This window comes from Pelecanus crispus, chromosome 3, assembly GCF_030463565.1.
Source record: "Pelecanus crispus isolate bPelCri1 chromosome 3, bPelCri1.pri, whole genome shotgun sequence".
Lineage (NCBI taxonomy): Eukaryota > Metazoa > Chordata > Aves > Pelecaniformes > Pelecanidae > Pelecanus > Pelecanus crispus.
Genome location: NC_134645.1, coordinates 94971659 through 95043747, shown reverse-complemented (window position 1 = coordinate 95043747; position 72089 = coordinate 94971659). Strand labels below are relative to the sequence as shown.

The window sequence follows — 72089 nt, the reverse complement described above, 5'->3', positions numbered from 1 at the left end:
AAATCAGTAAGTATTTTAAAATAAGTAACCTCTGCAAATATTACAAACCTAAATAGTGTCATGAATGTTGCTGAAATACGCACAAGGACAAGAAGGGCTTAAATTGAGGAAATGTGATTACCTGGAAAGTGCCATGACTGTACAGCTCAATAGTCCGTGAGCAACTTTCCTGATGCAGAACTTCCTATTCCTGAAATGGAAGTGGTACTTTTCCTTCCATCACTGCATGCCACCTTCTAGGGGAAATTCACCTCCACCTCACCAGACTATCGCCTCAGCTGAGCTTGTGGAAATAAGGTAATCTTTTGGCACTGAGTATCTGTATATCACCTTAAGCTTTCTTATGTCGAAACGTCAGTAGTACTAGATATTTTTATACTGCTTAATATCAGTATTGTTGTTCTTTTGTATGTCAGCCTGAAGATATAATAGCACCATAAAGTGGTCTAGATGTCAAGGTATTTCATTATTATATAATAGTCAGTGCAGTTTTCTCTGCTGTCCTTAGTCTTGCAGTAAAAATTGACATATTTCTTTAGAAATCATTTATTACTTTACATATCTGATTAAGATAATAACAAACCAGGACATACATTTACAGAAAAGGTATGTTGGACCTAACAATAAATAACCAAACAAAAGCAAATACCCGATTGCATTATTTGCTGTTAGAATAATATTTTCAGTAGTAAATTTTTGTGTGGACAATCAGAGGAAAAGCCATTCCTGGCTTGAAGGAAGACGCATTAAATTTCTAATCTTCTATTGACTGCTTAAGTAAGAATATAGGAAAACAAAGTTAATCAGGATGACTCAGAGTGAAGAAAGCAATTGTGTACTTTTTTTTTTTATGGCCATGAAAATGTAAGCGAACCATACAGTTTTAGACAAATATGTGTATGTTTATTAGCACACCATTTTTGCATTGTGCGACAACTCAGTAATTGTCTTTAGTAGATAACCTTGTATGAACATACACCAGCTTATATGCACTACTCAATATCTCCAGAAACTATCATATTCTGTACAAAACCTCATATATAATTTAAGGCAGATATTCAGACCAGCACTTCATTTTGAGCAAGCATTGTCTTTTGTACTTAATATACACAAGACTGTTGAAGGATAATACTAATTATTGCCTAGCAAGTGAATCTCGCTACTATTAATTATCAGTGAACTAAAATCTAAGTGACATAATTATCTTGAAAGATGTCTGCAATAAGAACATGCCACACTGTATCATATCAAAGGTCCATATCTGGTAATAGGTAGCAGAGAGAATCCACAGCCTTATTAGCACTGAAATGGGTGCAATAGTTTGTTCAGACACAACTGGTTAAAGCACAGCGAGAGTTTGATTCGTCTCCTTTAACAGTAGTTATCTGCACTGTAGATGCCTACATCTGAGCTAACTGTCTAGCCTCCCTATCCAAAATTAGTCACTGCAAGGACTAGAATTATTCATTTCTGATTTGCAACTTTAAAATGTCTGCTTCTCTTCAGGGACTGTAAGAGGAACATGCAGTGATTATCTCAGACATAGGCATTTACATGACTCCCTGCACAGGACCTTATGTTTTAAAACACTCAAACGTTTATACCTGCAGGTAGGAGAGGGAAGCCAGGGGCACTGCATTCATCTTCTCTGCAAACAACTGCAAAGGAGATGCCTCAGGTAAAACAACTTCATTCAAACTCATTCCTCTGGACCTGTAAACCATAGCCAAAACTAACAGAGCTCATAATCTTTTAGACTGAGAGAATTCACCAAGGAGCTCATTGTTGTCTGGTGAAATGAAAGAATTAACAAAAGTGATCTGTACCTACGGTGAGGATTTTAAATGGGCACACTTGATAAGCTGTGAAAACTATATAGTGAAGCAGGCTGCATGACTGAAGCGCTTAGGGAAGGGAATGCTTGAACTGGATTTTTCAGAAGTCAAAACTGCAAAAAATAGTACGGAATTTTTATCCAGAAACTGGTATGAAAAGGTTCGGAATGAAGCTGGACAATTAACCACCTCAAAAGGATATTAGAAATAAGTAGACACCCTTAGTGAAATACAAAAAGACACTGGGCAGTTTACTGGAAGGCAAAAAGTGTAGAGCTAAATTAAGAATTGCTGATAGTTAAGATGAATTAGATCTTGTAAAGGCAATTAAAACAGTAGATTTTAATTTTAGCTGTATAAACAAAAAGACAACCAGAAAAGAAGAAGGGGGTCTTATGTAGCAAAGCTGAGCTTACTTGCTTTTTTGCCAGTATGTCTGGGATAAATGGAACAAAATCTGTTTTGTGTTCACTAGAAGTAGATTATACGATAACAACACTTTTTTTTAAGACAAAAATATTTTCTCTGTGTTATCTTTCCCTTGAAATGCAATAGCTTTAATCATCTTGGATGTTGCTTACTCACTTTCTATTCCACACAGAGAATCATCAGTTTATGAAGAAGAGGATATATATAAGAACTGAAAAGAGGATAGTTAGAATACAGATGACAGGAGTTTGTGCTGAAAAAACAGTCATAATACTAGAGGGAAGTATGCAGCAAAATTCCTCCAGGAGCAGTTTTGGTCTGTCTTGATCTCTAATTTAATATTTTCATGTAGTTTATATTGTCATGGGAAAATGTGCATATCCTAATGAAATCTGATGATGATAAAATTGAGAGGCAACGTTAACATAGAACAGGATTTGAATAGCAAGGGTATAAAAGAGAATCAGAGAGTATAAAAGAGGATTGGAGAAGAATTTGAGGATGGAATGGCATTTAACAGTGCCAAGTGCAAAGCAATAGACTTAGGAACAAAGAACGGGAATCTCTGCTATTACAGAGGTAGTCTTCAGATGACCACAGGAGAACTTTGTGGTGCCAAGATGATATGACTGTGAAAGAGGCAAATGTGATTCCAGGATGTGTCAGGAAGCGTCAGTACCATACACAAAGCTGTCCCTGGGCTCTCTTTTGGATGGACCACCACTCTCTGGTGCAGTTCTGGTGATCATTTGACCCAGGGATTGTTTCCCGCAGAGAGAGATGGCTTCTAGTTGCCAGATTTTGCTTCCCTGGGCCTTCACATTCCTCCAACACAAGCCCAGAAGCTTAAGACACCCTAAAACTCCACTGGGCTGATGCCAGGCCCCAAAGAAAGCAATACATACTTTCGCCATCCTGCTATAAAAACAGCACTCTGGTGGGCTCCATCCAGCACAGTGCTTACATTCGTTTTGAACTGAAACCTCATCCCACCACATATACAAACACACACACACACACACACACAGAGTTACTATTATTATGTTTTAGACCCACAGGGTCCCTGCGCTGTCCCCATGGAGACCCAAGTCAAGTACCGTGCAGTGTGTACATGAGCCGCCTGTGCTTGAGGAGGTTTCATTTTGGCCAGTGTGGATGCTCTGCACCACTGGGTCTGAAGGTCAGCTGGGAGGACGCCTGCAGACACAGGCATGAACACAAACTGCCTGTGGACATTCAGGACCAGCATCTCCTGCCTTGCTAGAGTCTAGACAGCTTTTCTGGCTGTCACTGGAACACACTAATTCCTTTCCTGATCTTTGTGGTGTGAACTCTCAAAGCAGCTCTTGCAGCTACCATGGGGATACACTCCTTTTTCCTTTGGCTATCCTAGGAAAGCTGGACAGTTGCCAAAATCTGAATTTAACGATTCATTGTGCCTTTGCCAATCTAAAGGTATGTCTTGTGAAATAAGAGAGATGTGAGACCAATGCCTCTTAGCCAGTTACTTTGGTATCATACTTAAGTCAAAAGAAAGAGATGAAATATTAATTCCAAATGTCAAGCAGATGTCACAGTTGCAAAAGTTTATAGGAACAAAAAGAAACTGCTTAATCTGCTGGTACCAAGATCAACATCTAAAAAAAAAATATCTCTCCTTCTCTACAGTCAGTGTTTTGTAGACACATTGGGTACCTCTGCTACCTTAACACTAGACCCCACAGTTGTCCTATTAAAAGTTTTAAGGAAACTAAGCAACTCTGGCATGAGAGGGAAGTGCCTGCATGGATATATAATTGTTTAATTGTCAGCTTACCCCTGGCTCTGCATTTGACCACTCTAACTTATTCTCTGCAAGATAAAACCCCAGATACAGTTTTGGGAGTAGCTCAATCCAGAAACCAACTCCAGCAGGCAGTTTGAAAGAGAGTATCAGGTTCCACTCTGTACACAGTCCTCCAGCAAAGTCTCCTAATGGGCTTTGTTCCCTTTTGTTTCTTTGAGAACAGAACACAAACCCTCCAGTTTCAGACTCCAGTGATATGACAGTGGTAGGCTGCCACTTAGTCCTGAAGTTATTTCAGAGAATTTGTGATTAAAAAAAAGACACAAGATAATAATTACGTCTTAGGATCCTGGGGGCAATAAATAGGATCCAGAAGAGACTCAATGCCAAGTATTCTGTAGTGTGGACATGGTTGATTTCTCTAGAGGGGACTAGTCCTAAGCAGTCCTTTGCTAATCCATGCCATCTGGCCTCAGGGTCAAGCATTGGTCCCAGTCCTCTCTTATTTACCAGCGTAGATGTACCCATCTCTTCACTGATTCTGTCTCCTTGTCTGCCCTTCTCACATATTGTGTCCCACAGTGGAAACCACCTCCTAGTATAGCATCCTAACTCCTACAGCCAATACTGTTTCTTTAGAGGCTTCCAGGGAATCCATTCAGATTCAGTCATCCTGCCCAAAAAATGACTTGCACTTAGTTATTTGAGAAAAGATTTTCCTCCTGTTGATTTAGGAATAGACTCACCTTTTCCAGGATAGAAATATCACACTGCCAGAGCAGGTGTCATCTGCACTTGGCTGACCTTGACTTCACATGGAGTAAAACACCTTCCTTTGTCATGACTCTGTGTGTACATTTCAGTGTGAAGTGTCTCCATCTACTGAGCTTCTATTTTATATAAACCTGTAAATAGGATAATGTAATTCTTACAAACGTCTACATGAGTTTAGTACACCCCATTCATTATAGATTCTTGACTGACACAGCAAAAGATGATAATTACCACTTCGGATGAAAATGAGTTTGAGGTTCTCCTTTTTTATGAGGAGACAAAAAAGTTTGGCTTGGGTAGCTTAGCAAAATGAGAATCGAGACAAACAGAACTGTAGGATAATTCAGGTTGGAAGGGATCTCTGGAGGTCACTCAGTTCAGCCTCCTTCTTAAAGGCAGACCTAAATTCAAAGTTAGATTAGGTTTCTCAGGTTTTTCTCCAGTTGAATTTAGAGTATCTCCAGGGACTGAGATTCCACAGCCACTCTGGGCAGCCTGGTCCAGTGCTTGGCCATTCTCCTGTGAATTTTTTTTTTTCTTCTTTTATCCAGTCAGAATTTCTTTGTAGCAATTTGTGCCTGTTGCCTCTCATCTTTATTTCTGACTACTTTGAAGAAGACTCTGATTCTGTCTTCTCTACATGCCCCTAGTAGTCCCCTAAGCCTTATTTTCTTGCTTAGCAAACCCACATCTCTCAGCCTGTCCTCATATATCATGTGCTCCATGCTGAACTTGAAGATACAGGATGTCCCTTTCTCTCCTCTGTTTTGATTTTTCTAGAATCAATTTTAGCATTTTTGGCTAGGGCAAAATTTTCTGATACTGTCTTAACCAGTTCCTGTCCACAGTGACCTCACCACTGTGGACAGGAGAGGTCTGAAGATTTAGGGAACATTTGTGAAAACATTATTTGAACAAGAATAATATATTTTAGCTGCAATTAATTCTAACCATACACATGTAAAAGTCCCCCAATTTGTGGCATTTGGACATAATTTTTTTTAAAAAAATTATGGCTTCTAAGACTGCTGGATGCATTCAGGTTTTCCTTTCAAGACTTCTCTGTAGAAACATGAGTATAAGAAATGTACATTACAAAAAAAGAAAAAAAGGACTACTGCAACATCTCAGTTCAGTTCTAGAAGCTGATGCCTCACAGAAAGTCTCCAGCTTTGGCAATGCTGTATACATAAACATGAGAAGAGGAGAAAAGATTGCTGAGTGTTTCCTCCTGCCCTCTTGCAGAAATGAAGTGCTTTATTCACTCCTAGGATCGGTTTATATTTTCACTGGCAATTATGAAAAGAAAAGAGAGAAATGAAAACTGACATGTGTCTCTAAGACCATGTATTATATTTGGGGCCCAGAATGAGCCATGTGCAGCCCATCATTAGACAGGCTGTGAGGAAAAAAATACTACCTTTCCTGCATTAATTCTATAGTCTGAGAAAAAGTATGTGAAATGTTGACCATGAGATTAAAATTCAAAAGCTCTTGCTGAAGTGGAGAGATACAGACAGAAAGAGTTCACTGGGATGGATTTCTAGCTCTTGGCTATTGCTATCCTCCTTTCTTGGGAAGCTCAGCCTTTGCTAAGCAAAGAGTTAACGCAATGCTCTGTGTTACTGTGTTGAACATCTTCTAGCAGCAAATTTGGTTTGACATTAAAAGGAAAATAATTCAGCTAGCGAGCTAGTAGAGTGCTATTGCCTGCTCTAAAATTGCAGCTATGCTTACTCTGTTCTCTTGACATTAGTGATCAGATCATAGAGACACTACTTTTGTTTACAAATAATTTCTTTTTGAACTAACAGCATCAGTGCTGCTAATGTTTTTGGGCTGACTACAGATGTAATCATGTCTCTCTTCCATGCCTAAACTAATCTACTGGAAATAAACCTCGGTGGGCAGGTTCTCTAAGGTGATCAGCGTAATGGACCCCTGTCAGCAGCATGGATTTCAGGAGCATTTTTTATGCATATTACACTCTGTTGATATGGATCAGATTGTACAGTTAGGGTCTATGATTTTTAGGGACTCAGACTTGTCAGTAGGAAAAAAGCATTTCTCTCTTCAAGCAAAAATAATTCTACTTGCATGTTCTGAACAAAGCCCATTGAACCTCCTTGTTAGCACCTCTTAATGACTTTCCTGCTTCTTTTGACTCCCACCATGAATACTTTTCTTCCTAAAGAAAAAATGGATAGTATTATTTTACAGCAGATATCTGCTTTACATTGGGAAGAAAAAGATGAATTACACAATAGAACCCCAGTATCTGAAAATCTATGACCCAAACTTGTCCCTCTAAGAAGCTACTTCTTCCACTATTATCTTCCACTTCTGTATTGATTTGCAATTAGCTGCAAATCCTTGATGTCACCTAACTGATTCAGACAACCAGGATTTCATTGCAAAGTATTCTTTCTAGAGCCGCATTAACAAAAGAAACATGAGCTTGCACTTCTAGTGTTATGGCACTGTTATACGTGTGTGTACTCTCATATTATAGTGCATTAATTGACTTAGGAAAGTTAAAAAAACCCCCAGCCTATGAACAGATTTGTGAAATAAATATTTAGAGTTTTTCAGAAAACCAGGATGAACTCCCAAAACAATTATATTTTCATAGCTTGTTCAGCTTAAGCAGCAGTTTGGGTTCAGTGGGATTTTAATTTATTCCTGAATTGTTTGCTCATCATTTGATATTAGATTGCCTAGTAATACATTATTCTCTGCTGTTCTCAAAATGTGAGGTTACAGCTTAATATATACCGAATGAAAAGGCTCTATCAAGTGTATGTTCTCTTGTTCTCTTTTCACTAGGACCAGCAAAAAAAGGAAGAAATCCACAACACAACTAATCATGCCAGGCAGTAAGACAGTAAACCATCTTCCCTCTGTTCTTGGGAGCAGCAACTTCTTCCAGCACTGTACCTACATTTTAAATCATGATAATTCTTTTATTCATTATTTTCCTTCAAGTTCCTGTCACTGGCTGCTTCCTCATCACTGTTTTGTATTCTTGACTTCTTGTCTTACAGGATTCCTGAAGACAAGGCAGGAATAGAAACACAGCACTTGAATTCACCAATGACTGAAGCAACCTACTAGACACTCATTAATTAGAATAATTAAGGAAACCATTAAGGAAAAATTTGTAAGACTCTTGCTTTTGTAAATTATGTACTGCAGATCCATTGACAAATACAGGCAAATTATTTTGCTTGGAGAGGAATCTGTCCTCTATTTTCCATGTGCATATGTTTCAGCTATAAACCTGGGCCAGGCTCTGTCCAGCTTTTCGCCCACTTAAACTGTTCTTTAGTTATTTTACAAAGAACTAACTAAAACATTACAGGAATTCTATTGCCCTTTGCTCAGGAGTGTCAGTCCTCTAGCCACACCCTCGATGCTGTACATCCCTCCCAGCAGCATTGTTGATATTTAAGAAGTATTACAGAATGATAGAGGATGTTCACCCACTCATTTTCGAAGTGCTTTTGGGAATAATGTGCTCCACTTGACAGGGCATTCCTGCTGAATGAAGCTTGAAGGAAATAATGTCAGCTCATGCTCTTTGTCTTTGTTAACAGTCTTGTGTTTTCCCTTAACATTAGCTGTGTACAAAGCTCAATACTGAAAGATGGCTCTATGCTGATTTTCCAGACTGACAAGCAGAAAATTGGCCAAATATGTATTACTAAGCACATGTTAGACAGTGTTAAGCACTAGCAGTTTAAAAAATTGTAAAGACAAAGAGGCACATCCATCTTCAACCGATGGACTTTCAAAAGATGATCTATTGCTGAGGAGTCTCACTAGCACTCAATGTCACCCTTAGAGAAACTGCTTTACACCAGCACCATCACAAGTAGCTTCCAGCCCCGGCAGTCAGAGTGTGGATGGGAAAAGAGTGCACTGAGCCCCTCACTCATACATATGTCAACATTATGGGTTTAATGAACTGCCTTGTCACAAATCCTGTGAGAATAGCAGTCCCGTGGGGATAGCTGTTTGCAGGGCTTAGGTGCAGAGCTTGGGATATATGCAAGAAGAGCCTTGTCAACAGCAGGGCTGTCCCAGAACCATAGCCAAAGTCAAACCTCTTTATCAACCCCTGCCTCCCACTCCCCTCCAGTAGCATCGGTGCTATCTGTGTTTCCATCACACTTGGAATGAGAGGAAAGGATGGCCATTGTGGAGTGGGAAACGGGACGAAACAGAGGGTGATGGGCTTGAAACCTTCTGCTCTTCCCTTTCCAGAGGCTAGAGATACTGCAAAAATACAGGACTCTTCAGTCTGGAGAGGAGAAAGCTAAGGGGCATTTTAAAAAATCATGTAGGTGGTAGATAAAACTGAACTGTTACTCACTGAAACCTGCAATACTGGAACTAGGTAAATTCACTGAAATGAGTGATAGAGCATTTTAAAGCCCATATAAGAAAGTACATCTTTACACAGTGGATAGGAACAACTGTAATTTGTTGGCACAGGGGGCTGTGGGGGCAGATGGTATCAGCAGCTTCAGAAGGGGCTGGGCAAATTCATGGCCAATGGGTTGATAGCCAGATACCAAAGAAAAGGAGCAGGGATGTACCCTGTGATACAATGAATGAGGCTTATGGTTATGTGTGAAGGAATGAACTCAGAAGGTGGCAAGACTCCTGTGCACTCTCTAAACAGCCTCTCCTACTGATGCACTCAGCAACAGAGTACAGGGCTAGGTAGACCACTGGTGTGAGCCATTTCTTATGTTCATACCTAGAAGGACAGTAGCAACAGAGGAACCTGAAACCTATGTCCCACACTTGCAAAGTACTGGTATGAGATACAGTTTTCAGAATACATCTCACACCATATTGTTGAGATTCAACAAGGCCAAGTGCCGGGTCCTCCACTTGGGTCACAACAACCCCATGCAACACTACAGGCTTGGGGAAGAGGGGTTGGAAAGCTGAAAAGCTGAAAAGGACCTGGGGGTGTTGGTAGACAGCCGGCTGAACATGAGCCAGCAGTGTGCCCAGGTGGCCAAGAAGGCCAACAGCATCCTGGCTTGTATCAGGAATAGTGTGGCCAGCAGGAGCAGGGAGGTGATTGCCCCCCTGTACTCGGCGCTGGTGAGGTCGCACCTGGAATACTGTGTCCAGTTTTGGGCCCCTCACTACAAGAAAGACATTGAGGTGCTGGAGCGTGTTCAGAGAAGGGCAAGGAAGCTGGTGAAGGGTCTGGAGCACAGGCCTTATGAGGAGCGGCTGAGGGAACTGGGGTTGTTTAGCCTGGAGAAGAGGAGGCTGAGGGGAGACCTTATCGCTCTCTCCAACTGCCTGAAAGGAGGTTGTAGTGAGGTGGGTGTTGGTCTCTTCTCCCAAGTAGCTAGGGATAGGACAAGAAGAAATGTCCTCAAGTTGCACCAGGGGAGGTTTAGATTGGATATTAGGAAAAATTTCTTCACTGAAAGGGTTGTCAAGCATTGGAAGAGGCTGTCCAGGGAAGTGGTTGAGTCCCCACCCCTGGAGGTATTTAAAAGATGAGTAGATGTGGCACTTACGGTTTAGTGGTGGACTTAATAGTGTTAGGTTAATGGTTGGACTTGATGATCTTAAGGGTCTTTTTCAACCTAAATGATTCTATGATGCTATGATACTGTAAGCACTGTCTGTTCAAGACCAGGAGTCTGAGATAACTTCTGATTTCTGCTCAGCAGTCAAGCACAGCCGTGGCAGCAGCTGGATTGCAGTTTGGAAATGCACCTGTGGGGACTGGCCCTACTCTCATTAGACAGAGGAGAGAAGTCTCTGTGCTTGACGAGGTTGCCTTAACAGCAGCACAAACAGCCACAAATGATTATGTTTACAAAGGCTGTGAATGGAAGCTGCAGTCAAGTCCTTGTCAGTCTAAGCATGGAGAACATCCTTCCTGGATGCTTCCCTTGGCCGCAAGAAAACTGTGAGTTAATGTGATACTTTAATACTATACAGCTCCACTTTGTAAGATTGCTTTGAAGCAATTCCGATTTACAGCAAGTAATCACATAGCTAATGAATTTTTTTTTTATTATTATTGAAGGGGATGGGCATAATCTAGTTATAAAAACTTTAGAAGAGTATGGCCAGTTTTTACACTAAAGCCAAACAGGATGACTCAGCTAATTATAGTTCTGACAGCCTGATACCAATCCTGGGCAAATTAGTGGAATGACTGACACAGGACTTGATTCATCAAGAATTAAAAGAGGGGAATATAATTAATAGCAGTTAACAGGGGGTTACTGAAAACAGATTGAATCCTACTATGTTGTGGTTTTTTTTTTTTTAAAACGGGATTTCATGTTTAATCTAGAAAGGTAATAGAAAAAATAAAAAATACATGCCCTGGTATGTCACAACACTTTGACTGAGAAATCTTACACATCTAAATTGTACTGATATGTACATGATATGTAATAAAAGAAGGATAAACTGTTTAAATGACAGTGTCCAAATGTAGTCATACATTTGGAATCACCAGTGATTCGGTGCTTCTTACAGGTGCCACAGGGTTCAGCTGGGGGGCCTGGACTTGCAACAAAATTCTGATACTAATGATGTTTGAAGATCACACAAGAAGGTGTGAAAGCAATAAGTAAGAAAGGACTAAGGCAGACAGAAGCGTGGATTGATCTTCAAGTGTGTTGAATGCGTGCTTCAGGACAGTCTGAGGGAAACTGTACATCTGTGGGACAAAAAATGCAGGCAACACTTGAGAATGGGAGAATCTGTCCTGCCGGGCAGTGGCTGTGCAAAGAAGTGGTGGATTGGAGTTGCAAAGACGTGACTACGCAGTCTGACTGCGGCCCATCGTAACACAGGGTGCAAGCTGGTGAGAAAGCTTGACTAGCGTTGCTGCACTGCTTAGTCTCCCTTTCTTGATTTCTTGATTTTGCTTCTGTAGAAATAGCTTTTCTATAATGTGCTTTCATCTGCTCACTCTCTATGGGGTATATTTCTTTTACCCTTAGCAGCCTCATCAGTGTTGGACTCTTTCGGGAGGAACGCAGCACAGGTTTCTAGGGCAGACAGGATGAAACACCTTCTGGAGGAGCCCTTCTCTCTTCACTGAGAGAAGGTGAAATCTAGAAACTGGCTTGGACTGAGCCCCTTCATTTCAGAGAGCTAAAATTGAATAAAATGAATCCTGCCTGATAACCAGAATCTTAGACATACTTAGAGACCAACAAATCCTTTTGAGTGTGAATGGTGATCAGACTATCTGGCACTGAAGTTGATTAAGCTTTCTTTCTAGTCGAGATAAAATAATAATAAAAATGTTAACATGGTTTGAAGTGGTTGTCTGTGTTCCCTGGAGCTGTCTATGATCCTTCAGACCAAAAGAACTTACAATATTCAAATTAATATACTTTGTACCACAAGCACCCACCATATGACATGAAGGGCAAAGATAATGTGTTACAGAAGCTAATACACTGCAAATTATTTTCAAGGGCTCAAATAAGTTCAGCAGCAGAAACAGGTAAATTAGAACATTTTTAGAAATGCATTAAAGGGGTTTTGAATTGACAAGCCGAGAGAACATTTAGACAGAATTCAGCGAAACAAATGTTGGTTGTAATCAAAGCTATGTATCGTAAAAGATGAATTGTGGATACAATGTGAAAATCTGTGTGATCCTGTTTGTTGTTCTAATTGGCTACATCTTGGTTAAATACCAGGACATGACTGATCTCTCATCACAGATGCTTTGTGAGTTTGGTTTTGCTACATCATAAGCAATTTTAACAGCTGGGTGTAGTTATTACAATTCACTAACTGAAACGGCAATTTTCTTTAAATATTTCTGATGGCATGAATTAGCTCTATGGTTAGAGTATTGCTTTTCCTTGGGCATATTGCAGCTGCACAGACCATATAGTAAAAAAACATCTTTCTTGCACTTTGAATGAAATCCTGTCTCACTGAGGTCAATACATTATCTCAGTGGAGGTGGATTTTCATCCACTTTCTCCACTATTTCTGATTTTTATGAACATTGAGTAATTACACTGAACACAGTTGTAATACTTGCCTGTGCTTGCAGGGTGGGACCTATGCGTGGAGAAACTGGAGATCTCTCACAAGGGCATATTTGTAGGGCTTGCTCAGGGTTGTCAAGAAAACTGTCAGTGTTAGAACACTTTTAAAACTCTTCTAGCAGGAATAGTCTGATTTCAGACAGTTCCAAATGTACTGAGAGGATATGAAATATTTAATTCCACTCCTTTCTCCTGAATATTCATTAACTTCAGAAGAAAAATTCATAACATAAGATTAATGCCATAACTTTAGGACATCCATAGCTTGGAATGATTGACTGGTAAAACGGCAAACCTTAACATACATATACTGATAAATATTGTGAAATTATACTCATTTTGGCCTCAGACTTGATTGAGTTAATTCAGCCTCCATGTAGAGACTATGCTACAATGATATCGATAAATGTTAAATAACTACAGTGACATACATTTCAATGATGTCTTTAGATCCAGCCTCCTGCCATTCTGCGATCAGAAAAGTGATGGCTAACTTAAAAAAAATATACACAATCAGAGTTATTCAGCGTATTGAACTACTTGTACCACAAAGTGAAGCAGTGAGTAAATTAATGGGAGGGTTTAGTGATAAAAGTGATTATTGGTACTAGGAAATAGCTACGGCAATCTGAATTCAAAACAAATGTACACTGAAAAAAACCCCAAATCTCAGCAAGCAGAATGATATGGTTTTCAGAAGGCCTTCAGAATCTGTTTGGAAAATTTTGCAGACACAAGTAAAACTAGCCTATACCATCTTCCTTGGACACAAGACATGGAACTGAAGAAGCCAGAGAACACTAAAGGAAAGCTTTTTTTTTTGCTACAGGAGATGGCTAGATGTAGAGATAACAGGACATGCATCAGCATTTAGATTTTTAAATATGTCGTAGTTGTATCACTCTGTTGTCCTCAGAGTTGTTGTTGTCCTCAGCTTAAAGGATGTTGGACCATTGAGGAACACGTATCTTAGATGTACAGAGGCAATGCTATTTAAAGACTGTGAGTCTGAAGAGGTTATAAATATAAATATGAAGAACGTCAATGCTGATATGTGTATTGAAAGCACATTACAGGCAATCGTTCAGGAGTATGTATCATTTCATAGCTCATGAGAAGGAAGCAAGCGAAGATTTTTTTCTTCAAAATAAAGCAACAATGCATGCATTTAAAACAAAAACTCCATGTCTTTTTCCGTATTTATCCCAGATGGAGAAGAAACTAGTACGGGAAGTTCAGTTACACTGTCCACCTCCATGAAAACAGCTGATTGAAACTTTTTTGGTAGCATGGAAGTAAGCTTCTTACAACCATTCCTCCATGCTCCCATTCCTTAATGTAATTCACCACATTTAATGTAATCTATTTGGAAAGAAGGAAGAGCAGTTTTCCCGAAGGAATTTCCTGACTGACAGCTTTTTTACATAATCGGTGCAGAAACAGCGGTGGTGGAGCATACTCCAGCGATTACCTCCTAATGGACATTTACTTTGCTTACTACTGTTTTCCTCAGCAAGATAGCTAGGGAGATTCAATTTAAATTCCTTTCCCTATACAATTAATTCTTTAGCTAAGCATGTATGTTACAGAACCTTTTGCTTTGGGGCAATAATGAGCACCCAGTGCCCAGTCAGTCTGCAAGTTACCTGGCTATTCCCCAGAAATATCAGCATCACAAACTGAGTATAAATTCAAAAATCCTCCTTCCCAGTGAGAAAATGCTAACATCTTAGACACTATTAGCTTTGTGTAACTGTGAAGTAAAGAAAATGCAAGGACCCCAATAATGTTTGTAAAATGGTTTGTGAGTGCTTAATGAGGGAAACTATATTCATTTTAATGCTTAGTCAAGCCTATTTGACTGAATTTGTGAGGTGAAATGGAAAAGCACTATAAAGAAAAAGCAAATAATCATTTGACACTTTTCTGCGGCAGTGTGTAGTGGAGAAGGGGTGGAAAGCAGTAAATATGTAATAAATCCAATATTTGATTCCTCCTGAATAATGTTTACCTAATTTGTGGGTGGAAAAGAATCATATCTTTCCCTCTTGGCTCATATAATATACAGGTGACTTGTGGGATGTGTCTCTAATTTTCCATGTTTGTTTTAAATGAAAAGCTGTGTATTTTTCTAACCTAAATTTGGAAAGAACCATCAACTTGGTAGGAGTTCCTCCTGCACACTGTACATGTAGATGTTCAACAGTAGGTGGTGCTCCCAGGGTAGAAATGTACAGTCTAAAATGCAAATTAAAGAGGGTTTACTGAGGAAGGAGAGCTCTTTGGGGTTTTCAATATGGTAACTGAAGAGTATTTAAAGTGCAAAATCTCTAAAAAGATACTTAGATTATACTAACTGATTTTTAAACCCTGTGCAACTACGTGACCACTCAAACAAACATGGAAGATGCACATTTTTCAGTCTGTTCTTTTTCTTCCAAATAGTGACGCAACAAATTGTTCACTCAACTTATACCCTGACTATGGAATTTCTGTCCATGTGCTTTATTGCCCAGATGTCATTCACATTTGCTGAGAATGTATGTATCAAATCCAAATTATCTATGTGGTTTTCTCAGTTGTTAAATGTTTAATCCGTTTTATTAGCAATTGTGGACTTTAAATATTCTTTTTGAATTAAAGCCTAGATTTATAGCACATACCATGGGATTCTTAAAAATCCTAGAATCTTTTCAAAGTTATAAACAGCAAAAGAAGCTAACATTTTCTGTTTGGTTTCTTTGCTGTAGGCATTCTTCATTCAATATATGTTTCCTTTTCAGTTTTGTTGCTTGAATTTTGTCATACAAATATGGTCTCACACATTTTTTTATATGACCAGAGAGCATCACATGGGGGACATAACTTAGTACACTCAAATTCCAGCTTGAATGGCATTGGCAGAACATCCTACAAATTTTTAATGAAATATAGAACTAAAATTAAAATTGCAGTTGAAAACAAACCACAAAGATCAAGTGTCCCGAATAGCTTTCAAAGAGGAGGGTGTTGGGTTTGGGGGTTTTTTTTAGTGAATATTGGACTTTCTTTGCCTGTTTATATTTCTGTAGAAGTTCAACAACATTTGCATAATATACTATTTGTTTATATACAGCCTGACAAATCTGGTAATTTGCAAACTGTATTTTGTTAATTATAGTAGGTGCTTTGGCTATTTATGTATTTGAGCAGCTTGAGCTAAATTGGGAGAATAAAACCAATGAGGCAGGAAAGTCCAATTAAAAGCACATTAATCAAATGCCCCCCAAATGCCTTTCCTCTCTAATACGTATTGTTGCACTTTATGTAGAGTGCCTGTTTGATGTCAATTGTCCTTCTGTATCTAATGCAGCATCTTGTTCAGTCAGTGTGCAGTAATAAATGTAATTATCAAGTGCCTGGTTTGGGACAGTTCATTTTATATTTTCATAGATTTTATAGTTCATTTAAATGTTAAACCATTCTTCTTTTTAAGATTAATTATAACCCAGAAACAAAGAGAAATGAGAAAGTGACTACCATGTTAAGAAATGACTGAAACACAGGCTGCTTTCGATCTACCATAGTTGCAGTAGACTATCTTCTGATCTGCACTGGAATAAGTAGAAGTAGACTCCGTTGGTTTTCACATAAAATTCAAAATAGAAAAGCGCTTCAACAGAGCACTTAAAATTTGTTCCCTTGATACCTGACGAACAATATGAGCTTGACTCAGCTTCGAGTATAATGCTATAAATCAAGAATAGGTCTGTGGGAGCCCGCATGAAAAGTTTATTTTGCTGTACTGATGCATCTCTCAATAAAAAAATGAGGGCTTGCAGTTGTTCTGAAACACAAATTAGGTAGTCGAGTAGTCTGAGAGCTGGACACAGAATTCCAGTTCTTTGCTCCACCACAGCATCTTTATGTGATGCCAGGCAAGACTTTCAGGACCAGATCTCAAAAAGAAAAAAAGGGAAATTAAAGCAAGATTCATACAGAATTTAGGATCCGAATCTGTTCTGTCGAATCCTAGGAGTGCCTCAATTTTGTTATGCTTTTCAGTTCCTTATATGCCTAAGACACACTCTTTATTCTTTATTTTGAAGGCGCCCTACTTCGAACAAGGCTGAGCAGTACGGTGTCTGCCCAACTATAAGACCGCCCAGGGAAGAGGCAGTGTTTGTCCCTGAGGAGGTGTTTGTCTGGCAGGCGTTGTCGGCACATACTGAAGGCGTGCTGACAAGACTGGGCTCCCTACAGAACCCCCCTGTGCTCGCTATCGAAACATAAACCCCACCGGAGGGTACGCAGATGCTGCTGTAGAGAAAGAAATAGACCATTTCCAGAAAACGGTACATCAAGTTCAAACACTTCTTTATCCATACAGGGCTGGAAGCTCCTGAGAGGAGTGATTGGAGTTCAAATTCTCTCAAGCTGGAGAGAGATCTGGAACCAGTGCTTGGTTTAGGTTTCTCCAGCGGGGTTAGCTCAGTTGGTTAGAGCATGGTGCTAATAACACCAAGTTCACAGGTTCAATCCCTGCTCGCTGCAGGGGGGGTGGGCTCGATGATCTCTCAAGGTCCCTTCCAACCCAAAGCATTCTATGATTCTCACAGTTAGATGATGATTGTAAGAGGTGAGTCCCACGGCTGTCTCCTCTTCGGGTGAGAAATGGGGAGAGAGAGAGAGATGTTCTTTGAGTGAAAGGAGCGTAGGAGTCTGCCTGCAGAGGGTGAGCTGTGGGCGCCCGCATCTCTGCACGAGGCATGGGGAACCAGAGAAAGGGTGGGATTGCAGCCACGTATGCTGTACTCATCACCTCCGACATGTTCGTGCTACCTGGCGCTGCACTGAATGTGACAGCTTTAGGTAAGCGCCTGAAAGCAAATTCCACCAAGTTCATCCTTTGGATCCTTCTCTGAGCTACCTCGCCATGGACACGTCTTCCTCTGGTTCCAGCTGAGCCACCTGGAGAGGTTTCACTCCCCAGGTAGCTTCTCCCACCCCCATTTCCCTTTGCATGCCCCCTCAGTCCAGAAACACGCCCCCCTTTCCCTTTCCCTACCTCTTTGCACCAGAGGTTTCCATCCTCCTCAGCCTCCCAGCTGACCTGCTTATGAGCCATTCCTGGCAACAGGAGTCAAGCTGGCAAAGACCTAAATTAATTCTGCTCAAGCCATCCCACATAACTGCACTTAAGACAAACCTAGGAGGGTTCGTATGAGCAGGTCAGATAGATAGAAGATTTAAGGCATGAGGGCCCTGTAGGCAGCCCTGCCGGTGACAGAAGAGTCCTTGTGGATAGAGGAAGGAATATCCAAATAAATTTTGGTAGGAGACTTAAAGATATTGCTTCACATGGGCATTAAACCTGGGCTCATCTTTAATGTTCTTCTAGCAATGGCCATTTTGCTGTACAGAAAAAGAAAAGCAGTCTGTTCATTATTTCTATTCAAATGACTTACACAATTGTTTGCAATAGCTGAGTATTCAATAACATGCACTAACATTAACTATTGAATTTCCCTTCAGTGAGTGGATTGTCAGGAGGAGACTTCTGACTTCTGAATTAAGTTAAAGGGGCTTCATCATAAAATTTTATATAACAAGTGATGCAATCACCTTGGGTGGTAGCTTTGCTATGGAATATTTATAACTGGAGAAATAGCATCCCATGTTAAGCTAAGACTTCTGTGGGAGAAAGAGGGTTTACTGGAGTACCTGTTCAATATACATAATAGATACCATTTCACAGGATTAAAAATGTGGACTCCTGAACAGTAAATTTAAGCCTTCTGACTTGCTTTTCCTAGTTATCTTTAGCAGCTATCTTAGAAGTAGTTCAGAGACCATGGTGTCCATGTTCCCTCATTATGGAGCATGGAAACTGGACAAGTTTAAGGACAATAGCCCTGAATAACAAAGCTTGAATGGCACTTTTGACTCAAAAAAGCCCTTAAAGCAATGATTACAAAAATCTGTGAAGAAATAACAAGATAAGATCATTACCAATTAATTTTCTTTCACTATATGAAATTCTAAATAAAAAAGACAGGTATATTGTGTCCTTAATGAGGAGTACATAAAATACGCTGAGGTATATGATTGCCCTTTTCATTAGTAATGCTTCTCTGCAATCTGGCATGTATTAAAAAACAGAAAAAAATTGTTGATAGTACTTTATGCCTTGGGCTAATTTGTTTAAATTTGAAATATTGTACTGATCTAAAATTAAAACATATGCTCTGTGCATATGTTATGCAGACACAAAACATTTTCTACATAAAGTATTGCAGATAGATATTCTTCTCATAAGTAAATGAAGATGTTTTAAAAAATGTATATCTGGTTTCTTTCTAGGGATATTCAGGCTAAGCAAATGTCCCTTGCCTCAGTGGTGCTTTAAAAGCAGACTCATAGAGAACCTTGAATCAAATATTTGATACAAACCTCTGACACTCAATGAGATATGTCATAGTAACTTTTAAGTTTATTCTCTTATTGCCATGTCTTGAAAAAATACCAAGAACACTGGCAAATGTTGAAAAAATATATATACATATATATATATATATCAGTCCATTCTGCCTCCTAGCAAAAAATAGAGCTCATTACATATTTATAAAGCACTACATCATTCCTCCAGCATTCCAGCAAGGCAGTTTGATTGTTGTTGTTTTGCAGAAAGGGAAGACTGAGGGACCAAGAAGTTAGGAGGACTTGCCCAAAGTCACGGAGTGGGTAAAATAATAGAACCAGAAAGAAAACAGAAAAAACCTGACTGCTTATCTCCCACAGCAAATGGAATAATTCTCTCCAGTGCTAGTATTGAATTATAACAGAGAGTCTTATATTCTCAATTTTCTTACCTCCAATAGGATTCTCTCATTGTCCAGTAATGTTTTGCTGCTTAATTAGCTGAACGGTAATCAGAGGCAGGAACCTGTTCCTCAGCCTATAAAATCCTCCTGTGTTTAAATTGAAATAAGAAAGAATCATTTAAATGAGAAAAAACCAAAAATCAAGATTTCTCTCACCAGGAAAGTAAATACTGTAGGAGGCAATTACTGAGCAACACGTGTGCCATATATGGCTGTAGGCTTCAGCTGTAGGGTTGATTTTGCTTGTCCAGGCATAAAAAAATGATAACTAAAACCAACATGAATTAAAGAAGTCAAAATAGAATTATCATCTCACATAATTCACTTTGCACGGGATCTTCTGAACCTTGCACTGTAGATCAATGTTCTCAGTGTGCCTGGAAACTTTATTCTCTGAATAGGCTCCTTGGCCACGACTCTACTTTATTGAACTCTGCTATCCTGCTAAATGATATATCCTCCCACAATACATCCACTGTTTTATTTGGCCTGTAGACCTGTGGGACTCATTCCTTTTCCAAAATTGTAAGTTATGTGGTCATGTACTGATCGTGGAGCATAGCCAAGGATCTAAATACAGAGCAACTAAAATTACGGTTTCTGAGAACATATCAGTAGGATCTAACCCCATTGCCTGATTCTTGATTGCCAGGTGACTCCAGTCTATATTTAAATACAAAAAATAAAAGTTTCAAAGTGGACTAAGTATGGTTTTCGCAGTCAGCCAGTCTTTAAACCTTGGCCTGTGCAGGGCTCTATGTCCATGCTGGGATCCTGGCTGTCTCTGCCACTTGTACCTGGCAGAACATCCCTGGCAGCATTTTGAGCTCCCGGCTGTGACCCAGTACTAGGCATCTGTTCCTCCAGGCAGACTTAATTCGGCTAAAGCCCTGGGTGCCTACCTCTGTGCCTGCTCCTGAGGCAAGCAGCATCAGGGCTTTTTAAAGGAGGTCCCACTCTGTCTTCTCTCTCCATCTCAGGCCATCTTTTCTCCCCCTCTTCCAGACCATGGCAATTGGGACAGCTGGAAAAACTGTGGAGAAAGCTCTGCCTGATCACCTGGTAGACAACTGCACACTGGAGAACATTAAATGTAAACGCAATGAGATTTCTTCTGGAAGTAACAAGCACATTGGGTCTTTCTGCAAATAACTAAGGTATTTTAGCTTTGAGGAACTTCATCCTAGGAACTTCTGTGCAGCAGTGTAAGGGCAACCACTGACAACCAGAGGTCCATATGTTCTATCCACAAAGAAATGGGGATTTAATTTTTTCAAATCTTAATCAGGTCTTTAAAGCCAAATATCTACTCTGTAAATTGATGGGAAGTATGTTAATTTTGGCCTAGGCTTGCATTAACTCAAAAGTTGGGCAGAAAATTGTTCTATTCTTTTTTTTGTTTCACTATTCAAATTAACAGATGCACTTCCTATCATTTGGTACTTTTTCTGTCAATAACACACAAATCCCATGGAAACATGCCAAAGATTTTCTTAGCAACCAAGCCTCTTGCCTGATACACACGATTAACTACAACGGTCTGTTAAAAGCTTAAAATAAACCTGACTTTTTTATTTAGAATTTCATATAGTGAAAGAAGATTCATTGGTAATGAATTTAGCACAGTTTCAGAAGCATTTATTTATTTTTATCCAGGCTGAGCACTCAAGGGATGTCATGGTAAAAGCAAGTGTCGCCATAAAGGCAAATCTGCTGGGATCAGTCCAATGACTGTGAGTTCAGGTAAAGTAAAAGCACTTTCACCAATTGATGCTATTGGCTCCCTTATGATTAAAATGTAAATTGATTCATGCCTTGTTGGTGCATAATACTGCTGCAGAAAGCATCCTTCTCCATCAAGAAGAAGTAAATTCCATTATGAAAGATGGGATTTTGACAAGGTGTTTCTAGCTCCAAGAGGGTAAACATTCTGGAGAAGAGTGCGTGGAATCTGGGCACTGCTTTCTAAGTCTCTGGAAGGTGAAGACTAATCACATTTTCAGAAAACAGAAGTTGTAGTTTTTATGCCTTCACATTTGGGTAAAGTAAAATAGAACAAAATATCACAAGTTCTATCCTATTTCTAGAGAATCTTTTTTTATCTTTGCTTAGAATAATCTCCATTGACTTCACGGTCTTTGAATTAGACCCAGGGTGCAAACTGATGGTATACAAAAAAGAATTATTTTTAGAAGCAGTGTACATAACTGCTATGAAAGAAATAAAACAACAGTATCTGAGTTAAAGACCGACACTCACTTGAACTCAGCTTCTTAGACGCTCATGTGGCATGCTTTTGTCACAAGCTAACCATCCATTTATGTTGCAGCCATCAAAAAACTTGAGAGACCTTTAGGTCTCTCTGTAGGTATTAGACGGAGCTAGTATATCCAACAATCCTGAAAGTAGGTGTCCATGAGCAGAAATTTTTCTAGCACGGAGAAAAAAAAAAACTATTAAGTAGGAGAATAGGAAACAAAGGGACAGGAAAACACAGCATTAAGCCTTATCAGCTGAAGACCTTAAGTAGCCCTTTATTCAGGTCTTTTAAATAGTTTATGGACAATGGCAGCTTTAGTGATCTCATAGGAAAAATGACTTCTCCACTAAACCTGTTTGCTGAAATTTAATGATATGTCTCCACGTACAATTCTCCTGATTTGTGCCTGCTGTCGGCAAGTACAATACATCATAACAACTCTTCTCTTCACAAGTGACCCACAAGATGTAACGCCAACAGCTGCACTATAGTAATGTGGAATGATCTAAATGGCTGTGCTAAAGCTTACAGCAAGTTAGACATTCTTAGAGCTCTGCAAAGCTGTGCAAACTAGTAAAGAAAAAATAAAAAAAAAAAGATTAATTCTTGTTTTGGCAGGTTTTATAGCAAAAAGTTATTAGAAAAGTAAATATTACACGTAACTTTGAAGACAAGGAATACTTCAGTTACCTGCAGCTGAGTGGCTTGAGCTGTGCCCCACTACAATCATTAGGGGTCCGTGAAATTGTACTGGTGCCAAATGTTAGCATGGAGAATCATATTTGCCTGTGTTATGGCATGGTAATAAAATGCAATGACCAGTACCAGCCATCTCTGTTATTCAATTCTGCTGCCAGGGGATGGGAAAAGGGCTTCCACAGCCATTTTGACAAACACATTGGCATGCCTCAGAGCACTGCGCTTTTGCCTAATGCCGTTTCTAACCTTCATACTTCTGTTGCAGAGGTATAAAATGACCTTGAAATAACAGAGTCTTTTTTGTTAAGATTTGGTCTACGCATAAATTTCTGAAGTAGCATTGTAGAAAATGGTCTTGTAGGTAAGCAATGTATTTTCAGCTCCTAGTCTCCCAAAATACAGATGGCTGTCATTTCTTACAGATCTGATACATATATAGGGAAAATACTTCTGTAGGAATTGAGAGAAAAGTCTAACTTTTTACTCCATGTGATATTTGCTGGCTGTCTGAAATAAGACTGGTTTTCTGCAATAAAAACAGTGTTTGAGGTAGAAAAACAAGATAATTCAAACTGAGCCATGCCACCCCTGGAGCCAACCGCTTTTAAGGCTGGGGAAGAAGTCTCTTCTTTTATGCACAATGCAGTAGTTCAGTTCTCATTAATTTCAATTAGAAGTTGATGAAGTTCTTTGGTTTATTACACCGTCATTTGCACTACATTTTCAAATTGCAGCAAGACATTAAATATTCTCACAGGCAGTAACTGCTCACAGGGGATTTTATGCAGTGCAAGACACATAATGAAACCCAACTCATTATTATTATTAATTATTTGTATTACTTTATTGCTTAGGAGTTGTAGTCATGGATCAAGACCTCATTGCATGATGCACAAAGCCAGAACAAAAAGGCCATTACTTCCTCAATTGCTACAGATCTAAGGTTGTTAGTGGTATTGCTTGGCTTAGGAGCCTGAATTTGAATTTTCACCTTTCCAATGGTGAAATTTCAATTTCCAGGCAATGCTTTTTGACAAGTCCATTGGGTTGTCCGGTAAGTGTTCAAACTGCCCTCGCAACATCTGTTAGGAATCAGTGCTGTCAGAGCAGCCATCCTCACTCAGCTGATCCCCAAGGAAATCCTCAGGCTGAGGCAATCCCGTTACTCACAGCAGCATCCGTCCCGTGGTGCTCCTCTGCCCGGACTCCCAGAGCCTCCCCAGTCCTGAAGAGCGATGAGCATCTCGCAGCCATGCCTGGTCCATGCCAGTTCCTCACACAGGACTGGCACCAAGATTTTTTGTAAGTGGTAAGAAAACGATGAGATATCTCGTTGTATGTAACGGCCTCAGGAAGAAAGGGCAGTCACATTTGGCACCTGTTTGTGACTTCTCCCCCCACTTGACTGTGGAGGGTCTGAGAGCCCTTCCACTCGCATCCTTCTTGGGACAAAAGGATGCTACTGGTCCTCTGTGGTCTGAAGTGGATGCTCGGAGGCAAGATTAATGCAAAAGCCACCCTCCAAGTAGCATTGCTAGGGCACAGCTAATTTGAGGCCAGAGAAAAGGATACTGCAGGGGTTGGTGTGAGCCTGGGCAGCAGTTCTGGGTAACTGGTGGACAGTGAAACTGCATCTCCTAGAAGAGTTAAGCCACAAATAAATATATTTCATACATATGTTGTTTGACATGTCTATATCTATATTTATGCAAATTACAGGAACAGTCTGAACAGGAGAGGTGTGACTTGAGGCATATCCCTAGTTCTAGGGCCCTGACTGCTAGCAGCACAGGGTGGCCAGCACAATCTTCCCCCACAAAGAAACAAGGCCAGGAGAAGGCTTGGCTGAGATCTGTGTTAGTCATTCTGGGACCTGATAATTATCCAAGATATGTCAGAAAGAAGGGCCTGGACTGAACAGAGGAGAGAGGTCTAGAAGAAAGTTAAACCAGATCTATCACCTGCATAGAGATTTTTGCTGTATATGGGATCAGCCAGCAGCTACACACGGAGAGAAAAGAAGAGAGTGTGGAGCTCTGTTGGAGCATCCCAGAAAGAGAAGTGGGTGAGGAAGATGGCCTGAAAATCAAGTTAAGGTTTTTGAGACATAGAAGGAGAAGCAGGAAGGAAGAGGTCTGGAAGCTGGGGGAGAACAAGAAGGTATCTCTCTGTAGGAGGCAGAGAGGTGTTGGAGTCACCATCCCTGGAAGTGTTCAAAAAACAGGTAGATGTGGCACTTCGGGACATGGTTTAGCCTAGTCTACCCTTGACTGGTTTAGTGTGGACTTGGTAGTGTTCGGTTAATGGTTGGACTGGATGATCTTAAAGGTCTTTTCCAACCTAAACGATTCTATGATTCTATGATTCTCTTCTGCAATGAGAGTTGTCTCATTTCGGTGCTGCAGCTGCTAAACCAGCTTCCAGGTATTTGTGCCCAACCTGAGTATATGACTCTCCCTTTTCCCAGTGGATCTGGAGGGTGCCAGTTCATCCCTGTCCTTATGGACTGGTTGCGCCAGCAAAGCACATTCCAGATGGTAATTGCTGTTAGGACAAAGCATATATGGAATGGGGTCGGGGAAGAACAAAACAGTGGGAAAAAATTCAATTCATTTCAGTACAGAGGCTATGCCCTTAGGCTATATATAGACAGCATACTTCTTAAATGAGAGAAAAAAAAAAGCTGTGCAGAAAACAGTTGCCAAAACCATAGTACCTTGCTGTCAGCCACCCACAACCTGAAAGAGAATACCTCCCTGGAGTCATTTGAACAAGCACTGTATGTACACAGAAAGATGCTCGTACTTCTGTTAAGAAACACTCACCAATACTGTCTAAATTTCTAATTTCCAAAGGATGTCAATTACTCTGAACACTGGGTGACCTGGAGCGCACACAATCTTCCAAGCCCCAATATTGAAGACGAACCTGAATGAAGGACCTCAGAAAAGATGTGGAATTCTGTAAATGTACCCTGTTAATAGAATCAGAAATTAAGCAGTTTTCTGAGCTGAGACTTCGGAGAAGTATTTCTGAAAGTGGAAACTCCAGATTTGCTGGGATATAGATGTAGGAAGATGATTAATTTATTCAACCCTCAAAACAGGAAAACAAAGCTATCCTGATGGTTAACAGAGAACTGTAGCCAAGTAGTAACACTGAAGGACTTGCACTGGGGTAGGTGGATGTGTAATAGCAGTATATTTGGGCTGATAACTTCCTAGACATTTTTATCCAAAGCTTGTCATCCCAGACAGCAAGGAAGTGGAGGGCAAAAAAAAACCCCAAGAAAAAAGATGTATCCTAACCTGTAGCACCAAGGCCATTTTGGACTCAGGAACCTCAAAAGCAGAGTAGTTTCAACAGGGGATGAAGAATCATGCTGAACTTGAGGAATCACGCAGAAAATCACTGCTTAATTAATAGGGAATCACAACAGCTAAGTTAGGACATCACCATGGAGGAAACCAGCTGAACACCCCATTAATCCAAGCAAAGGGTTTGCATTCCCTCCTCGCCCATTAAAAAAAAAAGGCTTGGGTAAGAAGTGACATCAGGAGAAGCGGTTTTGTTCATTTCATAGTGGAACTAAGCCAAGAGAAAAAGCCAACAGTTCTAAGGGTGATAATACATAAAGTGGGATTTTGGAAGTACAGACTTATCTCCAAAATTCTGTCTTAAGTAGTAAAGTGGAGACAGAAAACAGAGAGGCTTCAGATGAGCCATTCGGGTCTCTGCAAAGGTGCCAGCCACGGGGCTGTGAGTGCCACAGGGGTGAGCAGTTCCATGCTGTCTTTCCAAGGCAGCCTTCCTTACCGCCTTGGCGGCATGCCTGCGTGCCGCAGCAGACTCACCTCGTTTATCCTCCGCCGGCTGTACGTGCTCTTTCCTTGGAGAGGTTAAGTGCTGCCTGCCCGGCGGGACACCTCTGTGGGAGAGCTCAGACCTCCCTGCCTCTGGGTCAGCTGCAGGGGTGAGAGTTGGGAAGGGACAGGGCTCGGCAATTCCCCCAAAGGGAGAGCTGCAGAGTGGGCAGGTGGAGAAATGTAAGCCCAGCTCGTCAGCCTCGCGTGCCATGAAAACAGCTAGGTGGCTGAAAGGAAACAAGACAGACAGCACGAACTGTGCTCCAAGTGTGTTGACTAAGAACATTAAGGCTATGTTTAAGTCATGAATTTTCCATGTTTTTTTTGTTGGAAGGTGTCAGCTATCAAAGATTTGGTGGGGTTTTTTTTCAGAAATATTCTAGTTTTAATAATTTTGTCATGAAGTTGTTATCAAAATATCAGCAATGCCTACTCTGGCAATGTTAACAGCTTTTGAGATGCAGGAGTTGCTCATACTGATCCTTCTTCTGTGACTCTCCAACAAATTCTCCTCAGCTGTCCAGGCTGTTCCATGTTGTACAAATCATAGAATTGTTTAGGTTGGAAAAGACCTTTAAGATCATCCAGTCCAACCATTAACTGAACACTACCAAGTCCACCACTAAACCATTTAAGGGTAGAGTAATAATTTCATTTTTCCTGGCTTGGTGGCTGGATTATTTTTTAATGAAAGTAAAAACTAGGAATCATTAAGGTTGGAAAGGATCGCTAAGATCGTAAGTCCAACCATCAACCCAACACCACCATGCCCACTAAACCACGTCCCAAAGTGCCACATCTACACGTTTTTTGAAATGACACATCTACCAACCAGAGAAAGAAACCTGTTCTGTACTTGACTTGGGAGGTAATGGATTCAGGTCAAAGTCCCAGCCCAATGCCACTTGGGGCTGTTTATTTAATGCAAGGGTTACAAAGGGTTAGTAGACATGACACAGGAGGTAAGAGAGATGTGCACTCATGTAAAGCTGGGCAGCCAGGCAGGCAACGCATAGCGTTTCAAAACGCCGTGTGTAGGTGACTGTATCAAGCACCTGATCAACACAGCTCAGCTGACTTGGCGTGAGGCGCCTACTTCAGAGTGAGTTGAACTGGCTCCATTGATACCAACTGAAGAAGCTCAGACATCTGATGGCCTTTTATAACCTACAGACAGGTACCTAAACTTAGGTTTCTTAATCTGTACTTGTGTCCTGCTCCCTCTCCACAGAGCTGCCACATGGGAATTGCAGAGGACTGACCAAATTCCCACCCTGGATGGGGGCTGCAGAGTTGGAATGCATGTCCCATATGGTGAACCACCACCAGCTCTCTTGCCCTGTATGTGAACATAAAATACTTGGAGAAGTCCTGGGTTTGTCCCAGAATATGATAGGAGAGCTTTTGAAATCTGAAATAATTGCAGCAAGGGGAAACTGTTTCCTACCCATGTCTAGCTCCAGTCTTATGAGGTGTCTGAGACATTCATATATGAAAGGAAAACCTTGCTATGGGTTGATGAGAAAAGTAATGAGATCCCAAGGTCCCAATCATTTTCTCAGATAAAAAAACGGGGTCTTGCCAGGATTAACAAAGTAAGTCTCAAGAGAGCAAACCAACCTTCCTACTCCGTAAATAGCAACAAAGGATGCCGAGAACAGAGACAAGAGCAGCAGTCACCTAAAATTAATGAAGAAAGCAGAGTATGTCAAGGTGGAGAAGAATCAGTGTGAAAGCACAGCAGCAGTGACCATACCCACAAGATGAAGGGAAGCAAAGGGAACTAATTCTCTCATCACTAAAGGATGTTCCCTGCAAATAGAAGGACTCAGGATACAAATACATACCGCTTGCTCTGTTCTGGAGACTTCTTTCACATTTTTGTGTCTAATTACAGAAAACCACTTCGGTAGTTTCATCCTGTCACAAACTGAAAAGAAGGCAATGTGGTGGTTTATGCAAATGGCAACTATCTTTTGAGATACATTTTTTGGCATTTGAAAGTGCATTTAATAAGAGAAGCAGGAAGAAAAAAAATGTAGCTATGGACAAGAATGTAAAAGGTATTAAAAGGATTACAAAATTAACCATTCTTCTGTCAACCTAATATCAGTTCTAGTAAATATAACAAAAAGAGCAGATACAGGACTTCATTATTAAACAAATGGAAGCAGAGATGTACAATCAATATCAATAAGAAAATAAGAAAAAACCAGATTTTTTCCAAAGCAACTCAGTACCTTTTTGGTCATGTCACAGATTTGGTTGATAGGTTTGGTGTAAGTGCCAATCCAATATATGAAATATATGTATGTATAGGAAATGTCAATTATTATGCATTATATTTCTGCTGAATCATCACTAAAACAGTAGATGATAAAACCAGTTAACTGACCGATCTCAAACATAAGCATATCCAGGGAATCCTCACTACGGAAGCGCATTTTTAGTGTGTTCCCATGTCTCTTCACATTATTTATCAGTGAACTGGAAGGAAATATAATACTGCTGATAAATTTTGCACATAAAGCAAAAATGGGAGGATTGTTAAATAATAAAAAGGACTGGTCTTCCCTCCAGCAGATGCAATAAACTGAGCACAAACAAGCAAACAGAATTCATTTACAGTGAAGCCAAATACTTACATATTTGGAAAAAGAACATTTGTGCTTATGGGAGCAGAGATTACACCCTGGGAAAAAGAAAAGAAGTGGAGGAGTCACAGTAGATGGTGAGCTAATCATGAAGCTTCAGTGCAAGATTATGGCTTAAAGGATTAACATGATCTTTAAGTGTGTAAGGGATGGCACACTGAGTAAGAGCAGGGGCTTCTATAAGCTCTGTATTTAACACTGGTTACTTGAAAAATAACATTTTTGGCCTCAGCAGAAACAATGGGAAATTGTCCCTCATCATATCATTCCTTTGTCCTCATGTTAGCTAGGTGTGAAAGGCAGTTAGCCTGTGAAGCTGGAAAATACCAGGGACTGTGGCTGTATGTTGTATGCATACTATTATCTATAGGTCCCATCAGTTATCTGCAATACATGGGATGACAAATTTCATTATGGTATGTTTGAGTAAGTGTCATAAAATTTTAATATAGCTCCTAATCAAGCTATCAGCTTTTCGGAGCTGCAGCTGCATTTTCATTAGTGTTTTGAACAACTATTATAATCTATAATAAATAATAATTATTAATTATTAAGAGATGAGGCACAGATCATACGCCTGGGTCCTAGCTCCCTTAGCTTTGAAGCTGCTCACACCCACGTATCAATTTCCACTCAAAATAATAGCTAATAATGATTCTAGCAGACACCTGCACCAATTTACCTCTGCCTGACAAGCTCCTAAGAGAGGGCTCCATACAAACTTGGAGGGTATAAGGACAGTAAAGGGGCTACAGGGCCTATGTTTCCGGAGGAGATAAGGGGAGCCTGACTTGTTTAGCTTGACGAAGCAAAGCAAGAGTAGCTACTTTCAGAAATACCTTAGAGCCAGTGGAGAACCAGAAAAGCACCGCTGGGGTGATTTTGAAAATCAGAGGCTTTCTTATCACTAAATCAGTGAGAATGGCTTTATAGAAGGAAGCATGGGGCACAAAAGCCAACTTACATCAAGACTGAGCTAAATCAGCTTAGAGTCAAGGATTATATGACATTTTCTTGTCTGAGTGCAGGACTAGGTTTCATGATGAAGAGGTCCCTTCTGGTTCTTTGCTGTTACACTGAAATAGAGGCCGGGGGCTAGGAGTGGGTGCATCTGAACTATGTATGAAAGTTATATGAAGGTCATAAAAAGGAATAAAAAGAAAATCTTTGGAAAAAAGTGAAAGAGGTTTAGGAGGCTGGAGTGCTATGGCATTTTGCATGGCTGCAGTGGGGCACCAGATCAAGGTGAACTGGAGAACGTCTAAAATGAGAAACGGAAGGCTTGAAAAGATAAAAAAAAGATACGACATTGGCATTGCTTTAAAGCAGTGGACTTCCTGAAGGTACAGCCACACCAACCAGCCGTTTATTTTCCATTATAAAAGTCACCCTAACAATACAACAATGTCTGAAGGAAGTTGAACCCTCAGAACAGCGTACAGAATATTGTCCAATGTTTCCATTCAGGCAATAGCTAAATCTTTTGGAGTAACTGGGGGTGGCTGCAACAGAAGTCTCTTGACCATCACTTTTCCAATCGATGGGAAAGCATCGGTTTGAGCAAACAGGGGTTTGATGGTGTGCCACTGGAAACAGGGGGAGGGGAAGAAGCCGTATATCAGGTACACAGGCTGTTACTGGTACTGTAGAGGAAAATGAGAAGTCAACTTTATTTTTCAGAAATAAGATGATTCTACATTATTAAAAAAAAACCCAAACACCACACTAATGGCTCCACACAAACTATGGGCATGCAAAAAAACCCAGCAAGCCCCGGTACTGAGCCCAGCCAAACAAATGCTGACATGAGCTGAAACCAAGTACCACAGTGACAGCAGTGATTGAGAGCAGCAGCCAGGATGGATCACTGTCCCAACTGTTCAGGAAAGGCTACAAGGAACAGGATGAGCTTTGTGTCCATGGTATGATCTTTCCTATGGCACCCCGTGCCAAACATTTTGCATTTGAGGGCCTTTCCGCTTACTTGCATGGACCAATCCTCTTTGGATGTATTTATTCCTGCTAAAACTACATTTGTACCTCTGGCTTACCCAACATCCTTTAGCAACAATTCTAGAACTTAATTAAGCACTGCACAAAAAAAGCACTTCCTTTCATTTGATTTAAATATGTTGCTTTAACCTCATTGTCTCAGTTCTGGTAATACTGTCACCACCCATTGTGTCATTGATTGTTTTGTAACTTCCATGGTCCCCCACTCAATGCCAGACATTTTTATTTTTCTCCATGCTGAAGAGTCTCATCAACTGACTGCTGTCTCTTCACTGACAGCTTCTGACCAACAGAGCAGTTGTGGGACAACATTCAGAGTACAAGGAGTAAATTATCTTTGATATAAGATGCAAATCTATTGCTGTATTAACTATAGTCTCCCTTTAAATGAAGAAAACATAGTTGAATTCTGACTTTCCAGGGAGGAAGCTGACTGTGTTTTAGAAAGGTAAGTCTAACTGAAAATTCAGGCAGAACCCATTATGGACATAGTGACAGAGGAACAACTTCATAATTTTGCATCATGACTGCAGACCATCCAGTGGCAGCGTTGACAGTAACTGGCCTTCAACAAAGGAAGAGCAGGAGCACACACCTTTTGCAGAAAACCTCTCTTTGCCTGAAGCCAGTGAAGTGCTGCTGTATTTGGGACAAGCCTCCAAAAAGAGAGCCAAGCGAGTACTTGTAAGAAGGGAAGTAACCTCCTCTGCTGCTGAGAGCCTCTCTCACAACTGCGATGCGACCTCTCTTCAGGACTAGAATTATCTACACTGTGTTGCAGTAGAAAGGTGAATTTGGAGCCTACGAGGTATCCAGGGTCCCAAGTACTTTCCTTTTTTATGCTATAGCTGAGCCTGAAGTAGGGAGCTGCACTGAAAGGGGCCATGAGCAGTGAGTCAGCACAAAAACCAACTCCAGGCTCAGGTTTAGTTTGTGTCTGTGGCCACCTTCTCCTTTGCTAAGTTTTGCTTTTTGACAGCTGGGAGCCTGCTCATCTCATGAAGAATCATTACAAGCAGCAAGCTAGCGAGATAAACCCGATATACCACTAGCATCCCTAGTCCACCCACACACTGCTGCAGCCTGCCAGGCTCATCGCACTCGGAGGTGCTCCAGACTTGTGGCCTGGATACTCAAAAAGTATTTCAGGACCTACTGTCCACTGCTTTCCCTGCAGATCAGGTGCCTGAGTGCTCTTGAACTTAGTTTAAGACTGGAGTGTTTTATAAATGGTTTTGAAGCAGAGCAGGTGAAAAGATCTTAGATCAATAGGCAATTGATTTCCTTCAAATATGGGTTGTACTTCACTGGAATGATCTCAGCTCTGAGGTGTCTTAGACCCTTGAACTATGAGAGGAAGAAGATCTCAGAAAGGGTTATGAATACTTGTAAGTTAACTAGTACTCCTTTGAGACAGAAGGAGAGAAGAACAAAAGTACAAAGAACTTGTGGTTACAGAGAGGTTGTCACCAGCCCCACTGGCTCCCATATGAACCAAGATTAGAACACAGCACTCCAAGTCTGAAACTGGACCAAGTGGGTACAGGGACTGAGTGGCTAAGCCTCCCTTAAGGTACCTGGGAGCCAGATGTTCTCAGCAGCTCTGGAAGAGTCAGACTCCGTGTACCCTTTCTCCTCCTGTAAGGCGGAGATACTGATAATATATACTTATTCAATTGGATTGGATTTAATTGGATAATTCCTCTCTTGTTTAGGAAGAATACAGCATTCAGTGTAATGGCACAAACCAGCCTGAAACTCATGGTCATCTTAATGGAGGCTTGAAGAACTGTTTTTCTGAGCGAATCCAAAATCATCGTCTCCTTCTGTCATGAAAGTGAAGATATTAAAAAAAAAAAAAAAAAGTAGAAGATGAAATAAGCATTTGGAACTTTTATTATTTTATCATGTATTTTTATTTCTTAAATGTGCTTTCTATTTCTTTTTCTTTGAGAACTCTAGCTTCTATGTTTCAAGGTTTTCTCCACAACCACAGGAAAAAAACACCCCATTTTTTAAAAATCAAAGCTAAAAATCTCATGGGCTTTGCAGAGACTCAGCAGTCCCGAAATGAAATGCAATTCCCTGAGGTTTAGGATCACAGAGATGTAAACATGCCTGCCATAGAGGACTATCCAAATAAACTAGAAGTTGGGTAGAACTAAATTTTCTTCCACTTGGTTCTGCCGATTTAACTAGGAAAAAAAAAAAAAAGACATTTTACAACATTCTAAAAGAGATTTCATGTTTTCAGTGTGTTGCAAGAGTGAGGTTGCAAAGCTTTTGGGGATCAAGGCATAAGAGTGAATAAGTTTATGTTGAGTTTCCTGAATATCAGGTCCATCCAGGAGGTTTAATCTGCTGGGTGTTATGAAAATATCACCTGTGGCAGAGCTGGAAGAAGAGATAAGTGATGGCTTGGTGAGATTCATAGGATTACATACCTAGGGACGTCTGCTGGGCTGCCTTCCAGCTATCGCTGGTGCCCTATGAGTGCTTCATGGTGCCTGCAAAAAACCCTTTGCAAGCCATCAAAGGATGGTTTTTCCATCCTCATCCAATCTTTTCTTCTTCCTTCAACCCAGTCCTTGCACTCTGCCTGTGCCAGTCAGCCTGCTCCCGCTGTAGGTACCTTTTAAGCCAGTGAAGATGACAACATTATGAGCATGATCAAAGATTTGGTTCAGAGTCTGCAAATGCGCTGAACAGTCCCCAGTCATCTGCAACGTTAGAGGTGGGCATGCTGCAGCTCTGCAGTTAATTAACTGCCCAAGTATAAAATATGAACCCACATTATCAGGACCATGTTGATGCAATTGCACAGAAGAGTGTATAAGCAATCATAATAAGGAGTGAGAGATAAGCTAAGCATATGAATGACCATTTTGTTGGATGTTCCTTCATCTCCATGAAATTACAATAATTATCCAGACAAATGAGATACATCCTTTTGAGGGTTCAATCTAATATTGAGCTCATTTTTTTGTTGTGGAGCAGACGTTTATTTACACAATTATCCTGCTTACATCACTGTGGACTTCCCTTGAACTGTGCATTGCCTCAAGCTGGGACACTATGGTAGGCAATTTCTATACTTCTCTGATCTCTGTGCTTCTTCATTAAAAAATAAGAAGCAGAAAAACAGATTAAGAAATCTAAAAGCAAGTTTCTTCATTCTAGAAAGTAACTCATATCACCCATCGACCTCCTAAAGCTGCACCCTTTCGGCATCACTTTACCATGCAAGATGACCACACAGCCACATCCTGCCCAGCTTGGGTACAGCATACAAAAAAAGAAAATAGGAGAGAGAGAGAGAGAGATGGAGTGATACATCTGGCTGCAGAAACATCACTTCTGCTGGAAAACAGGTGAAGTTGTAGGGAAGGAGAACGCAGTGTATCTCTGTAGATCCAGTGACTAGTCACACAGGGTGGGAGAACCTGCATCTCCGAGACCACACACTGGAAGTGAAGGCTCACTTGTATGCTGGCCTCTATGGCTTGAAGCTGAGCCTTCCAGTCCTCTTAAACCCTTTATTAGAAGGCACAGTTCAGTATCCTGGAGTGTATGTTCCTTCTAGCATTTTGCTTGGTGACTAAGAAAATCATCATAGCCAAGGCCTGAGAAGTCTACTGCAAGGTGTATTTTATGTCAAATATTTGTGTAGAGTAGATAATGTGCACTAGCCTACAGCATCCCAAATATTTAGAGCAAAAAACACTCAAATGGACCTCAGATGTCCAGATGCGGATAACAAGCCTCATTAACAGCAAATACAGACATTTACATAGGCAGGGAAGTCAATGGTGCCCTCTAAAGGAAACTCATGTGATACACATGAGCTCTTGACAGCTGTTGTACCCACTGCCCATACAGCCACTGAATAATCCATGCACTATTTCTGAGCAATAATTTAAATATCAAGAAGCTCACAAAATATGGAGTCCTTAATGAATTCAGTCCTTCTGAATTTGGGAAGGACAACCTGTGCAAAGTTCAGTTTTTTTCAAACATTATTGCCGAGGGTAAGAAGCCATCCTTGTCCCAAATCATACGTAAATGTTGTTGGGAGCAAGACCTCAGATCATGGCTCAGAAAAGAAAGCTACATCAAAGTAGCAGGACAGTCTGCACAAATGAAAGTGGGCTATGACATATTTCATAAAACTTTATCCTGAGCTAAATAACACAAAACAGCAGCAGGTACGTAGAAAGCAATTACAAGAGCTACTCAGGAATGAAGTGCGTGAATAAACAAGCACCAGAGAGGAACTAGAGCTCTGTAAGCAGTGTTTTGTCTCGGCTTAGCCAACAGGAGTCTGCAATTACTCTGCAGTTCACTTATAAAATCCAACATATTCTCTTTCAAGAAATATGAAGTACCTTGAACAATAACACATACTTTATTTCAAACTTCTGGTTGAGCTCTGGCTGATTGCACCAGCCAAAGAACATCATTTGGCCAAATCAGGAAAAGAGCCATTGATCTCCAATGTACTGATGTGCAGATCTCACACATAGGTATACATTATGTCAGGACAACAGTCTGCTGCCCAGGAAGATTAATCTTGCATTGAATTCAATAGGCACTGCAATGCTTTGCTGCTCAGAAAGTCAGGACAATTACTGCCAGGTTTTGTGACTGCCACTCATTAAAATGAGGATTCACTTAATGAGATTTTGGAGGAACTCTAGATCTCAGAGCGTAATTTATAACGGAGAAGAACACAAAAATATTCATATTGCTTAGAATTAAATATTTCTAGTGAATGCTGTAAATGTTGCTCATGCTTTAACTGTGCTTTTTTCTCTGGATTGCAGATATAGTATCATGAGGATGCTGTGATTTATCAGTTAAAGAAAGATACATCCTTTGCTTACAAAAGTTACATCCACGTGCCAGCATATATGGTATATTCACTAGAAACAAACAAAAAAAAAAATCAGAGACATGATTTTTAGAAGACATTAGAATATTCTTGGGAACGTTTTCATCCTAGATTTATGCATTTCTTCAATAAAAGAAATTACACACTGCATCTCATTTCAGGACTGAAGATTGGTTGAATGCTTTTTTCATTAGAATACCCGAGATTTGGATAGAGGATGCCTATACGCACACAAAAATGGGGGTGCTGCCTTATAATGCGTGAGAATGTGGAAATTTCTAGTCTAACTTCCATCACCGACCAGTGTGACTCGGAGAAGGCCTTCTGTACCTCCCATTTCCTCAGGGTTTCCACATGCGTGGTGTGAGGCCAATAGGTTTAGAGAGCACGCTGAGACAAAAATGTCTCTGAAACTCAAGTGCTGTTGCTGTTATTCTATACGATGGGTTATGAGACAAGAAAAACCACGTACCAACTAAACAAACGCTTGCTAGTTAAATAAGAATCATTCCCCGGGGCTTGGGTGCTAGGTTCACACAGGCAGTTTAAGGCTTAGTTTTGTGCTTGTGTCGACTGAGAATTCAAAGCCAGAGTCAGCTTTACAGCAAGAGGAAGGTCAGGTATGGGAGTTCAGTTTGTGCCCTTTGCCAATCCAAACATGATTTCTTCATGCTGAGTACTAGTAATTAACTGATCTCTAGTGAATTACAGCACCTGGGTTATCCATCCTTGCTACCATGAGAGTTATTAAGCAGCAAACTGTGAAGCTAACAGCTCGTTAGAAGCTTTGCAAAACACAGCAGCACATAGCCTGAGTCCCACAGACTCGCAATATATTGCAGCGTAGAGAACAGAAATGGAAGCAAGACAACTGGTATAAAGGGAGAATGACTGGGAAGGTCTGGGATGTGGGAACAGCAGGAGGATCAGCAGAAAGGCTGTAAGATGACCTGCTAATCTGAGTGCCTCAAGATCCTAGCACAGCAATGTGCAGCTTTTCAGGTTACTTGGAATAGAAGGCGTGGCCTATACCCAGACTAAAACAAAGACTTAAGCCATTGAAGGGCAATGGTGGGAAGGTAAAGAACAGGCTGGAGCCCTTGGCAGCTCAGATGAGGTGAGAAAGGACAGTGAGGAAATCCTAATGACTCACAGAGCTGGGACAGGAGGGATACAAAAATCATGGGCAGCTCCTGAAGGGCACACAGGGCCCTTCGAAAGCCAGCCACCCTCCCCAGTCAAAGCAGTGACCAAGACATATAAGGAGGACTTCAGAGCAGGCAAGCCTTGTTCTCTGGGTTACCGCTGTAAGACCAACTGGGTACAAGCATCTCGGTGCCAGGCCACTGGACAGACCACTTGAGTACATGCATCTTAGTGCTCATACGTTGGTGTGTGAGTACAAGCAAAATCAGTTTCAAAATAAGATCACCTCCCCTTCCTACCCTCTTGCAACATTACTTCCACCCACAGGTGAGAAGAAACACAGCACAACATGGCGGGTAGGGAGCTCCAGAGTGAGGAAAGAAACTGTGGGAGAGGAGGTGAGATAAAGGGAACTTAGGGAGAAAATAACCATGGCGCTTAGGGGACAAAAAGCAGAAGACTGTTCAGACAGAACGAATGAATGTCCATCAAGAGGAAAGACACAGTGGAAGCAGCAAGAGGAGTTTATGAAAGTTAGAGGGAAAGAGAAGAAAGAGGGTTGCGGGACAAGGGAAGATTCACAGAAATGACAACAAAAGGTCCTAAAGACAAAGTTTGAACAAAATGTTTCAGGAAACAGGAAGATGGAGAAAAAAGGGTATTAGAAGGATGTGCATGCACAAAGCAGCTATTGTGGAGAGAGAGAGTTGAGTTAAGATTTGTGTCCTGAATACAATGCTGACATATTCAAGAACAGATGGACACACAGGAGTTGTCTGAGGCAACTTTGTGCAAGTAGCATGAAGGAGCTTTGTGCAAAGGATTTCTGCTGGAAGGGAGCATTAATACCAGTGGGACATGGCAAGGATGACAGAATCATAGATTCGCTTTGGTTGGGACCTCAGCAGGTCATCTGGTCCAACCCCCTGCTCAGAGCAGGGAAAGAAAATAATATATAGGAGATGAAGAATTCTTGCATCTTGCATCTTCACAGATAGAAAGTTAACATGACTTTATATATCCAAAGTCAAACCTTCCCTTGGTTTTCTATGGTTGATGTTCCCCTCTGGAAGCAATGCTCATTTTACAGATTACTGGAATTGCTGCTATAATTGCTCTGGATTCTTTCCTGTGAAGCACAGAGGTTTTTTGCATATCAAAAGCAGGCAAAAGACACACATGACAATCAACCTGTAGCTTGCTCTAAACACACATGCACATCTGATGCACAGTTGATGCCAGCACAAAACAAAGATAGGAGAAATACTTCTCATGCAAACTGGGTTGGTGGTTAATCAAGTGAATCGTACCTTTTAGAGAGGTATCCTAGCAACTCCCCAGCAGCCCCAAGTCCCGGCTGACAGCGCACGCTGATGCAATTGTTCTCCTCCTGCAGACATCAAAACTTTGCAGCTAATCAAAGAGATAATTCGAAACAGGAGACCACGTTAAATTTGATCCAACAAAAGGGAATTTTATAAATGAGCAATGTCACCCGGGGCATCTCTTATGCTTAAAGTTGTCATCTTGGAACAAGAGTAGGTCAGGCTTAGTGAAGCCATGTAACTCTGGGAACAAAACCTTCCTTCCTGCAATTGGCAGCATGATTCTCCTCAAGGTGCTCACTTCTGCCATGTAGATTTTTGCTGTCTCTGCTTTAGAGCACTATGCAGAATCTATGACTTTTTCTTAAATAGCAAAGGCTCACCTGAAGCACTCTCTAGAGCACAAGCATCAGCAAAAACCCTGCTGATGCTCTTGTAGCCATTTGCCCCAAGATGTTTCCTTGAACAAATTCCTACTCCTAACGTGCCAGATCAGATATTCTTTCACATCTCCTGACAGTGCAAATAGGCTCGGGGCTAGCTGGATTAGACTCTTTGTCTCAGGACCAGCAACAAACCTGAGGCTACCAAGTAGCCTAAGCATATCCTCTCCAAGCATCCCCATTTTGGAAGCATTATAGATTTGCAATTCACCTCTTTAGGTGTGTATGCAATAGGTGAAGCAAAATCAGAAATACAAGATTTATTAGGGTTCTGAAAAATAACTTTTTTTTTCTTACTCTTTAGCTAGCCCAAAGATACCACAGATCTGAGAAAAATACTCAATATGTTTAAGCATTTTCCAGTTCACTTTTCTTACCACTGTAGTGTTCTTCTGCCTTCAGTTCAGTTCTGAAGGGCATCCCAAGTTCTCCTACAGCTTACATCTCCCAGATTACAGAAGATCTACTATGTCTCTCCTTCCCCCCCCACCCCCCCCGGTTCATCTCCTGTCTCAAAGAGAAAGATCTTTATTCTTCTTCTTAAACTTCCCGTTTTCTCTGTCAGGTGAGCCCTGACACCTGACCGCCTTCATGAGATGCTCCTCAGAAACTTTTGTTTGATGACCATTCTCCTGGGGATCAGAACCAGAAGACAAGTTTGCCTGGAGCAGTAAACATCTCCCTGAATATTCCACTAAAAGAGTTAATCAAGCTTTAATGATCTTTTCTTGTTAGAAAGGAGGAATTTCTCTCATCACCTTTGGCGGTTCAGAAGGAAAGCAAAACATAACAGATGTAACAGCCACATGATCTGAACACCTAACAAACAGAAACCACAACTGGATATAAACATCAAATCATACACAAATCATCATCAAAGCATTTGTGGCCTACTTTTTACCACAAAAGATGGATTCTTTTGCAGTCAACCAAGTGCTATTAAACACTGCCACCACTAAAAGCAACATGCAGACTATGTGGATACAGTAGTTGAGACCAGGGGTCAAGAGGACTTACAGGGGATCAATGTGCCCAATCATAAGGTCCATAGACCCTTTTAAGACCTTGCAAAAGTTGCTTCCGGTCAGTAGAAGACTGTTACTCAACAGCAGAAATGCTGCTTACAGATGCTAGAAGGACCCAAAGCTTTCCCCCCACAAACAGAAGATTCCCTCCCAAAGCGCCGGCTTCATACGTTTTCACTGTTACTTGTATACAAATACCATGACTCAAACTGGAAAGTATAGCAAGAAAAGAGAATAAGCTGTAGAGATAGTGAGCAATGAGGGGAAAAGGGAAACTATACCAGTGATTGGACTGTTTCCAGCAGATTAATTTATTTTCACCTTCCTAATGCAGATATACCTTTTTTTTTTTTGTGCAAGTCACAGCAGTGTTTGCTTCAGGAAGAGTCTGGTAACAAGATGTGAACATTTGTGAACTTAAGGGGCTGATAATATGAAACAGCTTAGAAACGATAAATTTGTAATTGAAACAGCAGGGCACATCAGTTCAGCATGATAGTTAGAATTTGCCAGACGTTAATGGGTTGACTTGCAAAGAAACAAAAAGCAACCCTCCATACACTACATGATCCTTAATAACCGCAGCAGCTACAGCATTGTTTTATGCCTTAGAATCCTCAACCACAGGAAAGAAAAATAAACAACCCACCCCAGCAGTATCTTCAGGAACAAAGCTCCTTCTTCTAGAAGGACAGCCGTCATCCACAATCAGGACAAGAAAGTTAAGACAAATAACCATCCACTCATGAACACCCACAGTGTTTACCCGCAGACTTCTCCTATCTCTTACAACACTGTAGTCCCCCAAAGAAGTCACTGCAGAAGAGTAACACGGACAGTTAAATTCATTGTTACTGGTCAGAATTGTCCTGATATTCTAACCATTTGCAAGCAAAATGAACCAGCTAAATTCTGTAATATTATAATCAATGTAACTGGGACTGTAAGCAAGCAGGTGAACATGAGTTGCTCTTCACCACAGGGTGCCTAGTGAGAACGGTCCCACACACTGGGTCTGGATCTGTGACTAATTTTCTTTCTGAATGGGGGAGCAAGCAAAGTTATTGCATAATGCAGACACCAGCCTTTCTTTTCAGAAGAGCCATTGTGTTCAGAGAAATCCTGACTCAAAGCATCTTGAAATCATGAGAATTCTTCCCTGTACTTTAGTAGGTTTTGAATCAGGCTCATAGGGAGCATATCAGAGAGGCTTTTCAAAATCTGTTGTTCTAGTAAGGAATGACCTTCAGCTTATTTTCTGGAATGTCTCTGCTAAAACCTTCATTGCCTACCTTTTTAATTTGTGTACATGGCACCATGCAGTGAATAACATCACTAGCAATGTTGCTACCAACCCTCCCTCCCCCCACCAGTATCAATAACACGATATAAAAAGTCAGAACTTTGTGTAAAAGATGATCTACACACAAAAATTTTACTCAACTCATTTAACAAAACCATTTTGTTAAAAAACGACTTAGTAATGATTGGAATTTTACATAGAAAATTCAGAAATTACAGAAAATGGCATTATATAATAAATATAACCTGAATATATGAGAAGAGTTAAGACAAATTTGGTAGTAAGGTCTACAGAAAACCTATGCAGAAGAAAGATCAGCTGTTCCTGAGTTAATTGTGTTTCTGTTGATGTTCTTCTGAGATAACATGATTGCAGTGCAGAATTTTCTTTTTCTGCCTGAGCCTTTATGCTAGGTACATCTCTTCTATCCATTTCATGACACTAATGTTACACATGCCTTCTCCTGACACAGTTAAGACGCTCTCCAAATGCCTGAGAAACAAAATATCTGCCTAAAAAAAGTACTGCAAATGAAAAGCAGTGCACCGTGAGCAGCCTACAGGTAAAAAAAACCCCAACACTTCCTATGCTGGCAAGCCAGAGATGCACATCTAGTAGCTGCCCTGAATGCCAGGGCTGCCAAATAGAAGCTTGTTGCCTTCTTAGCCAACTCATTCTGCAATAAACTGTAATGCTCCCCTGTGAGAAGTATGATTTTACTTGACATAGCATTACACATCAGTAAACCTCAAAAATTGAGAGAGTGATGGCAAGAGAGTGAGAGCAAGCAAAGGGAAAGTGTGAGAGAGAGAGAGAAGGATGAGGGAGGGAGACAGTGCATGCACGAGAGAGGAAGAGCGAGAGAGCATGAAGGGTGTGTGAGAGAGTGTGAGCAAAGAGCACAAGTGAGTGTAAGCCTCTGCAAGTCCTTCCATTCCTCCGGCATCCCTACCAGCTCCACGCTACCCAGCCTCTTGGACCCCAAGCCATAGCTGCACAAGTCAGATGGTGCCACATGGCACCAGTGACAGTCAGTCTGGAGCCCAAGCTGGGGCAAAAGTGTCTTCTCTGACTGACTGAAGCGGCCAGCCAGCGCCTATCTCATCTATCAAGGTCCCTCAGGACACCTCCCCGTCTTTCTGCCGAAAGAGTCACTGCCAGATCTCCAGGGTCTGTATTTGGATATTACATTTTAGAAGAAATTTCCTGCATATAGGTTAGGCTGTTCTATCAAAGTGCATCTTTCCTCTATACGTATACCCATTTATGTAAATTATTCCTTCATAAGGCTTTACAATATATCTAAAATGTTTCAAATCTGTATCTAATAAATATTACATGAAAATATTTTTTCAGTATTTACATATGAAACATATAAAAATATGATCACTGTAAGATTACTTCTTCGATTTCATCTTCTAAAGAACCAAGGGTCTTAACTCCTGGCTTGCTTGTAGTGTGTTGCAAACGTTGTCTGTTTAGGTTTCTTCCTTCACTGAAAAGCTCATTGTCTTCTTTTACTTTGACTTTACTGTTTTTATCGACAAGAAGAGTATTACTGGAGTCCCAATCTATGTCAAAAGTTGTTGTATCGTTATTTTTAGGAAGAAGGACGGTACTGGCACTGCTTCCGAAGAGTTGTTCCATTAAATTGGACTTCTTTTCTCTCTTACTATTGAAATCTGCGTTTTCCTTAACATTTTCTTGTAAGTTGTCACTTTTTTGAGTAAGCCAACTTGGTCTCCCTGATCCTTTCCCAAAGGAAGGTACATAACTACCAAATGTTAACTCACTACTTAAATCTACCGTCCTTAGATTTTGTTGCTTCTGCCCTTGTGCTCTTGTGGCATCATCCTGGCTGTCATCTACAGGAAATCCATTAGTAACCTTCCCAGGAATCTCAAAGAATTGATTACTTTTTTCTTTTTTCTCCAGGGAATCAGATTTTCTTGCTGTATATATGAGTGGTGCTTGGGAAGCAGGTTTCAGGTTTGTTATGTTTTGAGTTTCTCTATCAATTTCTTGCATTTTAGCAAGCAGGAACTCTCTTTTTCGCTGTTCTTCCAGCATTTCAGTGCTTTCTCTCTCTACTTCAGGTTTGTGGATTTCTGTCTCCATCTTTGTTTTCTCTTCTTTATCCAGTAAAAAGCTGTTTTCTTTTTTCATTTTGTCATATTCTTCCCTTTCCCACTCTGCAGGAAATGTTTAAACATTATTTAAAATGTTTTCGTTTTAAAATGCCTTTAAAAGAATATTTTGAAAATAATGCAAGCAAAAGCCATTGAGTTTTTAATATACTCTTCTATGCATAACGTGGTTTTCCTACTGCAAAAATAAATTCTTCAAAAATTACAACTAAATTCACACCAGGTTCTCTGCTAAGATATAAAAGTTTACTCTCATCTTCCAAAGGGATTAGGACATTATCCACAGTTTAGAATTTTCAGAGGAATTTCATTTCTGCCAACTGCCTTCCCATTTCCTGGGTTCGAATGAAAATGAATACAACATCACTGATTTTCACAGTTTTGACTTGCACAGTATTTTATGTTTCTTTGTCAGCATCACTGACATCAGGACAGCTATGGGATATAAGTTTGTTTTTTTTTTCATAAAGGGAAGTACTCCTGTGAAGCTATCAGGCCACAAAGTCATAGGAGTCATTACCAGTTTCAAGCAGTGAATGACTTAAAATATACCGCATCTGCTGCGTACAGGAAAAACCTTTACATGAGTGTTCTGTGCATCACCACGTGAACTCAACGAGAGTGTCTGTGCAAATACCAAATGTCAGTTTGCACAGCTATAAAGGGACACCAAAGCTGCAAACCAGTAATAAACTTCTATGCAGAACCTGTAAATACTTACGTGTACAAGAAAAAGGAAGCTTCTTAAATTTTCTCCCTTCAAAATATTTTTCTACCAAGACAACAGACGTGTGTTTGGCCAAAAATTGAATATGACTATTTGTCCCCTTCAACATACTGGCATTCCCCTCTGAACACTTTATTAAAATTTCTGACTGACGTTTTCACAAAGTTCCATGTTAGCTATTGTACTTTCAGATCAAGCTTACAGAAATAACTGCAACAGTTCAGTTAACATATTTAATATATATTTTTTTTCCAATAGCATATCATTATACCAAGTTAAGTAAGGAGCTACCTTTCTGTATGTAAGGTGGGGAAAATATCAGCTTATCAGCTGTAAGATGTGTAAGGTGATCAAATGATCTTACTTGGAGACATAACAGAGCTGACTCTTGGCTTGTGTAAGTTGTGCATTGATGCCAGTGGAGGTAGAAGATTTCACACAGACTTTACCTCTGAGAGCAGCTATAGATTTTTAGAATTCTTGTCATCTAGAGTAAGTGTTACTGTTTATTAACTATAATCACTGAAAGAGCATTGTAACGACAGGAGGCAGCCCATCTAAAATACTTTAGATGAAGAGACTTATGAATATAAGTCATTAAGATGTTGTGAAAACCAAATTAATAAAAAAGGGGTATTAAAATATAACAATAGAAACTGACATTTCTTAAATAGCCACACCAAATGATTCAGATAACCACAAGTGAAAAAAGCAACTATAATTTCAAATGATACAAGTGCAGTAGATATGTACTGAAAAAACAGGCCGTATTAAGGAAAGCAGATTTGTTCCACAGTAGTAAAAATCTACTGCCTACCTCAATAACATCTAGCAAGTCAGAGATAACATCAGAATTTACCTGGTATGTCATCCTTGTTTTGTAAAACAAAATCTCTCAGGCTTCAATACTTTTTCATGGACAGCATTTTTTGCTGCTACATACTTAATCACAGCTGAGTACAGGGCACAGTTTATTCTATATCCCGTATTTATTTCTGATTCTCTTTGCATAATATAACTGAAAATAATTTTCCACTGTAATGATCTCTGCAAAATCATTTTGCTCTTCTCACAAGAAACTAGCAGCCTCACTTGATTAGTATTCTATGGTGTATTTTCCAGCCTTCAGCTGCCTGTTTTCTTACCATCATGTAGTTTTTGAACCCTCTCCTCTAAAGCCTGTATTTCCTGAAAACGTTTCAGTTTCTCTTCCCTTTCCCTGTCTTGGTCTTGTCTTAGGAGGTCTGCTTGCTCTTTCCATCCTTTTTCTTGAGTTTCTTTTTCCTGAAATAAATTAATACAAAACTGAAACTGGTAGGGAGAAATAATCAATAAAACAAACAAATGGAATCATATGAACTTCTATGTCATTCTGAAATCACATTCTTACTGCTAAATATAAAAACAAGCAAGTGATCTAAACCAAACCAGCTTTGACAACCCAGAGGTTTGGCCCTAAAATCTTATCACTTCTAACATAGTATTATGCACCTGAAACAAAATGAATAGACAATCAACTCTATTCTGTATCACACATTTCAGAAAAGTTGCAGCTCTAATGTCATAAAGCAAAACTACCACTGTGTTAGGGTAGTTCTCTTTAGAAGTCAGAAGTTGTCTTTTTCAAGGACTTCAATATAAGGCCAGACCCCACCACCTTATTCTTTTAACAAGCAAGCAATTAGTTATGCTCTACTTCAACAATGTGATCTCTTTACTCAAGTGAGTGGGTTGTAGATACAGACAGTTTCAAAGTGGCACTTAAAGTTATGCAGTAACAAACTGAAAGAGAAAGGTTTAATCTTGGCTGAAAAATTCAGCTAGTGAGTATACATACACATTTAAAAGGAAAGAACCTGCAGAAGAGATACTAGTGTCAGCAGTAAAAATCACTAACACAGAAACGTAGTGGCAATGAAGTGAAGAGAAAGCCAGCGTAATCCAACATGTGGGTGCTAACTTTGTAGCTTGTGCTTATTTTAGAGTAAAATAAGCTTCTAGATTAAAATACACTTCTAAGAAAAGTAAGAGAAACAGTTACTACTTAATGAACAAAGAAAATATGAATATTAGCCAAAACATCTTCAAGTATTTTCCGTTCAGGTAGAATATTATCATTATTATTTTTTTTAAAAAAATCAACTTCATAAAGAGATGGCAGACAGGTATTTAAAATGCTTGACTTAGAAAACTGATGAAAGCATAGGCTACCCAAATCTAATTTATGTTACTTAAAGCAATAGCCATACACAAACTAGAGAGGTCTGTAAAATGACATATAGTTGGACTCCATGAGCTGCACCAGCTGTGCAGTTCTGTAACTCACACACCGAAGCATATGCTGGAAGAATGCATACATTAAACTACATCCATACTTATAGAAAGGATTTTGGAAGAGAGAATATATGAATGAAACAGCCATGAAAAAGCTTCAGTCCTACCAGGAAGCCAGTCAAGACCATCATCAGAGCATTACTTCTGACAAACAGTCCTTGTCTTATATAATCAGAATTTGTACAATTTGTACCAGAATCTGTGTCATTCTGATTTGTAACACCTTACAAATCTCTTTGATTTTAGCCCGAGGTCATGGAAGTATTAGCAATACTTCTAATGACACTATCTTATAATAAAAAGGGAAATGGAAAACCAAAAAAATCCAACCATATTCACAAAGCTGGAAAAACAACACAAGAAATACCAGCACTATGACAATAAGAGGAAGTGTTACATTTATGCATTGTGAAATAAATCTGGAAAGTAAAAGAAACCATAATTAAAACCAGAGCAAAAAGAGAGACAAGGCAGCCAGCACTGTTACAACAGATTGCTCAAATAAGCATTAGAAGTAAAGAAAAGGGGAGAAACCCAAAATGAAGCCTTAAAAACTTCAAAGAAATGACAGTGCTAGAAAAAGAAAAAAATTGAGCTAATGGTTATCAGTAAGACATAGAATACGGTAAACTAAGTGTCACAAAAATGGAGTATGGTATTTCTGGAAGGGTAGAGTTTCTCTTAAAGATCAGAATGTTTTCTAAATTATATTTTCTATATATTTATATTTGTAAATTAACACATATTTTCTAAAATATAAGCTCTGCATTAAATATTCAGTCCGATAGGTGAGTCATCTAGAGCAAGTCTCAAATTTTTATGGAACTCACTATTTTAGGAAAAATCCCTTCTTTCTTGTTTACTGTGTCACCACAGACAAGTTCTGATTCTGGAAGGAATTCTACCGGTGAGAAGTATCCACTGGTCTGTACACCTTTTGTGAGCTGTGCTCCTTTTTTAATATTTTGGTTGTTGGCTGTAGAAAATACAAATGAATTAAACCATGTTTTCACTTGAAAATATCCCACTATATACCTGTGTCTCATTTTTAATGATTTGCAGCAAACATAAAAGACTGTATTGGAGCCAATGGAAGTGGAAAGTATTGACAAATTTCACATAGTTGTTTTCAGCTAATTAAAAAAAATTGCATGCAAAACTTCTACCAAAAAAAAAAAAACCCAGGCCACCTTAAAGCTACTTATAAAGTCATTACAGTATACTGAATATTTCTTAAAAAATCCCCACAAAATATCTCACTCATCTTACTGCTTGTCACAGAAGCTACATATAGAGAAGCACACTCATAAAATTAAAATTCACTTATTTGCATCTTTGAAACACATACATTTATCTCTATGAAATTACATTTTTAAAGATCTGAACCTAAAATGGAATAATAGTAGAGTATCTATAATAAAATGAACAGCAGACAAACTGTTTAAAATGCTTGCATTAAATATTTAAAACAGTACCATAAATTCCTGCTTCTTGTAACAAGTAGATTCTACTGATCCAGTGAAAACAGTCAAGTACACACCCAGATACACATATATACACACATTTATGTGGGTGGCTTAAGGCTTGAGGCTGCCTTGTCACACCAGAAGAAATTACTGCACTGATACTTTTAGAAGATTATGTTCTGGGACGTATGGACTCCTTAAGGAAAAAAAAGAAGAGTGCAGCTCATCTGATAGACAGTAAACTTGAATTAGTAAAAAATAAGTAAAAAACATCACCAAAGTACTCATAGTGGTGAATTTACATATTTTTAAAGCCTCTAATTTATTGTCATGTAGACATTTTCTATGACATATTAGAGAATTTACTAAACAATCTTCCTCTCCTCCTTTTACCCAGGAACATCTGGTATGAAAGGAGTTAAGCAAGCTGTTTGATGAAGGTTTTGGTTCTGCTGCAGTTACAGAATAGCCAAACAACCAACATGCCCTTCTTTGTAACCAGTGCTGTGTTGAAAGCAGTGCAAAAAGTAAATGTTCTTGAATGGGCAGTGGTAGGGTGAAACGCTGAATAGCAGAGTTAAGTGTTGCTATTAATTTTTCTGCCTTTATTGCTTTATATGTTACCTCTTTTTCTTTGTATAATATCCATGTCTTTTCTTGGTGATAGCTTCAACATACGATTAGCATATATATTTTTTGCTTCAAGTTCTCTTTCTTTTTCCTGTGAATGAAAGAGGTAGGTATAACGATGAGTTACTAATGTTTCATTTACTAGTCATTAGCAAAGCGTAAATTAAATTAAAAATACATGTTGTAAATAGAAACAGAGTAAAGTAATCAATAGTTACATCCAATGTTTTAAGGAGAACAACCACATTCCTAACTTTGCTTATGCTATAAGAAAGCAGATAGAACTTTCCCCCCCAAAAAAACTCATTAGCAAAATATTTGGGGCGGGGTGGAGAAGCATCTCTGTAGTGAAAGTTAAACTAAATGCCAATGCTTCCATAAACTTGAATAAGACTTACAATGTATGTATAGATTGCACAACTCAATTTTCAGTATTGTAAAGAGTTAAACATTTCAATGCTAGCAATGCTACTTGTCACAGGGCATGTCAGTACCACGGAGCAGAGGCCCACTGCATCATAGAGGTAGAGACATATTCTTCTTTCATTACATTAATTGAATAAAATACAGATATGAACAGTGAGTTATCAGAAATCATTTGCCAATGAAAATATTTTGAAAATATTAAACTCTCCACTAACAAATCAGGCTTAAAACACTTACTCTAAACAAATAAGTTTTTGAGTTACTAATGCTACTGCTATTTGCTTGATAGTGAGTAAGGTGGTAAACTGGTGCATCCCCATTATAAAAGTATGTTTGAGACTTGGGGTCTCAAGGAAATTCTCCTAGAAACTAGAGTATTTAGCTCAAGTTTTTTTTTTCTAAAGATAAACCGACTAGGTAGAACATAACAATATTTTCAGCCCTTAAATTTAGAATTTGGACAATGAAGGGGTGAGGGGAGGCAAATAAACCTTTGCACAAATTTAGCAACACACGTGGATATCACAAATACATTAAATTAATCTTTACACAAGCCTACTGTAATGCAAGTACATTAGTAACATAAAGTACTGTAAGTACCTGCAGATTTAATTTTAAAAATCAAGCCTTCAAAACCTAATTTTCCAGTAGATCTTGTGGTTTAATCACAATGCTTGGCTATGTACTTGATCTTGCTTTTCTTGTGCTAACAATAATGATTAACATAGAGACATTCCTGTTATAAACACCGTTGGGTCAGAGCACAGAACATTTCAACTGAAAGCAGGAAAAGAACTCACATGTGGTATATAATTAATTACACATCAGAGAGTGCAGTCACTGGTAAACTATTCAAACCTGATTACAGATACTTCCAAAGATAAAATGCCAGAACATGGTTAGCAACTGGTATTGCTTTACATTTTACCTTCAGCTTCTGATTTAGTTGATGAAGCTCTTGTTGGAGAACTCTGTTTTCTTCCTGAGCCTCGTAAATCTTTTTTTTCTTTGAATGTAACTCTCGTTGAAAACTGCTACCACTTAATTCAAGATTTTTTTCCAGATCCTTCAATTAAAACAAAATAATATTTTTTTAAATAACTGAAGTGCTTTTTCTATAGTCAAATTACTTAAGTAAAATTACAGTAATCCAGCATCTTAGATTCAGATATCGGCTCCACTGTTGCTGTAACACTGAATACATTTAAACCCTTAATCCTAACTTTGAGGGGGCAGACAGAGCACCTGCAGATGCTGCAGCTCATCCTTCTGGAGTACTGAGAGGTGATTTGAGGACATAATGGGAACACACACTACTTTCTACAAGGCTCTTGGCACAGTGGACCTCCAGATCTCTTAAGGTAAATCTCAGGCTGGTGGTTAAGAAACAGAATACCCTCCTGAAAGTGCAGGATTAGAAAGAAGACAAGAAATAATTTTTAACCTTTCTACTAGAAACAGATCCGTGATTGTGATTTCATTTACAGACTCTTGCCTTGCAATAGCTGTTTTAAGTAACCTGTGATGATGAGAGAAGGGAAAAGAGTAGAAGAAAATCCCTTACTTTTCAGAGCATGATTCATTTCAACATTATCCAGTACTACAAATGCTGAAATACCTGATCATAAAACTACAGATGCCAGATGGTGACACTACAGGGTGAAATGATTGGGGTAACTCAGCAGTTTATATCTTGGTATTTTGGGATTTATTTTATGAAAGCTTAGTTTCCAGCTTAATCCTTTAGATTTCTAGATCTATTATCTCTGTAATGTAATTTAGCTTTAATTACTAATATAGGCACCAAACTTTAACACCATTTTAATGACCAACATAATTTCAGCTAAAAATAGTGTTGCATACAACTACCAACAGTTTAATAGTGTTAACACAATTATTTTTAAATAAGATGAGTTTTTAGACATGTTTACAATGTAGACATGTTTAGACACGTTCACAAAAAATGTAAACATCTTTGCTGAACAAAATTAAAATATATTGCACAAAATTCTTAAAAAATGGATACCCATAAAATGTTCTAAAGCTCATTTTGGTATTAAAAAAATAGTGGTAATTTTGTTCAGCTCAGCTCTCAGATGTGCAAATAGTGGAAAATCAAACACTGCATGAATGCAGTTCACAAAATTGAAAAAGAATTACTATATATATGGTTTTTAGAATTTTAGTAGACAGTTACCTAAATACCCAGAAAATTTTTAACAAATGCTTCCCCTCCAAGAAGATAAATTAGATTGCATAAAGTTGTATTATAGCTGCATGCACTTCTGAAATGTTATTACTAGTTATAAAAACACTTAAAAGCACAAGTCCACAGTATATATTCTGACAATATATACTTAATTTATAAACAGAAATTTGAATGCACAACTACCAAGTATGTAACTATATAATCACCTTGGAAATAATTTATTTGACATTACCTATGTGTAAAAAACCAAAAAGAATGATTTTCTATTTGTTCCACAACTGTGAAAAAAATACAGTTCATGAAGCTCATTATGGTAAGAAATATCTGTACCAGAATTTCTTATGAAGAGAAAGTCATCTCACCTTAATTCTTTTTTCACTGTCCTCTAGCCTGCTCTCTGCATAGGCTAGTTTCTTTGCCAGGTCATCTCTTTCGGCAAGGTGCTTATCTGCAGACAGCTTTTTCAGTTTCTGCAAGACAGTTTTTGTTCTGTACAATTCATCTTCTGAATCTTTCAGCCGTCTCTCAGTTGCACGTTCTCTCTCTTGAGATTTTCGTAGGCGCTCCCTTAATATTCTAATCTCATTGTTGTGCCGAGCAAGGAGCTGAGAGATTTCGTTTTCCGTGTCTTCAAACTTATTCAAGGCTTTCTCCTGCCTGTGCTGAAGCCTCTTCAGTGCCCTGTTTTCCTTCTGCAGCTCATCTAGTTTGATGTGGAGTTCAGTCAGTTCGTTTCGGAGCTCATTGATTTTCAGCAGCCTAGCAGAAAGAACTCTTTTTGTAACAAGATCTATATCTTTTGCAGGAGAATCCCTAGTGAGGCTCTGAGAACGGAAACCCCACTGTGTCCCTCTTTTGCTTGGTGCATATTTGGAACCCAATTTCTTTGTGGCTAAGAGAGGAAAAATAAAAAGCACATTTACCATAAGACAATGCAATTTGTCTATTCAGACATCCTTCTTGGAATAAAGCTCTGCCTGAAACAATTTTACAATACTTAGCAGAGATTGCAGCTTTCAAACCAGACAATAAAAGGCATATATAGGATAGATTTATGCTCTTTTTCATACATAAAAAATGGAGATTTATGTTTGTGATCTACTGTAAGAGGTAATATTTGCAGCCATCAATATAGGACCATTGTAAAGTAATCATCTGCAAATCATATCAGAAATAACAGTCATATTTTGTTAATATTTGATGATGTTTATTAAAATGTTTTAGAAATACTGTACTCTTATGCATACAATATTATTAAATGCTTTTAGAATGGCAACAATTAGCTGAGCGTTAGCTAGTTATGTATTATGCAAGATGTAATTCTCTCAGACAAATGCAGTAGTATTTTCAGATCCAGCTGCCATGCTTACAGACAAAACAGCAGATTTCAAAGGCTCAATGCAAAAAGCCTCCAAAGCAAAATTATAAATCCCATGAAAATTCAGTTCTCCCCTCAATAATTTATTCTTATATCACATTTTCCACACAGTATCCTTATTTGATTACTAGTATGCATCACTCGCATCCCTATTTGATATTATTATTTTATTAGCATCCCATATATAAAAGCTAAACATTTTGTTTCTATCTTATTTGCCTCTCAAGCCACACTCAAAGAATGAAGCACATAATCCACCAAAAATATCTCTTAAAACAACTGCATATATAGAGTGTGCATAATTCATTAAGGTACAGCAGTGTTTGGAAGCAACATCCTGAGCAGCAGCTTATAATTCAAGCTTGAAAGCTGGGATACAGCAATAGCGTGGTTACCTATACACAGACAGTGAGTGTGTGTGACAGTAAATTCTTCCTCCCCTTTGGTGCTCACCATGTTTCTATTATACAGAGAATATTTTACAGCAAAAATAACAGCTTTAAAATATTTCCTTAAAATTTCCTCTAAACATTTTGCACAAATACTCATCCATTTTCTGCTTGATGCTCATTTTTTCCACAGCTTGGGCAAAAAAAAGAAGGGTTTTTTTCCCTTACAAAGAACACATGTCACATTCGGGTGTGAAAAGATTATCTAATATATGCACTGCAGGAATGATGCCACTCCTATCACCAAGGGAATTCCGATTAACCCTAGATGTCCAGCCCCTTCAAGAATTTCTCCACATTTAGGACAGAACAAAAAATTCCAATATCAAGCTCGCACTTTTGACCATATAGTTAAATTGGGGAATAGTGTCTTTCAAGAACAACATGACATTCACAATCCTGTCATGTAATAATTATGTTCAATTCTGGCTGTGTAATCAAAGAACTAGTCATTCATTTGCCCTCTCCAAATTAAATAGCACAGTGGAACTGCAGTTCTTGTTTCCCAGAAAGCTAACCCATGACTGCTATGGAGAAGATGCCACTTCTGAACACAGAGAAGCTGAGCAAAACACCGGTTGCACCAGGACACCAACACTGTCAAGGATCTGAAGAGATACACTCCCGGGGCAACTTCAGTATTTATGGTTAGATCTTCTGGCACACTCTAGATGATAATGCTGACCAAATGATTCACATGGGATCAAGCACTTACGAATGAAATGGAACACATGCTTGAGAAAGGCAGGATATGCTCTGACTTCACCAGAAAATGTGTGCAGTTATTTAGAACAAGCTGTCAAAGTGTGGAAGAAAGGCTTCACATCCCTACTTCAGCCCAGGACCTGTACAACCATTCTCTCCCTTTCTGTAGGGATGTTCACTTCCCCACAATCTCGACCAAGAAAGCAGCTTATGTAGGTGAGGTGTGTGTGAGGGAGCTCAAAGTACAGCTATTTCATCTCAAATTGGAGACATTTTACTCTCAAGGAAGGACCAGGAAAAACTTTCTTTTGAATTTCCACATGCACCTACCTTTCACCAAACACATTTTCTTTCTCTTGCCACATTAGTGGTCTTTTGTTTGTTTTTTGATGGTACCCGGTATTACACTGTAAAGCTTAGTCAACTAGACTTCCACAAGAGAGGTATTTTCAGGATTATTTTGTCAGAGAAATTTTAACAATTGTCTCTCTTTTACTGACTGCATAGTAAGGACTTGCCTTGAGTCCTCAGCCTCGATTCAACAAAAGGCTACTGTAAGATCCAAGTTCACTTGTTAAGAAAAACATGAATACTTCTGAAAATCACCAAAAATCCTCCTTATGCAGGAACAGACTTATTTCAATTTTCAATGGAGCAGTTACAGTCTACCTGCCATCTGTAGTATAATTCACATGAACCTTATTTGTAGATTCTCATAATGGTAGCTTCCCACTTTTATTTCAGCTTTCAAAGATAATTAACTCTTTAGGGCAGTTACAAAGCAGCAATTTCTGCTATCTACCTACCTTGGTAGTGCACAAGGCTGTTTGAAGTTTGTGTTTTGTGATCTCTTTTTTCTTGGCTTGTAGATGGATAGCTTAGTGTTGGCGAGTGGCCAGATGAATGAGATGCATTATCTTCATCTGAATAATAGGAGTCACTATTTTTATCCCCATCTGATGTCCTGTCATGTTCAGAATCTGGGCTCCTTACTCTTTCTCCCATTTTTCAGATTTAACTGCTTTCCAGATTTTTCTCAAAGACTGTTCATTTTGACACAAAGGACCTTTCAGTTGTCACAATGGCAGCAGCTGGATTAGTTCCTTGGATTTATCATCTTGATCTCCAAAGCATGAGATCTGTGCAGTTCAGCAAGCAGTAGTTATCATTCAGAATGCATTTTTTCTGTAACAATTTAGAGAGGAAAGAAGTGAGAATGGTGTGCTCATTTTGGCTGGGATAGAGTTCACAGTAGCTTGTGTGGGGCTGTGTTTTGGATTTGTGCTGGAAACAGTATTGATAACACTGGGATGTTTTAGTTACTGCTGAGCAGTGCTTACACAGAGTCCAGGCCTTTTCTGCTTCTCACCCCACCCCACCAGTGAGCAAGCTGGTGGTGCACAAGAAGTTGGGAGGGGACACAGCTGGGACAGCTGACCCCAGCTGACCAAAGGGATATCCCACACCATATGACATCATGCTCAACATATAAAGCTGGAGGAAGAAGAAGGAAGGGAGGGATGTTCAGAGTGATGGCATTTGTCTTCCCAAGTAACCATTACACTCTGCTTTCCTGGAGATGGCTGAACACCTGCCTGCTGATAGGAAGTAGTGAATGAATTCTTTGGTTTGCTTTGCTTGTGTGCGCAGCTTTTGCTTTACTTATTAAACTGTCTTTATCTCAATCCATGAGTTTTCTCACTCTTCCAATTCTCTCCCCCATCCCACCCGGGGGGAGTGAGTGAGCGACTGTGTGGTGCTTAGTTGCCAGCTGGGGTTAAACCACGACAAATGGTTTTAATGTTTAGTTAAGAAAAAAAGGTAAAGAAAACCCTGTAAAATCATTCAGGATTCCTATAACCTTATGTCACGTGCTGCGCTACATTAGCCTTACTATTTATATTAAATGCGACAGACATCTAGGAATGCTACTAAGTATTATGCTCAGTAGTTTGAGCCACTTCATCCCCAAGAGAGAAATCAGAAAATTAACAGAGCTAAATCTAGAATAAGAAATTACTCCCAAGTTAGAAAGAGGGGAAAAGAAGCATTTGGAAAACAAAACAGAAGACAAGCGAAAGCTTGACACTATTCAGGGAAGTAATTTAAACATACTTTAAAACTTTTTAACCAAATAAATTAACAAATTATTCATGTGACTAGAATTGAGATATTTGCAAAATTTGACTAAATCTTCCATATCTCAGTTTCTGACACTCCAAGGACATTAAATAATGGGCTTGAAAATCAGCTGTCCCGTTTGTCTGGAGGACATTCTCTCCCTAACCACTAATGAGACTGTACCTATGTAACACAGTCTTTGACCTAGAAAGTACACTCATACCCTACAACATGTAGTGTTTCATGCCTTCAAGAACTGGTAGGAGCACCCACATTTGTATGATGTGCTTTATAGGAAAATGCAAATATAGACTTTCGGGTTTTGTGTATCTGATAAGGGAGATCACACTGCTGGTATATGGTACACATTTTATCTGCAGCAGGTATAAAACAAGGAGGACTGCTCCTGCAGCCTGTCTTGTGATGTAAACAGAAAAATCCCCTAATCTCAAGGTAAAATCACCTTATTCTGCATTTTTGGAGACACTTTCTGAGAATATAATGGAGAAAATATATCCAAAATTTTCCTCACCTTCTCAGTCAAAAGACTTTTCTCATCAGTTTAGGAAGTATTTTACTGACTATGCCTTTTGTCTCTCTCACTGCTCTTCACAGCTCTCAAGCTTATTTTACCATCTATCTCCCTTCAATCCAACTTCAGGAAAACAAGCCTCTAATGGGTGAATAAATAGGACTTGCATCAGAGCCCATCAGTTCTGCCTGTTGAATGACATAAGCTTCTAGCCCATTTCTAAATGCTAAAGCAAACTACACACAAAAAATTGAGCAGCTTTCAATGAAAAATCTTCTGTACTGCAGGGCATACCTGTAAATGAGCCGTAAATTTTTCACTGTACTATTTCCCAATAAAATCAACTTAGCATGCTTCTTGGCCTTCTATCGCACTGTCTATACATGCAGAATTGCATAGCCAAAGAGAACAGAAGTGTCAGCTGCCAAGACAGGCTTCACTACAAATTCAAGCTTTCTGGCCCAGCTCACTGTTAGCACAACTCTGTCTCCAGTGACTGGAATCCATTTGCCCTCATAATCTATACAGAAGGAATCAGAGGAATAAATATCCCAACAGATTTCTAAACTGGGAAGCTGTTGGGAAATTAATACTGCATTATTTGAAGAGACTGTTTTTCTTTACTTAGGGAATAACTTTCCAAAATAATGTTTTTTAAGCACTTAAATATTTTCAAAGTGGTCCAAATAAATTACATACCTAAAACTTATGTCAGAGAGGATTCTGATGAAAAATAAAATTGCACTGCAAAGCCAGAAAGAAGACAAGCTATGCTTGAGATCAGTTGTCCGAGAGATTGCTAAACACATGCTAGAAGGTATCAGTTATTGAGAACATTCAAATGGTCAGTAATGACTGTTCTTTTTTCTTCTGAAATAACGCAGTTATTAAAGATACTTCAAAAGTCTATATCTAACCATAATTGTATTATCTTGTTTGTCTTTAAGTGTAGTGAAGACCCTCAGACATGTTCATGTGTGCAAAACTAAGATCATGTAAGAATATTAGAACGTATCAGGGTGCACCCCTACTCCCAAACAGCTCCACTCCTAAGTCCTGGACTCACAAGCATCTGCATAGAATGTATGTTATTTTGCTCCCTGAAGACCAAACCAAGCCCAAACTGAAACACAGGCAGAATTTTGGGGACAACCTGTTCTCTAGAGAGTGCACAGGCAAGACTGCATCAGTTCTGTCTCCACACGACAGAATCTCAGGGAATGGGGGGAACTAATATATTTATATTAAAATACTAAAATAATATAAAATATAAAAATAGTACTCTGGAGGGCTGTAACACAGACCGCATATTATTACAGTCATCCTGGCTGAAAAAAACATCAAAACCAGTAGTTGTGTTTGTAATCCACACAAACTGTGATGCTGTCATTGCAGCCAAAAGCTTCATTTCCAGCTAACAACATGGGCCACAAAACTTGTCAGACTTTGCCTGAACTAATCTTGGGTGCCTGGAGCTTTGCTATAGCTTATTTAGCTGCAACAAAACTAGTTAACAACCAGGCAACTTACCTAATTTGCCTTAGCTTTTTGCTTAGCTTTGTACAATTGTCTAGCACCTACTGTTACATTTATGTTTATAAATAACAGACAGCAATAACAAGTAGTTATTCTGTGCAGAGCAAACTATCTACAACCCTTGCAAAAATGCAGCATAGAGGAGTACAGGCATGGGGTGACTGCAGGTGCCTGAAAGCACAAACACATACTGGGGCCCTAAGCAATAACAGCTCACCTGTACTTAATTACTGGTCATCAACAGGATGCAGTCTTGGGAGCTGGGTAAAACTAGTTACAGGTAATATATAGAACAAAGAATAAGTACTCAACATATGTAAAACACACCACATGCAGTAAATTCAGATGTAATGTGGAATCATGAATCAATGCATAGAATAGAACAGAACAGAACAAATCAAATCCCCTGAGGTACACACTGGACTTCCCCATCCTTCTGCATTACTCACCAAGTGCACCCAGGTCCTTGAGCAAAAGCAATCCCATGGATGGGTTTGCCTTTGCCCAAAGCAGGAATAACCCAGGCTGTCTTACCCAGCATATTTTTTATGTGCACTACAGGGACTTTATCCCCTTCTATAGTACGTAAAAGTTTTGACTGGGAAGGGCCAGGTTGATTGGCAGATCCCCTAGTGTTGACTAACCAGGTGGCTTTTGCTAAATGTGTATCCCAATGCTTGAATGTCCCAGCACCCATTGCTCTCAGGGCAGTCTTTAACAGTCCATTGTATCGTTTGGTTTTCCCAAAGGCTGGTGCATGATAGGGGATGTGATATACCCACTCAGTGCCATGCTCCTTGGCCCAGGTGTCTATGAGGTTGTTTCAGAAATGAGTCCTGTTGCCCACTTCAATTCTTTCTGGGGTGCCATTGGTTTTCAAGGCCCAGGATGGTGTTCTGGGTGGTGACGTGGGGCACAGGATCTTCTTCCAGCCATCCGGTGGTTGCTTCCACCATGGTGAGCACATGGCGCTTGCCTTGGTGGGTTTGTGGGAGTGTGATATAATCAATCGGCCAGGCCTCCCCATATTTATATTTCAGCCATCGTTCTCCATACCAGAAAGGCTTGAACTGCTTGGCTTGCTTGATTGTAGCGCATGTTTCACATTCATGGATAACCTGTACAATAGCGTCCATGGTCAAGTCCACCCCTCAATCACAAACCCCTCTATATGTTGCATCCCTTCCTTGATGGCCTGAGGTGTCATGGGCCCACCGAGCTATAAATAGTTCACCCTTATGTTTCCAGTCCAGAGACACCTGAGCCACCTCAATCTTAGCAGCCTGATCCACCTGCTGGTTGTTTTGATGTTCTTCAGTGGCCCGACTCTTGGGTACATGAGCATATACGTGACGTACTTTTACAACCAGGTTCTCTACCCAGGGAGCAATACCTTGCCACAACGCAGGAGCCCAGATGGGTTTGCCTCTGCGCTGCCAGTTGCTCTGCTTCCATTGCTGCAGCCACCCCCACAGGGCATTTGCCACCATCCATGAGTCAGTATAGAGGTAAAGTATTGGCCACTTTTCTCTTTCAGCAATATCCAAAGCCAGCTGGATGGCTTTCATCTCTGCAGATTAGCTTGATTCACCTTCTCCTTCAGCAGTTTCTACAACTTGTCATATAGCACTCCATACAGCAGCCTTCCACCTCTAATGCTTTCCCACAATATGACAGGACCCATCAGTGAACAGGGCATATTGCTTCTCATTTTCTGGTAGTTTATTATACAGTGGGGTCTCCTCAGCATGTGTCACCTCACCTCCTCCTCTGGCAATATTCTGAAATCTTTGCCTACTGGCCAGTCCATGATCACTTCCAAGGTTCCCGGGCGACTGGGGTTTCCTATTTGAGCCCGTTGTGTGATCAGTGTGACCCACTTACTCCACGTAGCATCAATTGCATGATGAGTACAGGGGCCCCTCCCTTTGAACATCCAGCCCAGCCAGCACTTGCAGTTGGGGTGCCAGGAGGAGCTGTGCTTCAGTACCAACCACTTCCAAAGAAGCTCGAACTCCTTCATATGCTGCCAATATCTCTTTCTCAGTTGGAGTATAGTGGGCCTCAGGTACTCTGTATCCCCAACTCTAAAACCCTAGGGGTCGACCTCGAGTCTCCCCTGATACTTTCTGTCAGAGGCTCCAGGTAGGGCCATTCTCCCCAGCTGCGGTGCAGAGCACATTTTTGACATCCTGCCCTACCAGAACTGGCTCAAGGGCTACCGCATGAACTATCTCCAGTTTAATTTGTTCAAAGGCTTGTCATCGCTCTGGACCCCATTTGAAATTGTTCTTCTTCCAGGTCACTTGATAGAGAGGGCTTATGATCAGACTGTAATTTGGAATATGCATTCTCCAAAAACCCACAACACCTAAGAAAGCTTGTGTTTCCTTTTTGCTAGTTGATGGACACATAGCTGTTATTTTGTTGATCACATCCATTGGCATCTGACAATGTCCATCTTGCCATTTTATTCCTAAAAACTGGATTTCCTGTGCAGGTCCCTTGACCTTACTTTGTTTTATGGCAAAACTGGCCTTCAGAAGGATTTGGACTATTTTCTTCTCTTTCTCAAAAAATTCTGCTGTATTGCCTCACATGATGATATCAATGTTTTGCAGATGTTCCAGAGCTTCACCCTGTTCCAGTGCAGTCTGGATCAGTCCATGGCAAATGGTGGGGCTGTGTTTCCACCCTTGGGACAGTCAATTCCAGGTGTACTGGAGTGAAAGCAAACTGTGGCCTGCACTCTGCCACCAAAGGAATTGAGACAAAAACATTAGCGATATCAATTGTGGCATACCACTTGGCTGCCTTTGACTCCAGTTCGTACTGAAGTTCTATCATGTCCAGCATGGTAGCACTCAGCAGTGGCATGATTTCGTTCAGGCTGTGGTAGTCTACTCTTAGTCTCCACTCTCCATTTGATTTTCACATATGGCCATATGGGACTGTTAAAGGGTGAGTGAGTCTTGCTGATCACTCCTTGCCGACGAATCAGTTTATGGATGGGAATCGGGGAGTCTTGGCTGGCGCGATATTGCCACCAGTGCACAGTTGTGGTAGCCATCAGCACCTGTTGTTTTTTGACCCTCAGCAACCCCCCAGTAGAAAGGTCCTTTAAGAGACCAGGCAAGGTAGACAGCTGTTTAACTTCCTCCATCTCCAAGGCAGCTATACCAAAAGCCCACTTATACCCTTTTGGGTCCTTGAAATACCATCTCCTGATGTAGTCTATGCCAAGGATGCACAGAGCCTCTGGGCCAGTCACAGTGGGGTGCTTCTGCTACTCATTCCTGGTTATACTCACTTTAGCCTCCAATACAGTTAGCTGTTGGGATCTCCCCGTCTCTCCAGAAATGCAGATGGGTTCTGCCCCTGTATAGCTTGGTGGCATTAGGGCACACTATGCACCAGTGTCCACTAGAGCCTTATACTCCTGTGGGTCTGATGTGCCAGGCCATCAAACCCATGGTCCGGTAAACCCCAGTGTCCCTATCCTCCACCTGGCTGGAGGCAGGGCCCCTCTAGTCCTGGTCACAGTACTTGTTACTCCTTGTAAATATGAATCAGAAGTCCCTTTATTAAGATCGGAAATAGGATCATTCCTTCTATTCTGTCTGGGGAACTGCCCACTAGAAACTGGAGCAGCAACTTTCCTGAAGAACAGCCTTTTGTGATTGCTTTTCCTTGCAACTCAGGTACCTGTGCTTCTAGAATCAAAGTAGGTTTTCCATCCCACTTCCTCATGTCCTCTCTGTGGTCACACAGGTAAAACCACAGGGTGGCCCATGGTGTGTAGCCACTATATCCTCCCTCTTGAGCAGAGGAACATTGACTCCTAATAGCTGAGATACTGGTCCGTACAGGTGAGGAGTAGGGCATATCTCTTTGAGTTGCTGGACCTCCTGGGACAGTTTCTCCACAGCCAAGACTCAGGCCCATAGGGAGGAAGAGAGACTCTTTGTATTGCCAGAGCTGGCCAGCCAGTTCATCTACCATTTGTCCCTCTCCGTCTTTCCAGGTCGTTACTGCCAATGAGTTGGCATATGATGATGGTGCGCTCTGTACAAACTTCAGCCACATGGGCCACGTGCACCTGACTTCATCTGGATCTTTGGATAACTGCTCATTGTCCAGGTCATCATAAATCACCTCCAGCATGGCTAATTCCCTCAGGTACTGGATACGTCTTTCCATGGTGGTCCACTTGTCTGGGTGATGTATAACATCTTCCTTGAGGGGATACCTTTTCTTCACAGCTGACTGGAGTTGCCTCCAGAGGCTGATGACTTGTGCACCTTTTCCAATTGCTTTGTCAATGTCCCCTTCCCTAGAAAGGGATCCCAGCTGCTTGGCTTCCCTGCCCTCTAATTCCACGCTACTGGCCCCATTATCCCAGCATTGGAACAGCCAGGTGACAATGTGCTTGCCTGGACCATGGCTGAAATCTTTTCACATACCTCGCAGCTTACTTAAGGATTGGGTGGTTACCACCTCGTTTATGAGTTCTGCCTCTTCCTCCTCCTCTTTTCGTGATGGCCTTGCTTTGGAGTAGCCTGTCTCATCCACTTCTTCCTCCTTCCCCTTCCTAGTAGGAGTTTCTTCCCTTACTAAAGGAGGTGACTTTCTCATCCAATATTTCTTCTTGTGTTTAGTGGCAACTGATGCCAGCATGGGTTGGTTCTCTGGTTCAGCTGCAGTGCCTGTTGCGAGGGTTGGAGCAGCCGCAGCGCCTGTCACTTTGTTGTCAGATCCAGAGACCTTCTCTTCCCTTTGAGGGTTCTGAATAGTGCTGAACAGGGCTTGGTAAGCATGGGCCAGGCCCCAGCACACTGCAGTGATTTGCATCTCTCTGGAATTGCCAGGGTGACAGCATACTTTTTCCCAAATCTCTTATTAGTTTTTCAGGATTCTGCAGTTGTTCAGGGGGGAAGTTCCAAAACACTGGAGGTGCCCAGTGTCCTAAGTACTTGCCATACTATTCCACACACCCTGCCACTCATAACTATCCAGCCTCAGGGCAGATCTCTGGGTGGTATTCTTAAAGAGCTGTTTAGCCTTAAACAAGACCTGACACATATTCAGGAGACATAGCAATAGGAGCATGCTCGTTTGAACATCTCAAGGATATTCAAAATTCTCAAGAGCTATTGTAACTAGCCTGGAAGAGAAGGGGAAGGTGAAAGAGTGGGGGAAAGTGTCCCCACGTGTCTCCCCCATAAATTTGCTCTCCGAGGAGAAAAGGCAAAGGGTGTAATTATTAAGTTTCCAAGACATGGTTCCCAAAGTATGGAGATGATGGCAATGCTGAGTACAAATACAAGATTAATCTCTTGACCAGTAATTTTATCATATCATAAGCCAGTGTTACCCAGTACAGAAAAATTATAACCTTGACCCAGCCCCCAGCGGTGATAAACAGCCCAACAGGGAACGTATACAGCAAGTAAGGTGCTACATAACACCACTCTGAGAACAAGCACAACAACTCTGAGAGCAAATAAATCAACACTGCAACCAGCGACTATCAACCTAATAGTGAATGCTTATAACAAATTTGTTTTAACACGCTCTGGTCAGATCTGCTGTTATCTCAACCCTTCGAGCCCCATGTTGGGTGCCAAAAAACTGTTGTGGTTTAACCTGGCACACAGCTAACCACCACACAGCTGTCACTCACTCCCCCGCAGTGGGATGGGGGAGAGAACCAAAAAAGGGAAAATAATAATAATAATGATAAAAGAATATACAAAACAAGTGATGCACAATGCAATTGCTTACCACCCGCTGACCCAGCCAGTTCCTGAGCAGCAGACCCCTGACCAGTTTTTCCTCTAGTTTATATACTGAGCATGACATCATATGGTATAGAATATCCCTTCGGTCAGCTGGGGTCAGCTGTCCCAGCTGTGTCCCCTCCCAGCTTCTTGTGCACCCCCAGCCTACTTGCTGGTAGGGTGGTGAGAGAAGCGGGAAAAGTCCTTGACTTAGTGTAAGCACTGCTTAGGAACAACTAAAACATCAGTGTGTTATCAACATTATTCTCATCCTAAACCCAAAACACAGCACTATGCCAGCTACTAGAAAGAAAATTAAGTCTATCCCAGCCGAAACCGCAAGGTGCACAGTGTGTTAACAAGCATATACAAATGATTCCAAATAGACCCAAGGCAAGGAGGAAGAAACCATCACCATCCTTCTCCTGCCAGCGAAGGAACTGGGATGCTGATGACTTGCTGTAAAGAATTCCCCCTCCCAGCTGAAGCCAATTAAGTCCCAGAGGGAGAGTGGGTGGGTGACGATAATACCAGAGAAAGGGTTTGGTACTAGAGTTTGTGCCTATATCATTATAACCATATATAACTTGAACTGTGTTAGTATCTGGACTAATACGAAGTCTTTGATTAGACGGTTAAGATTTTAACTAGACTAACAATCAACTGTTGGCTTTGCATCTAAGATGTGTTCCCTGTTTTGCTCATAAGAACACGCTGAATAAAACAAACTAGTGGGAATTCAAGCAACCTAGTCTGTTACTTGGACGCAAGTCTGTCCCAGGGCCACAGGGGCATATGTGGCACCCAGAGGAGTCCTGGACTCCTGGCGTGGATACATCAGTGTTAGAGGCACCACCACATCTACAGGTGTTAACCTAGCCCTGTGTGGAGGCAGGGATTATTCTATGGGGCAAATATCTTCAACAGTGTAGATATAGCCAAGATACACCCAAATTTTGTCTGCCTTCAGGACACAGAAGGACAGAAAGAAATCATCATGCACAGACTTTTTCTTGAGAAGAAAACAAATATGAATGAAAACAAATGGGACTGCACTTAGGAAAAACATAAATGCCTACCGTTCAATCATCAAGATATCTAATTATATACAAAACAAGAACACTCACCTTACTTACTGACTTAAAGTTAACCCGTTATTTTACAGTCCCACAAGTGTTCACTCAACAAGCAATAATCTTTTTGAAGAATGCTTTTCATAACTCAGTGTATTTAAAACAGACAAATTGTAAGAACTGAAGGATTAGAATTATCCATCACTTCTGTACTGGATATTCCCCACTTTCGAGAATATTTTGCTAATCATTTTGACATACAGCAACATAAACAAGCAGCAATTTTTGATGCGTTCTGGAAGTACTTTGAAAAGCAATGGACCGAAAACAAATTGAAAAAGGTGAACCAATAAAAGCTCCCTTGAGGAATTGCCAAAAACATTTTCTGAATCTTCAGAGGTTTTCAGTTGTATAAATTAGTAATATTATCATATTTTCCATATAAAACATGAAACCTTAGTCTGTCAAGTCTTGTCAAATCCAGTTTTCCACCAGTTTATAATGTAATTTGATTAACATAAAGAATGCAAGTTTATCTTGAGAATGAATGAATCACTAGGATATTTGAGTTTTACTTCAGTTAGCCTAAGGACTGTCTAATTAAGAAACGCTTTGGTTCACTGGCTTTTCAATTGTTACTAACTAGTCTGAGTTGATTATAAAATAAGTTCAACTCATGTAAGTAAGATCCACAAAGATATCTATTTTCCCCTGGTACGTTTAATAAATTTGTGAGGAGGAAAACATTGTGGGTTAGCAGTGGGTCTACTAAGCCCTCCGTCCAAAAGCTCCACTCATGCTTTTAGAAGCCAGATGCATCAAGATCAGATCAGTATAGAATGGCTGAAGTAAATCCAGGACCTGTACAAACTTTAGAAACAGTTTTGTTTCCATAATTTCATACTCCTTCACTTCAGCAACTTCTACTATTGCTATTATTTACATATTTTGTACTGATAACATGCTCATTATTATAAAAAATGGTGAAGCTCCAGGTCACTGTGAAGGATGTGACAGACAAAACACAGAACACAAAACAACTGCAGTGGTGACAGAATACTGTCTCCCTATCACTCCTAAGTAAATCACAGAAACAGAAATTGAACTACTGGATTACAGGTATTAAGCAATAGAGAGAAACGAAAAATACTCAGTAATTCTTCTCTCACAGTACACTGCGAGCTTAGTTCTGTAATGCAAGACTCATAAAACTTTTTAAGTCCTTTTCCATCTTAATACCCTTCTAAGACCAGAAGAAGCTAGATGCTTTTACTGGTCACCATATGACAAATGCTGACCTCTAACGGTCCACTCAGTTTTTCCATCTATTCTGAGAAAGGGACAGTGCAGGAAAGAACCAGCTTCAGACAAGTACAAAAGCAGCAATCCAAATTATTGAAGTGTTGAACTTAAGAGCAAAGAATAACTTCAAAGGGAATTTGTCTTCCTCCTCTTCCTCCACCCATCTTTTTTCACATCTAAATACTGTAGTTTTTCCAGAAAAGAGAGAAGCAAAAGAATTAATTATAATCACATCAAAACATATTCAGTGATGAGGCTTTAGTGAGAAGCAAATATTTTATTAGGGGAGCTTTCTGCAGCCACTAACTATGCATTTCTTCTAGGTCTACCAGCTCTCTGGGAATTAAAATGCTATATGGTTTTAAAAGCCAATGTTAAATTTATCTGACTCTGTGACAGTAATACTTAGTGTTACTTTCATCAGCAGATCTCAAAATAAAAAAGTTGCAGTAAGTTGCTGGTCAGAGATAAGGAAACTGTAGTCCAAATAGGTAATACGCAGGCCAGTCCTACAACCAGGAAACGAGATTATCTTTCTAAATCCTCTACCAAGGAGGCCAATGCCATCGTTCCTATTTCCACCTATACCTCCGGTGTGTGTAGACTTACCTAGTTCAACTTAGCCATTCCTGAAAGCAGTTCTCCAGTTCCCAAACTGTAAGCAAAGCAATTTTCCGTCACGGGGGAGTTGTTCTTAAAGAACATATCGAATATTATTTTTAATTAACACTTTTTAAAACAACTAACGACTACACATGAGAGTACATTTTAAGTGCAAACATTTAACCCTACGACAAATGACTCCCCAGGAAGGGGACGGCACATTCGCGGCCCCGCGTACACGGCTCTTCTGAAGGCCTACTGCCTGAAACCCGCCGGTGCTCGGGACGAAACCTCTCCTCTGCACCCGAACTCCGCCGCTGGGAGCCCCAGGGCCCAGCCGCTGTCCCCGCTGCCCGCCCCGGCACCGACCGCTCAGCCCGGCCCACACAGCACGTCGGGAGTAAGATCCGCAGCTGCGGATCCCAGCACCCCGCCCCGGAGGCTAAGCCTAGGCCTAGGCCCGGGCCCGCTCCTCGCCCCCACAGCCCCCAGGAACAGCGCCCGCCCCAGCTCCTCCCTCCGCCCCACGATACCCCCGCCGGCGCCGGCCCCGGCCCCGGCCCGGCCCCATGGCCCCGCCGAGCGGCCCCGCCGCCGCCGGTACCTGCCCGCCCGCCCGGCGGACGCGCCAGCCGTTGCCACGCTACGCTTAAAGGGGCCGCGGCGGCGCCCGGCGGCTATGACAGCGGCTGCCGAGCAACGGGGCGGAGGAGAAGGCGGGCTCTCGTCGTCAGCCATTGGCTACCCGCCCTGCCAGCTTGACGGCGCGCAGCGGCTCCCGGCGGCTGATTGGTACGGGCGGACGGTGGCGGCCGAGGGGCAACCGCTCTCCCCATTGGTGGGAGGCTACATTCCGGCTGCTGATTGGTTGAGGCGCTGCAGGGGAGACGTGAGCGGGGCTCAGCGCCCGGGCGCTGCCTCCCTCCCTCCCTCCCGTGGTTCCCCGGCGGCGGCTCAAGGTGGCGGCTGAGGCCGGGCCGGGCCTTGGGTGGTGTGACCCCGAGCTCCCGCCCCGCCCAGCGGGGAGCCTCCGGCGGGAGTGGCCGCCCCGAGGCCCTGCTCCGGGGCCGGCAGGCTCCGGGGCCCTGCCCTGACGCCGCCATCTTAGTTTCGTAGGGACGCCTGTGTGTAATCGAGGGAGGTGTCAAGTGCAGGGTCAGAGAGGCGGCCAGGAGCGCAGGGGGTGAAGGCAGCAGGCCATCTTTGAGCTAGCACGCACCCATCATGTGGTAATCAGCCATTCCCCTCCTAAGCCCTCCAAGGAGAGGGGTCGAGGGAAACCTTGGGTGGCCTCGGGCGCTTGCCATCACTTGGGGTTTGAAAATGACGCTTTGGGTCAGAGCAACGTCTGGGAGTAGTGACTGATCAGAGGAGATAGCAAAAGGGATAAAAATACTCTATGCTTTAATATCTAAGTAGGATGGGAAGCTAGATGAATAACCAGTATATGACAGAATTTATGCATATATACATACCTGTCTGGACATGTGCACTCTGTGATGTCATTCAAAAGCAAAACTCCCCTAAAACAGGAGGAAAGAAAAAGAGGGGAATGGTATCAAATTATAAAGTACCCTAGAACGTAAAGCAAAATGGATTATACTGACAAAAGGGTAAAAATAGTGCATAAAGCTGGCAAATAAGCTTGAATTCAAGGGCGGGCCCAATTTAACAAGGCTGTTGTGGTTTATTCCACAAAGAAATAAGAGGGTTTCTAAACCTTGGCTTTTATTACTCCAAGTTGCTGCTATTTTTTTTTTTCCCCCTAATGCTGACCTTTAGTAACGAATATAGTCGAGCAAACTTCTTTCTGGAGAGAGGAAGGGAAAAAGAAATAGCAGATCTTGCCTACCTTGCGTACTGATGGAATATGTTGTGATAGCACTGTGATGAAAGTGACACAAGAATTTGGGTGGAGTAGGATAAAACAGAACATTTCATATGAAAGTTGTTATAACCTGCTTGCATATGTTGTAACCTTCATAGGCATAAATAGGACATTCAGGAGAGGGAGACAGATCTGTACTCCACAGAACTGTCTCTCTGCAGTTCTGAATGTTCAAAATTAACACTCATTGACCACTAAATGAAAATAAATAAACTGGCAGAAACAGGACAAGGTACCTATTTTGTTAACCCAGGTAATGTTTTCAGGCAAAAAAGCTCACCTTCTTCACAATAAATTATAAGGAAATATGTGAGAAAATACAGTTTTAATGCACTTGAAATTAAAAGATTGCCATCCCCCCAGAATATACATTTTTGGAGGAAAAATTGTATCCATTTCAATGGAAAAAGAAAAAAAATTCAGGATTATGGAAGTCAGAATTGAGAGATTCTCAAAACTGACATTGTGCACAAGAACTCTGAATATACTTGATTACATTTCTTGAAAATGTAATTTAATGAGTAGGCTAGAATGCAATCATAAATATGTCAGCATAAACTCCTGTAAAAAGAGGAGACAGGAACAGGTATTTCAAAAGCGCAAAAGCACCTGGGAGGCATAGACCTGACATCGAGTCTCCCAAGCTGAATGGAGCTTTTAATTCTTTGATACTAAAATCCCAGAAAACAGGCATGAAGTGTGCAAAAAAACCACAACCGGTCCATGAATTTTGTAATTTTGATTGTCTCCCTAATTGCACTTAATATTTTTGCTATAGTTGTATTGCTATTATGAAATTGGTTTTAAAAAAAAAAAAACAACTCATGTGGATCATTTTTTAAATTCCTCCTCCTGTGGCTTTGTGTAGTTCACCCTTGTGCTAAACAGCTAAAGCATATAATTCATCACAGCAATGCTGGCAGAGAATCATTGATGTCCTTCAAAAAGATCCAGGGAAATGCAGAATAACAAAGACGGAATAATTTTATTGCTTGCAACTGGAGGAAATGTATTGCTTGTATCTGGCAGCAGGCCAGGCCAGAATCTGAAATGCTGTTGCTGCTGTAAATAAGATGAAAGGGATTCATAATCCATCTCCATGCCCACTGTAGCTAGGAAAATTGTAAGCAAAAAAAGCAATTAAAAAAAACAAGAGAAAGCATTAAACAAGGTGGAAGAGACTTTTGTGTGTTGATAATTTATAGACTAATTGTGATGACTAACCATTTGAGGCTTGATTAGAAACTAATTGTTAGTGAGTGTAGGTAATATAGGTATTGAATTTAGGCAGTATGTATATTTAATACAGGTGTTGAATACAGGTATTGAATTATACTGAATACAGGCCTTTTGTTCAGAACAAATGATATCTCATCAGACTTCTCCATCAACTGCTCCTTCCAGAATAATGCTAACATACTTGAGTCAGCTCCTGAACTGGAATACATTCAGATATTGTGCAATATCGGCATAGGGATGGAAATTTGTTAATCTAAAACCTACAAGTAATGCATTTAAGGTATTGTACTTGGCGTAGCAGTTGATACAGTGCAGTTAAATGGTGTGGTATTTCAGATTCCCTTGTACAGGACAAATACATGAATCACCTGGGCAAGAAGTAACGTGCAGTTTTCTTCTGTCTCTGTAAAGGCAGTCTAATGTCTGAACTGCTTGTTTGGGTGGGATGGTCGTTGAAACGGAGTATTTCATTGAAGAGCTGGAGGGGGAAGTAGAAGGCTTGAAAGGAATGTCCCTAGCTTCAGAGCTTAACTGAGGGGAAGGGCTGCTTCAGAAAGGAGCGTGGAAACCTTCAAAAACAAAATCAGGTCATAGTGTCACACAGTTTGATATTCCCAGAGGTGCCAACAGGGGTAAAGCCCCCAGGGTTATTCAGGTGAGGGAAACCCATGCTCATTTAATTGTTATACGTAAATATCGATGTGAAATCCCTGATGTACAGAAAAAATGCTATTGATTTCCACTGCAACATAGTAATGGCTGTGCCTTACGGGATGGGAACTATTACCATGACTGTATCTAGTGTGATAGATAAAACAGATCCTCTGAATTGCCAGAACAAAGATGGTGTTCAAACTCAGGAAGGGAAAATCTTCATGGTATTGCTTTGAATATCGTAACTTCTTGAAGAAGTGGGGACTTAAAGAACACGTGATGATATAAATGAGGGAGCTAAACCAACATGCTGCTTGCTTTAAGCAGGAGTATGGCATGATGTGAAACTTCACTGTGAGATTCCGACTTTGTGGTGGGTTGACCCAGGCTGGACACCAGGTGCCCACCAAAACCCCTCTGTCACTCCCGTCCTCAGCTGGACAGGGGAGAGAGAATACAGCGAAAGGCTCGTGGGTCGAGGTAAGGACAGGGAGATCACTCAGCAATTACTGTCACGGGCAAAACACGGGCAATTGGGGAAATTAGTTCAATTTATTACCAATCACATCAGAGTAGGATCATGAGAAATAAAACTAAACCTTAAAACACCTTCTCCCCATCCCTCCCTTCTCAGGCTTAACTTTACTCCCGATTTTCTCTACCTCCTTCCCTCAACAGCACAGGTGGATGGGGAATGGGGGTTGTGGTCAGTTCATCACACCTTGTCTCTGCCGCTCCTTCCTCCTCAGGGGAGGACTCCTCACACTCTTCCCCTGCTCCAGCATGAGGTCCCACCCACAGGAGACAGTCCTCCATGAACTTCTCCAACATGAGTCCTTCCCACGGGCTACAGTTCTTCATGAACTTCCCCACCATGGATCCCCCTCAGGGTACCTGCTTCAGCGTGGGCTCCTCTCTCCACGGGTCCACAGGTCCTGCCAGGAGCCTGCTCCAGCATGGGCTTCCCACAGGGTCACAGCCTCCTTTGGGCACATCCACCTGCTCCGGCATGGGGCCCTCCCCGGGCTGCAGGTGGATATCTGCTCCCCCATGGACCTCCCTGGGCTGCAGGGGCACAGCTGCCTCACCATGGGCTGCACCAGGGGCTGCAGGGGAATCTCTGCTCTGGCGCCTGGAGCATCTCCTCCCCCTCCTTCTTCACTGACCTTGGTGTCTGCAGAGTTGTTCCTCTCACATATTCTCACTCCTCTCTCTGGCTACAATTGCTGTTGTGCAGGGTTTTTTCCCTCCCTTCTTAAATACGTTATCCCAGAGGCACTACCGCTGTTGCTGACTGGCTCAGCCTTGGCCAGTGGCAGGTCCCTCTTGGAGCCGGCTGGCATTGGCTCTGTTGGACATAGGCGAAGCTTCTAGCAGCTTCTCACAGAAAGCCACCCCTGTAGCCCCCCTCGCTCCTAAAACCTGGCCATGCAAACCACATACAGACTAGACACTCAGTTTCTGCAAAAGATCAAAGGCTGGTGAAAGCCATCAGATTGAGTATGA

General features: G+C 40.7%; 1 protein-coding gene across 1 annotated transcript; it reads right to left on the bottom strand.

Moving 5' to 3' along the window:
* Positions 1 to 28986: 28986 nt before the first annotated feature.
* Positions 28987 to 66890, bottom strand: LCA5 (lebercilin LCA5). Its single transcript, XM_075707230.1, has 10 exons — positions 66809 to 66890; positions 54662 to 55040; positions 51686 to 52215; positions 50043 to 50180; positions 48683 to 48779; positions 47423 to 47568; positions 45404 to 45542; positions 42786 to 43576; positions 38599 to 38701; positions 28987 to 29071 (listed from the first exon to the last, which is right to left on the bottom strand). Exons 2-9 carry the CDS (start codon positions 54858 to 54860, stop codon positions 38615 to 38617), a joined length of 2127 nt encoding a protein of 708 aa, XP_075563345.1. The 5' UTR covers positions 54861 to 55040; positions 66809 to 66890; the 3' UTR covers positions 28987 to 29071; positions 38599 to 38614.
* Positions 66891 to 72089: the final 5199 nt, after the last annotated feature.

Coding starts and splice junctions, on each gene's coding strand:
- LCA5 (XM_075707230.1), bottom strand. CDS start 54,860: ATGGGAGAAAGAGTAAGGAGCCCAGATTCTGAACATGACAGGACATCA. Junction 48,780..50,042: donor AACTAAATCAGAAGCTGAAG/GTAAAATGTAAA, acceptor TTTCATTCACAG/GAAAAAGAAAGAGAACTTGA. Junction 47,569..48,682: donor TATTATACAAAGAAAAAGAG/GTAACATATAAA, acceptor TATTTTCTACAG/CCAACAACCAAAATATTAAA.